Genomic DNA, 71,232 nt, shown 5'->3' on the forward strand with positions numbered 1-71,232 from the left:
GGGGTGTTTAATGCTGGTGGGCAGCAATAAAGGGCGGATCCGCCCAGATGCCTGCATCTCCAGGGTGCTGAGGGCAGCAGGAAAAAGTGGGGACGGACCTCCGGTGCATTTGTCCCCCCTCCCCCTCTTCCCTGGGCTAAAGCACAATGCTCTCCCTGAAGACTGATGCGCCCTGCACCCCCACGCCCCTACTCATGCCCCCCACCTGCTTTGAGCCCTCCCACCACACCCTGGTTTTCTATGCTGTTTTGGTGCAAGTACAACTGTCGTAGTCATGGCTTGGGATGGGTTCTGTTTATTAAAATCCTATTGCTCCTACTGGCCCTGTGTCCCGCCTCCATTCCTGTGGCTGGGGGGAAGGAAGGGCAACATGGACCCCTCGCCACTGACCCCCCCATCAGCCATCAGAGACAAGAGGCAATAGCTGCTCCTCCAGCAGGGCTATGGTGAGCATGAGGCTGCCCCCCAGCAGCAGGCCCAGCCCCTGCAGGAGCACATGGAGAGTAGGCAGGGGCTCAGGAGGACGAAGCAGGGCTGGGAGCTGAAAGAAAAGAAGAAGGGCATGATTCTGGCTTTGCCTCTGACCTCTTACACAAGAGAGAGGGTGTCAGTGGCTCCCCGCCCAAACGCTCTCCGATTCTTGTTTCTCAGGCCTGGGCGCAAACACCCTCCAGGATCTGGTGGTGGACGTGGGGGAACCCATGCTTCCCACTCCCCACACCTGCCTCCCACTTCCCTTGATGGCTCTGCTCTACCCCACACTTCTCACCATGTCCACGAGGGCCACATAGAGGAAGACCCCGGCAGTGACCCCAAACACCCAGGGAGTGAGGGGGACAGGGCCCAAGCTGAGCCCCACCCCCAGCGCAGCGCCCCCCAGCCCTAGGGCTCCAGACACAAGGCTCAGCAGCAGCAGCCTCCTGAAGGACAGCCCCGCCTGGAGCAGCACTGCGAAGTCACCTGTGGGGGAGAGGACAGGACACAAGGAGGTGAGCCAGCCCGCCTCCACGCCCACCTCCACGTCCTACCCCTGGAGGTCTCCTTTCCAAAGCCCACTGCCATATGCCATTCCTACCCAGTTCATGGGGCAACTCGTGGCAGAAGACTGCTAGGGTGGTGCTGAGGCCACTGGAGAAGCCGTGCGAGAAGGCAGCACCTGGAGTTGGCAGCATCAGAAGTTGTTGGTTGGAAGACGGCTCCATCTGGCGCCTGCATTCTCCCTGACCCCTTTCTCCCCACGTGGCAGCTCTCTTCTAGCCCTGCTGGTAACAGGAGCCCTGGCCTCCTGGGGCTTGCCTCCCTCCCTCCACTCCCTGCTCTCACACCTATGGCCAGCCCATCAGTGAGGTTGTGCAGACCATCTCCCAGGAGGACCATCCATGTAATATTGGCACCGCCTCCACCACCTTGGTGCCTGTGACTGTGGCATTGGTGCCCAGAAGGGGCTGGGGCTGGTGGAGACTGACTGCTCTGCTCCCTCTGGCCCCGAGCCCCTGGCTCTGCAGAGAGAGAGACACAGACAAGTGTTGGCAGTGCTGGTGAGGACGATGGGCAGGGCCTGCTCCTCGTTTCCTCTTCCAGTCACCTGCAGCTGCCCGAAGGGGCTGAAGGCTCATCCCGCTGCCATCCTCGGGGTCCGGGTTAGGTGTTCTGAGATCCCTTCTTTTTTGCCAACAGCATCTCTGAAATAGGAGGGTGTTCCTCCTGGTGGAGCAGGCAGCGGAGCTGGGGGCTGAGGGGAGTCAGGCTACCAACTGGGAAAATGAACACCTGGTTCCCTTCTGGCACCTGTGGTGTTCTTTGGCCTCCACCCTCTTCCCAAGTGGGCAGCTCCCTCTGTCTTGTTGACTTGAGCTCAGGAGGGGAGGCCATTTGGCCGGAAGTCCCAGGTCTGTGCTAAGGAGCCCCGAGTGGCTGGGCCCAAGATCCAGCAGCGCCGCCCCTGCCTCCTGGCTTGTTTGGCCAGCTCTTGGCTAGGACTCTGGTCTGGGCAGGAGGAGGAGAAAAGGGTGTCACTCACTGGCCTGAACCCTCTGTGCCTCAAGAAACCGAGCGCGTTCTCCAGCGTGAAGAGCAGGAAGAGGCCTCCGAGCACCGACAGCCCTGGTCCCAGGTCCTCCTCCGGTCTCCCGCTAGATCCTGTGTGCTTTCCTCCTTGTGCCTGATAGCGAGGTCAGGGCAGACCCTGAAACCATCTCCACCCAATGTTCTCTCCCTGCCACCCCATCCCTCAGGAGAGGGCAAGCCTCCATACCGCTTCCCGGAAATCAGCTGTGGGCTGAAGCCAGGGGTAGGGGAGTGGGCGTGGGGAGTAATGGGGGAGGGGAGGGCCAATGACCAAGAAAACCTTGGATGAGGTTTTCTGAGGGTGGCTGCCACCGGCTCAGGCTACAGGGAAAGGGCTTCACTTACATGAGGCAGCAGGTGGAGCAGTGCGTCCCCACAAAGAGTGCCCACGGCCAGGGCCCCCAGGAAGCCCAGCAGGGGCTGCAATAGACGAGGTCCCAGGAGCCGCAGCAGCAGCAGGGAGAGAGGAGCAGGGAGGCTGAGCAGGAGGACTGCCAGGGTGCTATGAAGCAGAGCTGGGGGAAATTGGGAGCTGAAGTTAGGTCAGAGCTGGCTGCAGGAGGGAACAGGGTGAGACCTCAGTGAGCCCTTGGCATGGAATCCACTCCCTGCCAGAACTCAGGGTACTCCACGCCCCATTCTCACCCACTGACCAGACAGTAGATCCCCTGGAGGTTCCGGGGCAGGGACTTGGATGCAGACGCGGCTGTCAATCTGGTAAAGCAGGGCTGGGCATAGAAGAGCAAACTGACGAGGGGTCAGAGGAGCAGCAGGGCTCAGTCCAAAGTTGACCAGCAGTTGGGAGCCGTTCAGACACTGAGCAATTGAGGAGAGAGCCACACATCAGGGAGTCACTAGGAACCATGGCTCAGATTTTTTTTCCCCAGTACTGTAGATGGAACGCAGGGCTTTCTACCTCCGAGCTACACCCCCAGCCCTATTTTTCATTCTTTATTTTGAAACAGGTTGTCTGCAAACCACGATCCTTCTGTCTCAGCCTCCCAAGTGCTGGGATTACAAATGTGCGCCACCACGCCCGGATGACTCAGATCTTTACACCCATCCTGCCATTACATGGACTCCTGGGTCTCCCTGTGTCCTTTTTGCCTACACTGGCAAATCCATCAGGGACTAAGGACAAGGGTACTTGTGATCAGTGTGTTAATTACTAGTGAATATTTAATCTAATGAAAATATCCAGTTTAAGCTGGGCATGGTGGCGGACGCTTGTAATCCCAGCGCTTGGGAGGCTGAGACAGGAGGATCGCACAGGTTCAAAGCCGGCCTTGGCTGCTTAGGCTCTCAGCAACTTAGTGAGGCCCTGTTTCCAAATAAAATATAAAATAGGTCTGGGAGTATAGCCCGGAGGTAGAAAAGCCCCTGGGTTCCACTCCCAGTACCACCAAAAAAAGAAAAAAATAAATAAAATATTCAGTTTAGGCCAGGCGTGGTGGTGCACACTTGTAATCCCAGCATTTGGGAGGCCGAGACAGTAGGATCACAGGTTCATGGCCAGTCTCAGCTACTCAAGTGAGGCCTGCTACAACTCAGCGAGACCCTATTTCAAAATAAAAAAAAAAAAAGAAAATATTCAGTTCAGTACAAACAAGGTGCTAGTGAACATTGCCATCATCTGGCTTCCGAGCCCTAGTAATTTGTTGGTTCAGTGATGGAGCTGGTTAGAGCCTCCATGCCAGGATCCTAGAACGGAAAATAGCCTGAAATGCCACCCAGCCTCCCTCTCACAGCCCGTCACATGCTCGTCCCGCCTTGGCTTGACTGCCTCCTGGGAGGGCCCTCACTGGGCCTGCTTCATTTAGGAAGCGTTGTCTGCCCTCTTGTATGGGAACGCGGGGACAAGTTCACTGCCTTTTAGATAAAGACTCCCCGCAGGTCTCTTCTCCAGACAGCGTCCCAGATCCTAACTTGGGCGGCTTCTCTGGGTTCCCTGCTCTGCAAGTGTGGCCCCTAAATTGGTCTTAGAGCTCTGGGTGTGGGTTTACCTGTTCTGAGCCCAGAGAGAATATCTTTCACTACTATAATAACATATCCTAAGACCACACTGGAACATCTGGAACATTGAATATGTGTGTGTGTGTGTGTGTGTGTGTGTGTGTGTGTGTGTGTGTGTGTGGTGTTGGGGATTAAACCCAGGGCCTTGTGCGTATTAGGTAAGAGCTCTACTACTGGGCTATAGATCCCAGCTCCAAGGAATTTTGTATTGTTTTTATTTATTATTATTATTATTATTATTATTATTATTATTATTACAGTACTGAGGATGGAACCCAGGGGCATTTTACCTCCCGGCTACACCCTCAGCCCTATTTTTACAAGTGTGCACCACCACACCCGGCTTTTATTCTTTCTTTCTTTTTTACTTTTATTTTTTGGTGGTACTGGGAACCAGGGGCTTTTCTACCTCCAGGTTATACTCCCAGACCTATTTTTTTTTTTTTTTTTTTTGGTGGTACTGGGGTTCCTGGAACCCCTTCTACCTCCAGGCTACACTCCCAGACCTATTTTTACTTGGAAATGGTCTCCTAAGCCAGCGTGCGCCACCACACCCGGCCCTCCCAGACTTATTTTTATATTTTATTTGGAAACAGGGTCTCACTAAGTTGCTGAGAGCCTCACTAAGTAGCTGAGGCTGGCTTCGAACCCGTGCGATCCTCCTGTCTCAGCCTCCCAAGCATGGGGATTACAAGCCTGTGCCACCATGCCCAGCTTTTATTCTTTATTTTTGAAACAGGGTCTCACTAAGTTGCAAAGAGCCTCAGTAAGTAGTAGCTGAGGCTGTACTCAAACTGCAATCCTCCTGTCTCAGCTTCCCAAATGCTGGGATTACAAACATGTGCTACCACGCCCAGCTTTTTAATTTTATTTATTTATTTATTTATTTTTATTTATTTATTTTTTTTTTGTGGTACTGAGGATGAAACCCAGGAGTATTCTCCCTCCAAGCTACACCCTCAGCCCTATTTTTTTTTTATTTTTTATTTTGAAACAAGTTCTCACTGAGTTGCAAAGGGCCTAAGTTGCTGAGGCTGTCGGTGAACTGCAATCCTCCTGTCTCAGCCTCCCAAATGCTGGCATAACAAACGTGCAGCACCACACCCAGCAATTTTTTTAAAGTAACTATTAAATATACTAAATATTTCAGGCCACTTGATCCCATGTCTCTTTCCCCCTCTCTAGAAACCATCAGACTCACATCCTCATTCAAATGGTCAGCCAACGAATGGTCCAGCAGCAGAAGCCTGTGAAAGAGGTCCAGGCCTGGGGGGGCTGGCCCGTGGGATTGGTGGGGGGCCTTTGACTCTTCCAGGTCACTCCACCCTGAGGGACCCAGAGGCATCCCTGACCAGACATCCACACTCAGCTCAGGGGCCTGTGGCCTGAAACAGATGGGATAGCAAGTCAGTCTTGCTTATGTTCTCAGACACCTGTCTTGAGTCTCCCAGGGCGGGAGGCTGAGACAGGAGGATCACGGTTTACGGACAGCCTCAGCTGCTTAGTGAGGCCCTCTGCAACTCAGTGAGACCCTGTTTCAAAGTTAAAAAAAAAAAAAATAGGGCAGGGGGTGTAGCTCGGAGGTAGAATGCCCCTGGGTTTTATCTCTAGTACCACAAAAACAAAAAACAGAAGAAAGAATTTTAAAAATAGGGCTGGAGAGCCAGGCGTGGTGGCGCACACTTGTAATCCCAGTATTCAGGAGGCTGAGACTGGAGGATCATGGCTCGTGGATAGCCTCAGCCACTTAGTGAGACCCTGTTTCAAAATAAAGAATAAAATTAGGGCAGCGGGTGTAGCTCGGAGGTAGAATGCCCCTGGGTTTCATCCCCAGTACCACACACACACACAAAAAAAAAAAAAAAAAAAAAAAAACCGAGGATGTGAGAAAAGAGCAAAGATACCAGAAATGGGAGCGAGGTCAGCCTGGAGACGTAGAGCAGCAGGGTTAAGAGCAAGGAATGTAAGCACCCCGGTTTTGTTTTTTGTTTTCCCTTTGGTACCAGGTGCATTCTATTTCAGAACTACACCCCCAGACCAATTTTATTCTATTTATTATTATTATTATTATTATTATTATTATTATTTGCAGTTCTGGGGATGGAACCCGGGGCATTCTGCCTATGAGCTACACTCCCAGCCCTATTTTTTCTTTCTTATTTATTTATTTATTTATTTATTTATTTATTTTGCGGGTCTAGAGATGGAACCCAGAGGCATTTGACCTCTGAGCTATACCCCTTGCCCTATTTTTTATTCTTTATTTTGAAACAGGGTCTCACTAAGTTGTGGAAGGCCTCACTAAGTAGCTGAGGCTGTCCATGAACCTCGATCTTCTGGTCTCAGCCTCCCTTATGCTGGGATTACAAGCGTGCGCCACCACACCCGGCTTATTTATTTATTTATTTGTTTATTTATTTAGTGAGTCTAGGGATGGAACCCAAGGGCATTTGACTCTACCTCCTGCCCTATTCTTTATTCTTTATTTTGAAACAGGGTCTCACTAAATTGTGGTGGGCCTCACTAAGTAGCTGAGGCTGGCTGCAAACCGTGATCCTCCGGTCCCAGCCTCCCAAATGCTGGGATTATAAGTGCGCCACTATGCCTGGTTTAGTCTTCATTTTTTGAAACAGGATCTATCGAGTTGCAAAGGGCCTAAGTAGCTGAGGCTGTCTTCGAATTGTGATCTTCCTGTCTCAGCCTCAGTTTGTAATCTCAGCAAATGCTGGGATTACAAGCATGTGCCACCACACCCGCCTCCAGGGTTTTATTATTTATTATTTATTTATTTATTTATTTATTTATTTATTTATTTAGTGGTACTGGAGATGGAACCCAGGGATATTCTACCTCTGATCTATACCTTCAGCCCTATTTTTTATCCTTTATTTTGAAACAGTGTCTCACTAAGTTGCAGAGGGCCTCATTGAGAAGCTGAAGCTGGCTGAGACAGTAGGATCATAGTTCAAGGACAGCCTCAGCTACTACTTAGTAATACCCTTTGTAACTCAGTGAGACCCTGTTTCAAAATAAAGAATAAAAAAATAGGGGTGGGGGTAGAGCTCAAAGGTAGAATGTCCCTGGGTTCCATCCCCAGTACTGCAAAAAACCCAAAACAAAACAACAACAAATAAAACCGCTGAGGCTGGCCATGAACCTGTATCCTCCTGCCTCAGCCTCCGAAGTACTAGGACTACAAGTGTGTGCCACCATGCCTGGCATCTCAAGTTTTTAAAAGAGGAGAGAATTGGAAGGCAATAGAGTGTCAGGCATAGTGACAATTGTCTGTAATCCCAGTACTGAGGTGCCTGATACAGGAGGATCACAGGTTCGAGGCCAGACTCAGGAAATTACTGCGACCCTTGGCAATTTAGCAAGATACCATTTCAAAATAAAAAATAGAGCCAGGCATGGTGGCACATGCCTGTAATTCCAGTACATGGGAGGAGGCTGTGACAGGATTGTAGGTTTGAGGCCAGACCTCGATAACTTAGTGAGACCCCCTTTGTGTGTGTGTGTGTGTGGGTCTGGGGATGGAACCCAGGGGCATTTGACCTTCGAGCTACACTCTCTGCCATATATATATATATATATATATATATATATATATATATATTTTTTTTTTTTTTTTTTTTTTTTTTTTTTTTTTTTGGGAGATGGAACCCAGGGGCATTTTTTATTCTTTATTTTGAAATAGGGTCTCACTAAGTTGCAGAGGGCCTTGCTAAGTAGCTGAAGCTGTCTGTGAACTGTGATCCTCTGGTCTCAGCCTCCTGAATGCCGGGGTTACAAGTGTGCGCTGCGCCACCACACCCGGCAGTGAGGCCCTATTTCAAAATAAAAAACAGATCTGGGAGCCAGACATGGCGGCCCACACTTGTAATCCCAGTACTTGGGAAGCTGAGGCAGGAGAATCACACGTTCGTGATGAGACTCAGCTACTTGGTGAGGTCCTCCACAACTTAGGGAGACCCTGTTTCAAACTAAAAAATAATAAAATAGGCCGGGAGATGTAGCTCAGAGGTATTAATGCCCCTGAGTTCAATTCATAGTACCAAAAAAAGAATGCCCCTGCCCCTGGGTTCAATTTCTAATACTGCCAATCCCCCACCCCCGACACACAAGGCAATAGAGGCTAAAAAGGATACCAAAGAATTGGATTCAGAAGAATTTGTAATTTCAGGGATTTGTTTTGGGAAGGTAGCACTAGGCAACTGGGGTGCAATCTAAGCATTGAGAAGAGCTGGAGAGATGGCATTTCAGATGGGAAAGGGTTAGTACCTGTGTGTGAAGTTGTCTCCAGCTGGGAGTGCAGCCCGGCCACTTGGAGGCCCGTGGTGTCCCAGGCGGAGCCCCTGAACCCGGCCCAGCCCCAGGCTGTGGAGAAGTCGTGCCAGGCCCCTGGCAGTCAGCGTCCCATTTTCTCCATATAGGCCAAACAGCTGGGCCAGGTAATGGTTCTGTTCCTGCTCAGCAGGGCCCAGGTTGGGGCCTGAGCCCCCTACCCAGCCCAAGACCACCCCCACACACAGGCCAGTGAGCAGGCGACACACGGGGGGCCTCATTATTGGTAGGAATGGGTTGGAGGCTCAGGATCCAGCTTCTATTCCCCCTGGAACATCCTGAGGACTGTGCCCTAGAAGAGCAAGGAGGAAGGGTTAGGGCTTCTCGCTGCCCAGCTCAGGGCCAGGGGAGAATTGCTCATCGCAGCCCGACCTAACCCAGCAGCAGCCCCGCTCAGGCCTCCTATGTGCCTCCTAATAGCTTGCTTTTCATCAGCCTCTTGTTTACCATTTTCCAGAGAACATTTTTTTTCTTTTTTCTTTTGGTACTGGGAATGGAACCCAGGGGCATTCTATCTCCAAGCTACACCTCCAGCCCTGTTTTTTATTCTTTTGTTTGAAACGGTCTCACTGAGTTACAAAGAGCCTAAGTAGCTGAGGCTGTCTGTGAACCGGAATCCTCCTGTCTTAGCCTCCCGAATGCTGGGATTACAAGCGTGTGCCACCAAGTCTGGCCCAGAGAACCTTCCTGACCTGGAGTTCTCCCACGCCTCATCTAGAGCTGACTTTCTATTTCCAGGCCTCCAGACCCCACCTCTCTATCTCTCGTCAACCTCTAGGGCTTCACCTGACTGATAATGTAAGAACTGTCACCTTAAATCCCCCCAGCAGGCCTTGCGTGGACATTAAGAGGTTCCTGCGTCAGGGAGGGGGGACCAGGCCTCAGCCTCCAGGTGCCCAGGTGCAGTGGAGTACACGTCACATAGAAGGCTGCAATGGACAGACACCCCTCCTAGCCCACCAGCTTAGGGGCAGGGCCAGCAGTGGGGCCAGTGTGGGTAGGTTCACAGTATAGAAGTTAATGGTTCACTGGTCTCTGGGGTGGGGGTCAAAGGTCAGTCTCCACCGGGCCCCCGAGTGGGGAGGGGCCACCCTCCACCCAGAGAAAGCCACATGGCTAAGAATTTATGCCAATTTTTCTCCTCTTAAATAATTCACCCCACCTCTAATCCAGTTAGTACCACTTGAGTCTTTTCCTGCATACACTCCCACTTCACCTAACATCTGGTACGAGTTTCCTCTGCCTCCCACCCCACCTCCATGGTCCCTGGGAAGCCTGGTCCCCGGTGTCCCTAAGCTGAGGAGACAGGTAAGCGGCAGCTGCAGATATACGTGTGGGGAAGGAACTGTTCTTGGCAATTCTTCCCCCAGAAAGCGTAGGGATCAGCGCTCTGGGAACGATGACCAGGGAAGGGGAAACCTGGCTGGGAAGGAGCACAGGGCTCTCCTCTGATGTCTCGCCTGGCTCAAGATCAGAGGATCAAATTCTGATTGGGGCGATGGGTCCAGGGGTCCAGGTTGGCATTACCTGACAGCAGGAGACAGGACGGACGCCCAGAGGAAGGGGGACACAGCCTTCTTGTGGCAGGAAGGTGAGCAAGGGTCACCTGCAGGGAGGGGGCAGGGGAGGGACACTATCTTAAAGGGGCAGGCTTGCTTTGCCTAGGTCTCCTTACCTATAGCCTAGCTTTCCTCCACCTCCTGGGGACACCACACCTTCCCATATGCCTGGTTGCTAGTCTCTGCATTTTTCTTCCCAAATCAAAGAAGTCTAGTACAGAGTGGTAACATTTTATTAGGAAGGAGGGATTTCAATTAGACTTCCATATCACACACGTAGGAAATAGACTGTGTAACCGCTGTTTCTAAAGAGGGAGGGCAGGCAGAGAGGGCCCTGAATCCCAAAGGACAGGCAGCTTCATCTGGACAAGGAGGTACAGGTTTGGGGTGGACAAGGCCACTGCTCACCACCCTTCCAGGGAAGTTTAGTGGCTACTATACTGCTATTTCACCCCCGATCACAGGGCTGGCAGCCAAGTGGAAGGCGGTTTCGTTCCTCAGCAGACACCTAGGTTGTGGCTGGTGGTGGGAGAGAGGCATGGGTGGTGGCTGCTATCTCTTGCTGCTCCTGCGGGTTTCTTTGCCGTTACTGACAGGGTTGGTGGAGGGGCCAGGGGGGCCAGCTGGTGCGTGGTTGGGCTGGCTTCGAGTGATTCGGGTGCTGGGGGGGTGGGAGGGAGTGTGGGAAGGATGCGGGCCGCCTCCAGGACCTGGTGGGGTGCTCAGTCCATTTCCATTCTGGTTCTCAGAAGCTAGGTGTAGGATAAGAAGACACAGAATTAGAGTTCAGATAGGACAGGAGTCACCAGGCGTGGCACACACTTGTGATCTCAGTACTTGGGAGGCTGAGACAGGAGGATTGCAGGCCTGTGGCCAGCCTCAGATACTTAGAGAGGCCCTCCACAATTTAGGGCTGGGGGTGATCTTGGAGGTAGAATGTCCTTGGGTTCAGTTCCCAGTACCAAAAAAAAAAAAAAAAAAAGATAGGACTGGAGTCAATGTCCAAGGCTCACCTCATGCCCCATAGTGGCACGGTCTTTACACTGTACTGCACATTAATGTCAACCCAAAGCAAAAGAATGTTGCCTGCAAGTATGAATGGGGCGCCAGAGAGGACACAGTTATGTAAGAAATTGCTACATAAATCCTGGTATCACACACATACTTGGATACTAGGGATTTATTTATTTATTTTTTGGTGGTACTGGGGGTGGAACCCAGGGGCTTTCTACCTCCGGGCTATACTCCCAGACCTATGTCATATATTTTACTTGGAAACAGGGTCTAAGTTGCTGAGAGCCTCACTAGTAGCTGAGGCTGCCTTCAAACCTGTGCGATCCTCCTGTCTCAGCCTCCCAAGCGCTGGGATAACAAGCGTGCAACACCACGCCCAGCTGATACTAGGGATTAAACCTAGGGGCCTTCTATCTCTGAGCTACATCCCTAGTCAAATTTTTATTATTTTTTCCCCCAGTACTGGAGATGGAACCCAGGGGTATTCTACCTCTAAGCTACACCCCCATACCCATTTTTTAGTCTTTTTATATTTTGAAATAGGGTCTCACTGAGTTGCGAAGGACCTCGCTAAGTAGCTAAGGCTGTCCGCAAACTGTGGTCCTCCGGTTTTAGGCTTGCAAATACTGGGATTACAAGAGTGTGCCACTACGACCGGCTTTACTATTTATTTATTTATTTATTTATTTATTTATTTATTTATTATTATTATTTTTGGTGGTACTGGGGGTGGAACACAGAGGCTTTCTACCTCTGGGCTATACTCCCAGACCTATTTTATATTTTATTTGAAAACAGGGTCTCACTAAGTTGCTGAGAGCCTTACTAAGTAGCTGAGGCTGGCTTTGAAGCTATGTAATCCTCCTGTCTCAGCTTCCCAAGTGCGAGGATTACAAGTATGTGCCACCACGCCTGGCCTTTACTTTTTATTTTGAAACGTAAGGTGCTGAGGCTTGCCTTGAACCTCTGATCCTTGTTTCAGCTTGCCATGTACTGGGATTACAAGTATGTGCCACTGTGCCCAGCAAGTATAATTCTCTCTTATTCATCTCTGTAGCACTGGGAGTCAGACCTAGATTTAGCTGTTTAGTTCAAGGCTTGAGACCCTCTAAAAAAAATGCTCCCTTACCAAAGATGATTATAAAACTTGAGAAGCAACATCAGGCATGGTGGCGCACGCTTGTAATCCCAGCATTCCGGAGGCTGAGACCGGAGGATCGCGGTTTAGGAACAGCCTCAGCTACTTAGTACCGCAAAAGAAAAAAAAAAAAAAAAAAAAAAAAGAAAGAGAAAGAAAGAAAGAAAAAAAGGAAGAAAAGAAATCTGGAGAAGCACAGAAAGGGGAAGGGTCTGAAGTTTTTTATTAAAATGCACGAAGGGGCCTGAAGTGGTGGCACATACTTGTAATTCCAGTACCTGGGAGACTGAGAAGCCTCATTCAGTAGCTGAGGCTGGCTTTGAACCTGTGCGATCCTCCTGTCTCAACCTCCCAATTGCTGGGATTACAAGTGTGCGCCACCATGCCCGGCTTGTTAGAGGTGTAGTTCTGAGGCAGAATCCCCTTAAGTTCAATCCCCAGTACCCATTAAAAACAAAAAACAAAAAACAAAACATGGAGGGGCTGGGTGCGATGGTGCACACCTCTAATCCCAGTACTTGGGAGGTAGATAGGAGGATCAGGGGTTTGAGGACAGCCTCAGCAATGTAGCAAGACTCTCAGGAACCCAGTAAGACCCTATTTCAAGAAAAAAAATTTATAAAGGGCTGCGAGTGCAGCCTGGAGGTAGAATCTCCTAGGTACAATCCCCAGTACTCCCCCCTCCACAAACACACACACAAAGTATGGAGGGGACTGGGCATGGTGGCACATGCATTTAATCCAGGTACAGGGGCACACACATGTAATCCCAGCAACTCAAGAGACTGAGACAGGAAGATGGCAAGTATGAGGCCAGCCTGGGTAACTTAGACCATGTTCCAAAATTTCATTTTATTTTGGTACTGGGTGGGTTGAACCCAGAAGCATTCTACCTTCAAGCTATATTCCTAGCCCTTTTTAAATTTTTTTGTTTCAAAACAGAGTCTCACTAGGTGGCTGAGAGCTTTGCTACATTGCCAAGGCTGTCCTCAAACCCACAATCCTCCTTGTCTCAGCCTCCCAAGTATTGGAATTATAGGTATGTGCTACCACACCTGGTTCCAAAATAAGATTTTTTGTGTGTGTGTGTGTGTGGTGCTGGGGATAAAATCCAGGGGTCTTTTACCTCTGGACTACACTCCCAGACTTATTTATATTTTATTTGGAAACAGGGTCTAAGTTGCTAAGAACCTCACTAAGTAGCTGAGGCTGGCTTTGAACCTGATGATCCTCCTGTCTCAGCCTCCCAAGTACTAGGCCTACAAGAGTGTGCCCCCACCCCCGGCCAAAATAAGATTTTAAAAAGTTCATGGTAACAAACACCTATAATCCCAGTATTTGGGAAATTGAGACAGGAGGACTGGAGGTTTGAGAACAGCCTAGCAATGTAGAAAAGATTCTCAGTTGCCGGATGTGGTGGCGCACGCTTGTAATCCCCGCGCTTGGGAGGCGGAGACAGGAGGATCGCGCAGGTTCGAAGCCAGCCGCGCGCTGGCTTAGGAGACCCTGTTTCCAAAATGAAAATGTAAAAATAGGTCTGGGAGTGTAGCCCCGAGGTAGAAGGGCTTCCAGGAATCCCAGTACCACCAAAAAAACAAAAAAACATAAAAAAAAAAAAAAAAAAGATTCTCAGTAATTTAGCCAGACCCTGTTTCACAATAAAATAGAAGACAGGGCTCCTTTCTCTACCTCCCTGTCTCTTTCCTCAATAGAATCCAGGACCTTACCAGAGTGCCTAGCTTACACATTTGATTATTTATTATTATTATTATTATTATTATTTTTTTTTTTTGGTGGTATTGGGAGTAGAACCCAGGGGCTTTCTACCACTGGGATATACTCCTAGACCTATTTTCTATTTTATTTGGAAACAGGGTCTCACTAAGTTGCTGAGAGCCTCACTAAGTAGCTGAGGCTGGCTTCGAACCTGTGCGATCCTCCTGTCTCAGCCTCCCAAGCGCGGGGATTACAAGCATGAGCCACCACGCCCGGCACTCTTTCTGTTTGAAACTTGGATGCTAACATATGTGGTAAAATTAATGTTGTTAGTGTTATTCAGATTACTCCACAGAGCCAGAACCAAATAGGAGATGTATCCAGTTATGCACTACATAATGACATTTCAGTCAGCAATGAACCTCGTACATGATGGTGGTCCTGTAAGATTATAAGTATGGTGGCACAGGCCTGTAATCCCAGTAGTTAGGAGGCTGAGATAGGCAGATCACAGGTTCAAAGCCAGCTTCAGCAATTTAGTGAGGCTCTTAGCAGCTTTTTGAGATCTTGTTTCTAAATAAATTAAAAAAATAGGACTGGGATGTAGCTTGAAGGTAGAATGTCATTGGGTTCCATCCCCAGCAATAAAAGAAAGAAAGAAAAAGAAAAGAAAGAAAGAAAGAAAGAAAGAGAAAGAAAGAAAAGAAAAGAAAACCAGGCGTGGTGGCGCACACTTGTAATCCTAGTACTTGGGAGGCGGAGACAGGAGGATTGCGCAGGTTCTAAGCCAGCTGTGCTGGTTTAAGAAGAACTTGTTTCCAAATAAAAAAGCATTAAAAATAGGTCTGGGAGCCAGGCATGGTGGCGCACACTTGTAATCCCAGCATTCGGGAGGCTGAGACTGGAGAATCGTGGTTCGCGGACAGCCTCAGCTACGTAGTAAGGCCCTCAGCAACTCAGTGAGACCCGGTTTCAAAATAAAGAATAAAAAATTGGGCAGGGGTTGTAGCTCAGAGGTCAAATGCCTCTGGGTTCCAGCCCCAGCCCCGCAAAAAAAAAAAAAAGGTCTGGGAGTGTAGCCGGGAGGTAGAAGAGTTTCTAGGAACCTCAGTACCACCAAAAAAAAAAAAAAAAAAAAAAAAAAAAAAGAAAGAAAGAAAGAAAGAAAGAAGGAAGGAAAGAAAGAAAGAAAGATTTTAAGGAAGCTGAACTGTAGACTGAATCCCGAGGGTTTCTACCTCTGGGTTATACTCCCAGACCTTTTTTAGTTGGAAACAGGGCCTCACTAAGTTTCTGAGAGCCTTGCTAAATTGCTGAGGCTGGCTTCCAATCTGCGATTCTCCTTGTCTCAGCCTCCCACATACTTAGATTATAGGCCAGCAGCCAGCACACCAGGCTAAAATATCTACATTTTAGTGACACTGTAGCCATGGTAATGTTGTAGCAAAATGTATCACTAACCTGTTAGTGTAAGTGAACCTGCTGAGCTGCCAGTTGTATAAAAGTAGAGCAAAGAGGGGCTATGGTGGCCCACGCTTGTGGGTGTAGCTTGAAGGTAGAATGTCATTGGGTTCCATCCCCAGCAATAAAAGAAAGAAAGAGAGAAAGAAAGAAAGAAAGAAAGAAAGTTTTTTTTTTTTTTTTTTTTTGGTGGTACTGAGGATGGAACCCTTCTACCTCTGGGCTACACTATCAGACCTATTTTATATTTTATTTGGAAACAGGGTCTCTTAAGCCAGCAAGGCTGAGTTCCAACCTGAGTGATCCTCCTGTCTCCACCTCCCAAGAGTGGGGATTATAAGCATGTGGCACCACGCCCAGCAGATAGAAAGATTTTAAGGAAGCTGAACCCCTCCCTCTCCCCACTGGAGACTGAATCCAGAGGGTTTCTACCTCTGAGTTATACTCCCAGACCTGGAGGATCAAAGTTTACAGACAGCTTAGCTACTTAGTGAGGCCCTTTGCAACTCAGTGAGACCCTGTTTCAAAATAAAGAATAAAAAATAGGGCTGAGGGTAAGATGTAGCTCAGAGGTAGAATGCCCCTGGGTTCCCAGTGACATGAAAAAAAAAGCCGGGTGTGGTGGTGCACGCTTGTAATCCCCACACCTGGGAGGGTGAGACAGGAGGATTGTGCAGATTCAAAGCCAGCCTCAGCTGGTTTAAGAGACCCTGTTTCCAAATAAAATATAAAATAGGTCTGGGAGTGTAGCCTGGAGGTAGAGGGCCCTCTGGATTCCATCTCCAGTACCAAAAAAAAAAAAAAAAAAAAAAAAAAAAGAGTAGAGCACATTTAACCAGACACAGTGGTGTATGTCTATAATCCCGGTACTTAGGAGGCTGAGACAGGAGGATCACAAGTTTGCATCTAGTCTGCAACTTAGTGAGGCCGTGTTTCAAAATAAGAAATAAGCCGGGCGTGGTGGCAGGTTTGTAATCCCCGCGCTTGGGAGGCTGAGACAGGAGGATTGCGCAGGTTCGAAGCCAGCCCCAGCTGGCTTAAGAGACCCTGTTTCCAAATAAAAACTATAAACTAGGTCTGGGAGTGTAGCCCAGAGATAGAAGACCATGGGTTTCATCCCCAGTACCACCACCAAAAAAAAAAAAAAAAAAAGAAATAAAACAGGGCTGGGGGAGCTGGTTATGATGGCCCATGCTTGTAATCCTAGTATTTGGAAGGCTGAGACAGAAGGATCACAGGTTCCACACCAGCCTCCACAACTTAGTGAGGCCCTCCACAATTTAGTGAGACCCTGTTTCCAAATAAGAAAAAACAAAAAACAAAACAAACAAACAACAACAACAACAAACAAACAGGTTGGGGTATAATTTGGAGGTAGAATGATTCTGGGTTCAATCCCAAGTAAAAAAAAAACCAAAAAAACAAAAACAAACCGTTAACTGTAAAACCTGTAAAACAGCCTCAGACAGATTCTGTTTGGAGAGAAGAAGGGTTATTTATTTATTTATTTATTTATTTATTTATTTATATTTGTGGTACTGGGGATAGAACCCAGGGGCAATCTACTTCTGACCTACACCCCTAGCTCTATTTTTTTTTTTTTTTTTTTTGTGGTACTGGGGTTCCTGGAAGCCCTTCTACCTCCGGGCTATGCTCCCAGACCTATTTTATATTTTTGAAACAGGGTCTCTTACGCCAGCGCGGCTGGCTTCGAACCTGCGCGATCCTCCTGTCTCTGCCTCCCAAGCGCGGGGATTACAAGCGTGCGCCACCACGTCTGGCTAGCTCTATTTTTTTTTAAAACTGGGGATGGAACTCAAGGGCATTCTACCTTAGAAGTACACTCCCAGCCCTATTTTTAATTCTTTTTATTTTTTTATAATTTGTTAATTTTTTTGGTAGTCCTGGGGGTGGAACCCAGAGGCTTACTACCGCCCAGCCATACTCCCAGACCTATTTCATATATTTTACTTGGAAACAGGGTCTCACTAAGTTGCTGAGAGCCTCATTTAGTAGCTGAGACTGTCTTTGAACCTGTGCGATTCTCTTGTCTCAGCCTCCCAAACCCAGGGATTACAAGCATGCGCCACCACACCCGGCTATTCTTTTTATATTTGAAATAAGGTCTCACTGAGTTGTGAAGGGCCTTGCTAAGTAGCTGAGGCTGTCTGCGGAACTGCAATCCTCCTGTCTCAACCTCCCGAATGCTGGGATTACAAGCGTGCGCCACCACGCCCGGCTCCCAGCTCTATTTTTTATTCTTTATTTTGAAACAAGGCCTCACTGAGTTGCAAAGGGCCTCCCTAAATTGTTGAAGCTGGCGTTGAATCTGCCATCCTCCTGTCTCAGCCTCCCGAATGCTGGGATTACAAGTGTGCGCCACCACACCTGGCTATTTATTTATTTGTTTATTTTGAAGTACTGGGGATGGAACCCAAGGGCATTCTACCTCTAAAGTATGCGCCACCACGCCCAGCTTGGTTCTATATTTAGATCCACTTTTTCATTTCTTTTATGGTTCTTATTCTATATTGCTTTGCTTTTTTGTTTTTGGTCAGTGCTGAGGATTGAACTCAGGCTTGGCACATGCTAGGCAAATACTCTATTACTGAGCTATATCCCCAGCACATCAGGCAGATTCTTCAGAAGATGTTCCAGAAGAAGGCATTGTTACATACTCCTTGTATGTTATTGCTCTAAAGACCTTCCAGTGGGGCCAATATTGTAGTAGCAGACTACTAAAATATCGTACTGAAGCCAGGCGTGGTGGCGCACGCTTGTAATCCCCGTGCTTGGGAGGCTGAGACAGGAGGATCACACAGGTTTGAAGCCAGCCTCAGCTACTTAGTGAGGCTCTCAGCAACTTAGTGAGACCCTGTTTCCAAATAAAATATAAAAAATAGGTCTGGGAGTATAGCCCAGAGGTAGAAAGCCTCTGGGTTCCACCCCCAGTACCACACACAAAAATAAATAATAAAATAAAATATCATACTGATATTGATGAGCCCATGCCAGTGCAGGCCTAGACAAATGGGGGTGTTTGTATCTTAGTTTTTTTTTTTTTTTTGGCACTAGAGATTGAAATCAGGGGCATTATTCTGAGATGCAGCCTCACCCCTTTCTATTTTTATTTTTTAATTTTGCAGTATAGGGGCATCTACCTCTGAGCTATTTTTTATTCTTTCTAGCCCTATTTTTTATTCTTTCTTTTTGAAACAGGGTCTCATTGAGTTGCAAAGGGCCTTACTAAGTAGCTAAGGCTGGCCACAAACTATGATCCTCCTGTCTTAGCCTCCCAAATGCTGAGATTACAAGTGTGTGCCACCACGCCCAGCCTCTGTTTTTTAATTAATTAATTAATTAATTTTTGAGGGTCTGGTAATGGAACCCAGGGGCATTTGACCTCCAAGCTACACCCCCTTCCCTATTTTTATTCTTTCTTTTTTTGGTGGTACTGGGGGTGGAACCCAGAGGCTTTCTACCTCTGGGCTATACTCCCAGACCTTTTTTTTTAATATTTTATTTGGAAATAGGGTCTCATAAGTTGCTGAGAGCATCACTAAGTAGCTGAGGCTGGCTTCGAACCCGTGTGATCCTCCTGTCTCAGCCTCCCAAGCGCGGGGATTACAAGCGTGTGCCACCAAGCCCGGCCTATTCTTTCTTTCTTTTTTTTATTTGTTTTTTTTTGTGTGTGTGTGGTAGTAAGAGTGGAACCCATGGGCTTTCTACCTCCAGGCTATACTCCCAAACCTATTTTATACTTTATTTGGAAACAGGGCCTCACTCAGCTGCTGAGAGCCTCATTAAGTCGCTGAGGCTGGCTTGGAACCTGCGTGATCCTCCTGTCTCAGCCTCCCAAGTGTTTGGATCACAAGCGTGCGCCACCACACCCGGCTCACTCTTTGTTTTATTTATTTATTTATTTATTTATTTATTTATTTATTTATTTATTTATTTATTTTGTGGTACTGGGGTTCCTGGAAACCCTTCTACCTCCAGGCTACACTCCCAGACCTATTTTATATTTTTATTTGGAAACAGGGTCTCTTAAGCCAGTGAGGCTGGCTTCCAACCTGCACAATCCTTCTGTCTCCGCCTTCCAAGCACGGGGATTACAAGCATGCACCACCACGCCTGGCTTTCATTCTTTATTTTGAAACAGGGTCTCACTAAGTTGCGGAGGGCTTAAGTAGCCGAGGCTATCCGCGAACTGTGATCCTCCAGTTTTAGCCTCCCGAATGCAGGGATTACAAGTGTGCACCACTATGCCTGGCTTATTTTTTATTTTGAAACATAGTTTCACTAAGTTTCTAAGGCTGATCTTAAACCTGCAAGCCTCCTGTCTCAGCCTCCCAAGTACTGGGATTTATTATAGGCATGCATCACCATGCTTGGTTGTATCTTAGTTTTCAACAACAACAAAGGCTATACTATACAGACTGGATGTATAGTAGGCAATACCATCTAGGTTTGTTTAAGTATACTTTATGTGCAATAATGTGAAATCTCATAAAGCAATATATGACCATGTATATATTTACATATAAATTGGGATTTGTTATGAGGAATTTATATTTATATATACATATACACATATTTGTGTGTGTGTGTGTGTTACTGGGAGCTGAATCTGCAATCCTCCTGTCTCAGCTTTCTAAATACTGGGTTTATAGAGCCAGGCATACTGGTGCACGCTTGTAATCCCAGCGCTTGGGAGGCTGAGACAGGAGGATTGCACAGGTTCAAAGCTAGCCTCAGCTACTTAGGGGTCTCAGACACTAAGTAAAAAAGCCCTTGGGTTCTACCTCCAGTACCACCAAAAACCAAGGGGATTATAAGTGTGTGCTACCAAGCCTAGTTATAATTTTTAATAATTAATTATTTTTTGTGGCACTGGGGATTAAACTCAGGGGTATTCTACCTCCAAGCTACACTCTCAACCCTACTTTTATTTTTAAACACAGTCTTGCTAAGTTGATGAGAGTCTCACTATTTGCTGAGGCTGTCCTTGAACCTGCAATCCTCATGTCTCAGCTTCCCAAGTACTGGGATTAATTTAAGCATGTGCCACCACAATTAGCTACAAAAAAAATACACACACACAGGTATATATATATATAATAAATATATATATAATTTTTTTTTTTGGTGGTATTGGGGTTCCTGGAAGCCCTTCTACCTCCGGGCCACACTCCCAGACCTATTTTTTTATATTTTTATTTGGAAACAGGTCTCTTAAGCCAGCATGGCTGGCTTCGAACCTGCATGATCCTGTCTCTGCCTCCCAAGCGTGGGGATTACAAGCACCACCATACCCAACCACACACGAATATTTTTAAAGAACAGATAAGCCTGTTTGACCCTAATATTCATTTGTCACATGCAAAGAAACTTTTTTGAGTGGTAGTGGTAAAAGGGTACTGGAGCTCTACCAGTGACTGAACAAATTTCTAAATCTTTTTAGCATAGGGACTTGCAAAAGGCATAAAAAATGAGGGTATAGCCAGACATAGTGGTACATATCTTTTTTTTTTTCCCTCAGTACTAGGGACAGAGCCCAGGAATATTCTACCTCTGAGCTACACCCCAAGCCTTATTTTTTATTCTTTGTTTTGAAACAGGGTCTCATTGAGTTGGAAAGAGCCTCACTCAATAGCTAGGGCTGGCCGCAAATCACGATCCTCCTGTCTCAGCCTCCCAAATGCTGTGGTGCATGCCTATTATTCCTAGTACTTGGGAGACTGAGGCAGAAGGATCATGGGTTTGAGTCAGCATATAGTTACTTAGAAAGACCTTGTTTCAAAATAAAAAATATAGCCGGGTGTGGTGGCGCACACTTGTAATCCCAGCATTTGGGAGGCTGAGACCAGAGGATCGTGGTTCGTGGACAGCCTCAGCCACTTAGTGAGGCCCTCTGCAACTTAGTGATACCCTGCTTCAAAATAAAGAATAAAAAAATAGGGCAGGGGGTGTAGCTTGGAGGTCAAATGCCCCTGGGTTTCATCCCCAGAACCGCAAAAAAAAAAAAAAAAAAAAAAAAAAAAAATATATATATATATATATATATGGGCTAGGGGTGTGGATTAGAGGTAGAACACCCCGGGGTTCAATCCCTAGTGTAACACACACACACACACATGGTACAGGAAGAACTGGGTGAAGGGAATATACTGAGATATGAGAAAAAAGAAATTTGAAAAAGGGATGAGAGAAATGCATCTTTGCAAGCTGGGGAGCGCAGAGAAGCTGGCAGGGGCAACTGATGGAAAGGAACAGATTTACCTGGAGAGGCAGCAGGGGGTCCAGTGGAAGCCTGAGGGGCTGTAGGGCTATTGTCATTCTGTACCTAGAAGCATAGATTACATACTCAGACCCTAATGCCCTCTGTGCTTTTGGCCTGATCTCCTCCTTTCCTCACTGGACCTGAAGACTCACCGCTTTGTTGGGTGTCTGTTGGGTACTGTACTCTGGGTTGGGCTCACTGAAGTTAGGAACCTCGGAATAAACCATACAGAATCTGCAAAGAGAGAAAGAAGTCAAGGCCTTAGACCCCTCTTTTGGGCCACTGCTGGAAGCCTCAGAAAGTCCAGATACAGCCATGGACTGCACACCTTTATGCTGCCTCCTTAAGAAATGTCACGTTTCCCCTTGGACTGTGCTCTTCACCCCAGTCCCCAAGACAGCACTTACTCTCCAATCTTCTGCAGATCACCTCCGCGCCCAGTGTACAGGGTCAGGCAACCTTTGAATACTGAAGCGTACCTGTGGGGAGAAAGCAGGATTCACAGCCCATCTCTCTTGACTGGCACTGGTCTGATATATCCAGGAATCACCACCAGCTTCCTTACCCCTTTGTGAGTCGGATGATATCCCCAGGCTGGATCAGGTTGCCCACGTCATCCCAGACTGAGATATTAATGCTGCCTGTTTTGTCTGCCACTTTGCAGGTCCGAACCTCGTGCCCGTCCTTTGTCTTGGTCACTCGGCCTGAAGGGAAAAGATAAGTGGGGGTGGTGATTTGGCCAAACAAATGGGGTGGTGGCAGTCAGAGGGATGGGAACTGGATATTGGTGGGGGAGGTAAAAAGGGTACAAACAGAGCAAATCCCTGGGGCAGGACGGCGTATGCACTGGGATGGGGAGGGGGCTGGTAGGTAGAGAGGCCAGCACCATGGAGAGGGCCCTGTGTGGAAAAAAGTGCCCCCGTGACACTGGAGGCAGGGTTCCGGCTGGAGTTCCCTCGGACTCCACCTGACCACAACTCTGTGCCTGCATCTCCGAGAGACCGGGCCTGAGCGATGCTTTGGGCGCACCAAGGGAGGAAGTGAACACAGGCGCCGGTCTCTCCCTCCCACCCACACCCCACACACCGCGGACCAAACGCCCCGGCATGGCCACCTGTCTCCAGCACAATGAAGATAAGGTTCAGATTCTTCAGCCCGGGCTTGATATCCTTCACGAAGGTCTCTGTCGTCATGCTGCCCGAGCCCCGGGACCCCACTGGAAAAGGGAACAAGGGATGAAAGCTCAGTGCGTGGATCCTGTGACCACACGCTCCACTTCTCTGGGCCTATCACAGCAGGCTGGGACCACGCAGCTTCAAACCCTCTAACCCTCCCAGGTCAGAAACGAACTTTCTCGGGACACTCGAACTTCAAGATCAGAACTTGGGGGCTCTGAATAGAGCCAAGTTCTTGGTTGGCTGGAAGACCCCTGATCGAGATGCTTTTTCAGTGCCGCGCCCCAAGTGGGGAGCCGATAGACAGAGGGATAGGAAGCCGGGGAATGGAATCTTACTCGCCAAACCTTCCCGAACCCTCCTCCGGACCACCGGGGACTCGGTCCATCCCCTCCCCCACCACAGCCCACCGCCTACCCAGCCAGGAACCCGACTGTGCACACCTCAGGGCCGCCCGCAGGGGGAGCCACAGGCCCCGCCGCCGCCGGATGCCGCCCGGTGGAACGCGGGAGTGCGGAGACTCCCGGAAGTTTCCTCGGGCCAATCAGCTCCGCCGCATAGCCCGGGCACACCCCGCGCCCCGCCGCCTGCTCCCGCTCAGCCAATCGGGCTCGGAGCTTCGCTTGCCGCGGAGGGGGCGGACCTCAGATATTAAAGGGGCCCGGGAGCTGCCTGGCTCCACAGGGGACAAGATGGGCCACCAGGGGGCGTTTCAGGCCCCGATTTTCCTTTCCTTGGTTGAGAATGCATTTAAGACTCTAAGATCTTTCTTCGTAAGTAGTGATAGTGGGAAAAAACCAAGGGCTTTGGAATCCAGCGAACAAAAGTAATCACAGCTCAGTACTTCTTTTTTCGACAATTCTTAAATATGTAAATCTATTTCACAGATAAAAGCCGGAAGTTATATAAAATGTTTCCCTAGGCATTTATAAATACCAGTTTCCTCTTCTCCCACTGCTCCAACCCTCTCATCTTTACTTCTTAGGGTCATTAGTGCACTACACAGTTCGGTCAGGGCCTCTGGGACACGTGGCATTCATTCCACGGACAATAGGCAGAAATGGAACGCTGGGCAAGAGCAACATCTGCGTTAGTTCCTGTCATTAGTTAGCAAGGCACCTGTGTCTATTGTCTTTATCACACTGGGTCTCCAGGTCCCCCACAGTGGACCAAAGAGAGGTCCTTGTTGGAACTTGTTACGTTGTCAACAAAAAGTAGGTAGCTCAATAATACTGTTGTGTATAAACCAATTACATAAAGATAAACTAATGTGCATTATCACTTACTTAGCGAACAACCATTTGCTTAGCGAATATCCACAACAAACACTATTTAATACTAGAGTAGCCCAAGAGGGCAAGTAATTACAATGCCTTGGCTAGTTTAATTAATCCCTTACCTTCTCAGAGCGCTTTAGGCTCCACCATGACTTCCCTTGGAGCCTAAGTTTTCTCCCGCCCACATCCCCAACCACGGTGCTGCAACTTAAGAAAATCAAATAGCAACCAAGGAAGAGAGGGACGTATTCTCTCCCCTCAAGTGTTTCAGGGAACTCTACGAGTGCTTGGGAAGTCATCGTGCAGGAGGCAGGAGAGCGGCTGGAATAGAGGCCGACTGAGGAGCACACAAGATCAAAGCTTTGTGGTGAGACACTCCCCCATTCCCCGCCCCGCCGCCGCCTGGTTAACTGCAGTATCCATTTCCATGACTCTGAGTCACGGGGTCGGGAAGCTCCGGGATGCTGACCACGGCTCTGGAAATCGAGGGGCCTGGAGGATGGCAGGTCACACTCCAGGCCAGCAGCCTCGCGACGACCGCGCTCCGCTCCGCATCAGCTCTGGGACACGAGACACGTGCGCCCCGTCGAGCGAAGGGTCGCCTTCCGAGCTCGCTCCGGGCTTTCACGCCGCGAAGAGCATAGAGCCCTCCCTCCCAAACGGCTATAGAGTCCAGGCTGGACCGCAAGGACTTCCGGCCCAGAGCGGAGGCCTGGCTAGCCGCCGCCGCGCCTCGTTGGCCCCTCGTGGCTTCTGGTCCAGTCGGAGTTCGCCGGGGGCGGGGCTTGATGACGCGCTTCCGCCGGGTTGCGTAGTAGCAGTGGGCGGGGCAAAGGATCCGTCTGAGACCGCGACGAGTAGCCGAACCTTCTTCCCCCTCCTTCCCCTTCCCCTTCCCCTCCCGGGAGAGGCTGGGACCCGGCACCCGGGCTGTCTCGTGGCCGTTGCGGCCTCAGCTGCAGCCAGGCCGGGGTACGGAGAGTCCAGACCGCGGCCAGGGCGGTGCGTACTGCGCCTGCGCGAGTTTTCACCTAAACGAGGGGGTGGGAGGGGATGGGAGAGGAGGGGGCAAGGTCCCAGGGGGAGTGGGGCGAGGGTTCGAGGTGCTGGGGTTTCGGAGAAGGGGTGGAGTAAGGATGAAAAATGGAGGCGGGGGCAGCGCCTGGGTGGAGTCGGAAGGTGAGCAGGGGCTCAGGAGCTTGGGTTCCTTGGGAAGGTCCCCTGGAATAGCGAAGCCTTGAGAAGTGAGGGAGGGGGCCTGGGCCTGCCGAGGACCAGGAGGAGAGGGCTGGGGAAGACAGCCTGGTGTTTAAATGGGCAATGATTGACTGGCCCGCGGGGGAGGAGGGGAGCATTCCGGGGGCCAGCCTCGGCCGCGGCGGAACCTGAACCTCCGCCCTCAAAGCGCCATGGCTTGGCTCCTCTCCCATGCCTTGTCTTTGGCAGCCTTGTCTCTTTCATTCCTTCCCCACTCCTCTTCCCCTCCCATCTCTCCGTGAGGGAATCTCGCATTCCTTACATCCTTCCCCGGGGTTTGCAGCCCGGCCCTCTCGCAAGCTTCACGCACTTGAAAGCCTGCCTCAACCTAGGACTGGAGAGCAGGGAGCAGGCAGCGGGAGGCGAGAGGAGCCCAAAGCCAGACGTGAGAGCATTTTGCTTGAGGGATTGATAGACATCTTCCCTGCTAAGAAACTGATTTCCTTTCATCTAGCAGCAAATATATCTGTTACTTAGGCCACTGTTTTTGAAGACTGATCTGTGATAGTCCTCTCCCTTTTTATACAGTGGTTTTGGAGTCATGACTGTAGGGCAAGACGCTGATACTGTTGCTGGCTGTTAGTCTTTCCCCAAAGTAGGAATGGGATGGCTAGTGATAGGAAATGTGATTGATACAAGATTGCTACCTTAAGTCTCCAGCTGACCTTGTGTCTAGGCATGGTTCCTCTAGCCCTCACTATAATTGATTTTGCTATAAATAATGCCTTTCCTGAGAGTAGCACTAGTAAGCATGCTTTCACGTTTATTATCTCATTTGATTTGTAGGACAATATCGAAGGTAGATAAAGCATATATTTTCTTTACTTGACATTTGAGGAAAATAAAAACTACAGAAGGGTCAGATAGCTTATTTAAAGTTGTCCAATTTTTGGTGGCAAAGCTAGGACCAGAACCTAAGTCTTCTGACTTTTGACCTTTGCTCAGTTGAAAAATCTTATTTTGTTGTAGCCGAGGGAGCACTGAAATAGAATTGGTTTTCTCGGCGTGGGCAGCTGTTTGTTTTGTGAATGTAAAACCTGTCACTAGAAGGAGACTGAGCATAGCTAACAGCACTGGTTCCTGGAAGCATTTCTTAAGGTACAGGTGTATGTGCCAGGGTATTGGGAAATGGGGTGTTGTCTAAATGAAAGAAGCATTGTAGCTGGGTGAGATGGGTATGTCTCAGTACTTGGGAGTTTGAGACAGTAGGATCACAGGTTCAAAGCTGTGCTTGATGACTCTTATTGAAACTGTTTCAAAATAAAAAGTAAGTAATTTTGTGATGATGCACACTTGAAATCCCAGTACTTGAGAGGTTGAGACAGGAGGATCACAGGGTTGTGGCCAGCCTCAGCAACTTAGTGAGGCCATCTATAACTTAGAGAAGTAATACCCTGTTTCAAACTAAAAAATAACATAGAGCTGGGGGTGTGGCTCAGAGGTAGAATGCCCCTGGGTACAGTCACACACACACACACACACACACACACACACACACACACACGAGAAACATTGTATTATTGTCAGGAATAGAAGGAGTAGTGGGGAGGAATATCAACACCCCCCATCTGAGCCACAAGGAAAGTAAGTGCCTGGCATTGTAACTTAATTTCTCTGATTATATTAGAGGTCTGTATTAAACACATTGCGGCTGACAGGCATGGCAAACTAATGTACCAAACTCCAGAGATGAAATGGTCTTTGCATTAAGTACAAAGATTATGTATATCCCAGCATACCCCTTAGACTGTTGATAGACACATATTATGAAAAAAGGAATTTAAATATTGCTGTTAACCCTTATATAGTTGAGTAGATCTCTTAGCTACTTCTTTTTTTTTCTTTTTTTTTTCTCGGTACTGGGGATGGAACCCAGGGGCATTCTACCTTCAAGCTACACCCAAAGCCCTAATTTTTATTCTTTATTTTGAAACAGAGTATCAGTGAGTTACAAAGGGCCTCACTAAGTAGCTGAGATTGTCCTATCCTCCTGTCTCAGCCTCCCAAATGCTGAGATTATAAACACCCGTCAATACGCCTGGCCGTTTCTTTTACTTTATTCTTTTTTTTTTTTTTTGTAATAGATATTGAGCCCAGGGGCATTCTACCTTCCAGCCACACTTGTAGACAATATATATATATATATATGTATATATATATATGTATATATATATATGTATATATATATAGTGTGTGTGTGTGTGTGTGTTACTGGGGTAGAACCCAGGGTCTTTCTACCTCCAGGCTATACTCCCAGACCTATTTTTTACTTTATTTGGAAACAGGGTCTCACTTAAGTTGCTGAGAGCTTCACTAAGTAGCTGAGGCTGGCTTTGAACCTTTGTGATCCTCCTATCTCAGCCTCCTAAGCACTGGGACTACAAGTGTGTACCACCACGCCCGACTTATATTTATTATTTTAATATGCTTTTTTCTTTTTGGTACTGGGGATAGGACAAGTTTCATACTACCTCCAATCTAAACACCCAGCCCGATTTTTAAATTTTATTTTTATTTAATTTTTGTGGCACTGGGGATTGAACCCAGGGGCATTCTACCTTCGAATTATACGCACAGCCTGATTTTTTTTTGGGGGGGTACTGGGGTTCCTGGAAACCCTTCTACCTTCGGGCTACACTCCCAGACCTATTTTTTGTGTGTGTGGGTCTGGGGATGAAACCCAGGGGCATCTGACCTCTGAGCTACACCCCCTGCCCTATTTTTTATTCTTTATTTTGTAACTGGGTCTCACTGAGTTGTGGAGGGCCACACTAAGTAGCTGAGGCTGTCCATGAACCTCAGTCCTCCAGGTCTCAGCCTCCAGTATGCTGGGATTACAAGCATATGCCACCACGCCCAGCTTCCCAGACCTATTTTTATACTTTTTTTAAATTTGGAAACAGGGTCTCTTAAAACCAGCGCAGCTGGCTTCGAACCTGCACGATCCTCCTGTCTCTGCCTCCCAAGTATGGTGATTATAAGAGTGAGCCACCACGCCTGGCTCCCACCCTGATTTTTATTCTTTATTTTGAAACAGGGTCTCACAAGTAGCTGAGGCTGGCTGTGAACCCGGATCCTTCTTTCTCAGCCTCCCAAATACTGGGATTACAAGCATGCGCCACCACAGGCCTGGCTTTTTTGTTTGCTTGTTTTTGTTTTGTTTTGGTTTTTTTTGGTGGTACTAGGGTTCCTGGAAGCCCTTCTACCTCTGGGCTACACTTCCAGACCTATTTTTATACTTTTATTTGGAAACAGGGTCTCTTATGAAAGCGTGGCTGGCTTCAAACCTGCGCGATCCTCCTGTCTCTGCCTCCCAAGCCGCGGGGATTACAAGCATGCGCCACCACGCCCGGCTTGTATTTTATTTTTTATTTGGAAACAGTATCTCCATAAATTGCTGAGACCCTTATTAAGTTGCTGAGGCTGGCTTTGAACCTGTGATCATTCTGTCTCAGACTCCTGAGTATTAAGATTACAAGGATGTACCACCATCCCTGGCTCACCCCTAACTAACCTTTTTTTTTTTCTGTGGATTGAACCCAGGGACATTTTACTTACAAGCTACACCCCCAGTCCTAGTTTATTTATTTTTCTAGTTAATTAGTTTTTTTAATTTTTTATTTTTTTGCGGGTCTGGGGATGGAACCCAGGGCATTCAACCTCTGAGCTACACCCCCTGCCCTATTTTTTTTCCCTTTATTTCGAAACAGGGTCTCACTAAATTACGGAGGGCCTCACTAAATAGCTGAGGCTGTCTGCAAACCATGATCCTCCTGTCTCAGCCTCCCAAATACTGGGATTACAAGCGTGCACCACCATGCCTGGCCTAGTTTATTCTTTATTTTGAAACAATTCTAAGTTATGGAGAGCCAAGTACTGGGATCCCAAGGGTGTGCCACCACACCCAGAATTCCTAACTTTATATTATTTTTTTTGTGTGTTACTGGGGATTGAACCCAGTACTAGTCTACATTTGATCTACACCCCCAGTCCTATATTTTTATTCTTTATTTTGAAACAGAGGCTCACTAAGTGTTTAGGCTGGTCACAAAACTACGATCCTGCTGTCTCAGCTTCCCAACTTCTGAGATTATAAGCGTGTGCCACCATGCCTGGTTTATATTAGGTTTTTTGTGTGTGTGTGTGGTACTGGCAATGGAACCCAGGGGCATTCTACCTCCGAGCTACACCCCAAGCCCTTTATTTATTCTTTATTTTGAAACAGGGTCTCACTGAGTTACAAAGGGCCTCACTAAGTAGCTGAGGCTGTCCACAAACTGTGATCCTCCTGTCTCAGCCTCCCAAATGCTGGGATTACAAGTGTGCGCCACCATACCTGGTATTTATTTTTATTTATTTATTTTATTTATTTTTTGTGGTACTGGGGGTGGAACCCAGGGGTTTTTCTACCTCTGGGCTATACTCCCAGACCTATTTTATACTTTATTTGGAATCTGGGTTTCACTAAGTTACTGAAAGCCTCACTAAGTAGCTGAGGCTGGCTTTGAACCTGTGCGATCCTCCTGTCTCAGCCTCCCAAGCGCTGGGATCACAAGTGTGTGCCACCATACCCGGCTCTTGCAATTATTTTATTTTTCATTTTATTTATTTATTTATTTATTGATTAATTGATTGCGGTACTGGGGATGGAACCCAGAGGCACTGTACCTCTGAGCTACACCCCCAGCTCTATTTTTTAGTCTTTTTTTTTTTTTTTTTTAACAGAGTCTCACAGAGTTTCAAAGGGCCTCGCTGAATAGCTGAGGCTGTCTGCAAACCAAAATCCTCCTGATTGCGTCCTGAATGGTGGGATTACAAATGTGCACCACCATGCCTGTCCAGAAATTTTTAAATTTTGAAACAGGGTTTTTCTACATTTTTGAGTCTCACTAAGTTACTGAGGTTGTCTTAAACCTACAGTCTTTCTGTCTTAGCCTCGCACATACTGGGATTACAGGTATGAGCCACCACACCTGGCATGAAAGCCCTTTAAAAACATTAAAGCAAGCTGGGCGTGGTGGCGCACACTTGTAATCCCAGCATTTGGGAGGCTGAGACTGGAGGACTACGGTTCTAGGACAGTCTCGGCTATTTAGTGAGGCCCTCCGCAACTTAGTAAGACCCTGTCTCAAAATAAAAAATAGGGCAGGAAGCCGGGCGTGGTGGAGCCTGGAGGTAGAAAAGCCCCTGGGTACCATCCCCAGTACCACAAAAAAAAAAAAAAAAAAAATAGGGCAGGGGGTATAGCTTGGAGGTCGAATGCCCCGGGTTCCATCCCCAGAGCAAAAAAAAAAAAAAAAAAAAGCATCTTACTGTATGTAAGTTATAGATTTTTGTGTTGTATAGCCACAAACTTGGAATCATTAACATTACTTCTAGTAAAATAATCTTTTTTTTTTTTTTTTTTGTTGAACTCAGGGGTTTTCTACCTCTGGGCTATACTTTCAGACCTATTTTATATTTTAATTTGGAAACAGGGTCTCACTAAGTTGCTGAGAGCCTCACTAAGTAGCTCAGGCTGGCTTCGAACCTGTGCGATCCTCCTGTCTCAGCCTCCCAAGCGCGGGGATTACAGGTGTGCCACCATGCCTGGCTTAAAATAATCTTTTTATCTCCTCTTCTCTACCTTTCTTTTTCTTTCTCCCTTTCAGCTATATTTAAATTTTTCAGCTAGGTGTGATGATGCATGCTTGTAATCCCAGTACTTAGGAGGCTGAGACAGGAGGATCACTGGTTTGTAGCCAGCCTCAGCTAATTAGTAAGGCCTTCCACAATATAGTGTGACCCTGCTTCAAAATAAAGAAAATAGGCCGGGCGTGGTGGCGCACGCTTGTAATCCCCGCGCTTGGGAGGCGGATACAGGAGGATCGCGCAGGTTCGAAGCCAGCCGCGCTGGTTTAAGAGACCCTGTTTCAAAAATATAAAATAGGTCTGGGAGTGTAGCCCGGAGGTAGAAGGGCTTCCGGGAACCCCAGTACCACCCAAAAAAAAAAAAAAAAAGAAAATAGGACTGGAGGTATAGCCCAGAGGTAGAATGCCCCTGGGTTAAATCCATAGTTATTAGATAGATAGATAGATAGATCTGCTGGATAGCCAGACATGGTGGTGTATGCTTGTAATCCCAGTACTTGGAAGACTGAGGCAGGAGGATTGTGGGTTTGTGGCCAGCCTCAGCTACTTAGTGAGGCCTTCTGTAACTTAGCTCGAGACCCTGTTTCAAAAATAAATAAATAAATAAATAAGCTGGTTGTAGTGGTGCACGCTTGTAATCCCAGTACTTGGGAGTCTTAAGACAGGAAGATCACAAGTTCATGGCCAGCCTCAACTACTTAGTAAGGTCCTTCTCAACTTAGTGAGACCCTGTTTTAAAATAAAGAATAAGAAGTAGGGCTGGGAGTATAGCTTGGAGGTAGAATGCCCCTAGATTCAAAATCCCTAGTAACTGCAAAAAAATGAAAATAACAAAATAAAAAATAAAATAAGGCTGGAGGTGTGACCCAGAGGTAGAATTCCTCTGTGTTCAATCTCTAGTCCCACAAAAAAAATGTTTTTCCATTAAATCTATTGGACATCTGTGTGATTCTGTAGCCAGTGATCTCCAATTTTCTAGGACAGTCCTACATGCCTCACTTTGAAATCTGTAGTCCTTAAGCAAGTGTCTAATCCTCCGCAACTGATCCTGTGCCATGTCCAGATCTATCCAGGCTCATCGCCAAGTGTTGGTAGTTCCCCTACTCACCTTTGTCATCCTTGTTCCTATTAATAGAGTGCTCCTGATTGTGACATCATATCCATCCCTTGGCGATGGAGCTTGTCACCAGGAAGGAAGACTGAGTCGGAGAACAGCCAACAAGATGGGTTACTTGGAGCATCTCCTGAGTGGCACTGAGTGGAAGCATCAGGGGCTTGGAGCCTTGTGAACAGGGAACCTGCCCCCAACACTTGGAAGGTAAAGAGCCTTGATTTGGAATCCCATTCCAGGCTTCTCTTCTCTGTCATACGGGGGTACCTTTTGCTTCCATACTTTCTCTTTCTCTCTCTTTTTATAGTAGTGGATTGAATCCAGGGGCTTTCTACTTCTGGGCTACACTTCCAGACCTACTTTTATATTTTATTTGGAAACAAGATTTTACTAAGTTGCTGAGAGCCTCGCTGAGGAGCTGAGGCTGGCTTCGAACCTGTGCAATCCTCTGTCTCAGCCTCCCAAGTACTGGGTTTACAGGCGTGCGCCACTACGCCCAGCTTCTCTCTTTTTATTATTATTATTATTTTTTTGGTACTGGGGATTGATCCCAGGAGGTTTATCTAAAGATTGCCAAGTCAGTTGGTGGTAAAGCCAGGGCACGTTTTGTAATGTAAATACTCCCTAATTTATCATTTTATTTATTTTTTGGTACTGAAGATTGAACTTAGGGGCTCTGCCTCCAAGGTACCCTCTCAGCCCTATGTTTTATTTTTATTTTGAAACAGAATCTAACTAGGTTGATGAGAGTCTCACTACTTGCTGAGGCTGTCCTTGAACCTGTGATCCTTCTGTCTCAGCCTCCCAAGTACTGGGATTACAAGTGTATACCACCATTATCCGGCTTACGTTTTTTTTTTTTTTTTTTTTTTTTTTCTGGTACTGGGTATTGAACCCAGAGGCAAGCATTCTACCTTCAAGCATGAGAAAAAGTAAGATATAAGGGATATAGTTTCCCTTTTATGGGTTTTCTCCTCTATTCCCTGGATATAATAAAGGTGTAGAGAGCTGAGAGTTCTTTGGTCTCAATTGTTCCAAACAACCAGACACAGAGGCAAAGGGCTCCACAACCTGCTCCAGTCAAAAACACTAGCTGGGTATGGTGGCGCATCCTCATAATCCCTGTTCTTGGGCAGCTAAGAACAGAAGATCCCAGGTTTCAGGCCAGCCATTTAGCAAGACCCTTAGCAACTTAGCAAGATCCAGTGTAAAAAATAAAAAATAAGCTAGGTATGGTGGATCACGTCTATAATCCCAGTACTTGGAAGATTGAAACAGGAGGATTGCAGGTTCGAGGACAGCCTTAGCAAACAGTGAGACTCTCAATATAGCGAGACCCTGTTTCAAAATAAAATAGGTGTGGGGAAGCTGGGTGTGGTAGCACATGCTGAGACAGGAGGATCGCACAGGTTCGAAGCCAGCCTCAGCTACTTAGTGAGACTTTCAGCAACTTGGTGAGATCCTGTTTCCAAATAAAGTATAAAATAGGTCTAGGAGTATAGCCCGGATGTAGAAAAGCCCCTGGGTTTGACCCCCAGTACTACAAAAAAAAAAAAAAAATAGGGGTCGAGGGTATAGTTTGGAGGTAGAATGCCCCTGGGTTCAATCCCTAGTGACACACATGCACACACACACACACACACACACACACACACACACAAACACACACGTGCGCGCGCGCAAAATTAAGTAAATAAAAAGGGCTAGGAAAGCCAGCCGTGTAGCCAGGCATGGTGGTGCATGCTTGTAATCCCCACGCTTGGGAGGCGGAGACAGGAGAATTGCCAGGTTCGAAGCCAGCCTTGCTGGTCTCTCTTAGAGACCCTGTTTCAAAATAAAATATAAAATTGGTCTGGTAGGTCTGGGAGTGTAGCCCGGAGGTAGAGAAGGGTTCCATCTCGAGTACCAAAAAAGAAAAAGAAAAAAGAAAGCCAGGCGTGGTGGCGCATACTTGTAATCCCAGCATTTGGGAGGCTGAGATGAAGGATCAGGATTCGAGGACAGCCTCAGCTACTACATAGTGAGACCCTTTGCAACTCAGTGAGACCCCGTTTCAAAATAAAGAATAAAAAATAGGGCTGGGGGTGTAGCTCAGAGGTAGGATGCCCCTGGGTTCCACCCCCAGTATCATAAAAAAGGAGGGGTGCTAGGATATTGGCAGAATTTTGATGAGCCTGAAAGGGACACTTTAGTCCTATATTTGCCTCCCCAATTTGAACCTTTCCAAGGCCTTTTCTTTTTTTTTTTTTTTTTTTGGTGGTACTGGGGGTGGAACCCAGAGGCTTTCTACCTCCAGGCTATACTCCCAGACCTTTTTTATATTTTATTTGGAAACAGGGTCTCACTAAGTTGCTGAGAGCCTCACTAAGTAGCTGAGGCTGGCTTCGAACCCGTGCAATCCTCCTGTCTTAGCCTCCCAAGCACGGGGATTACAAGCGTGCGCCACCACGCTCGGCGTTTTCCAAGGCCTTTTCATGTTCCCTACCTAGAGTAGCCAGGAGACTGCTTCATGTGGTCACTGGGTGTGACTCTTGAAGTCCCTGTGATTTAATTTTTATTAAGGCTTCTGTCTCAGGGTGGTAAGCAGCTGAATTCTTATGAGGCATACCTATTGGAATAATTGCCAGCCCATAGCAGTGTTTGGAGTCTCAGAGATTAGAAGGGATAGTCAAGCAAGCCTGACCTATCAGATTTAAACTCTGCCCAGAGTAGGACAAGGCAGCCAAGTCAGAGAGCTGACTTCCAAGGTTGTATATAACCATGCCAACATTGTTTCCCCTGAGGGAGGAGTAGAGAGTAACCAAATTAAAAATCTCAGTATCAGGTGGGCATGGTGGTGCACGCCTGTAAATCCAGTACTTGGGAGGCTAAAAAGGGAGGATTGTGGGTTCCTCCTCAGCCTTATTAGCAACTTAGTGAGACTCAGTAACCTAGTGAGACTTCAACTTAGTGAGATCCTGTTTGAAAAAAAACAAAAATGCATTAAAAAAAAGCTGGGCATGGTGGCCCACACTTGTAATCTCAGCGCTTGGGAGGCTGAGACAGGAGAATAGGAGTTCGCAGGCAGCCTCAGCTACTTAGGCCCTTTGCTATTCAGTGAGGCCCTGTTTCAAAATAAAGAATAAAAGACGGGTGTGGTGGCGCACGCTTGTAATCCCAGCTTTCAGGAGACTGAGACCGGAGGATTGCGGTTCGTGGACAGCCTCAGCTACTTAGTGAGGCCTCTGCAACTCAGACCAGGTTTCAAAATAAAGAATCAAAAATAGGGCAGGGGGTGTACCTCCAAGGTCAAATGCCCCTAGGCTCCATCCCCACACCCACAAAAAGATAAATAAATAAAATAAATAATAACTTTAAAAAATCGGGCTGGAGTGTAGCTCTGAGACAGAATACCCCGGGTTCCATTCCCAGTACTGCAAAACAAAACAAAACAAAAACAAAAAAGGGCTGGGAGCTGGGCGTCATGGCGCACACTTGTAATGCCAGCATTTGGGAGGCTGAGACAGGAAGATCACAGTTCATAGGCAGCCTCAGCTACTTAGTGCAGCCCTTTGCAACTCACTGAGACCCTGTTTTCAAATAAAGAATAAAAAATAGGACTGAGGGTGTAGCTTGGAGGTAGAATGCCCCTGTGTTTTAACCCCAGTACTGCAAAAAAAAGGGGGGGGGTCTGGGAATAAAGTTTGGTGATAGAATGCCCCTGGACATAATTCCTAGTACCCCACCTCCCCAAAATTAGATCCCAATTTTCCCTCAAGTAATTCATTCCTTCCTTCCTTCCTTTTCATTTTTGGAATGCTAGGGATTGAACTCAGGGACATTTTACCCCCAAGTTATACTTCTAGCTCTATTATTATTATTATTTTTTGTACTGGGGATTGAACCCAGGGGCATTCTACCTCTGAGCTACACCCTGATCCCAGTTTTTTAATTCTTTATTTGGAAACAGGGTCTTACTAAGTTGCAGAGAGCCTGCTAAGTAGCAGAGCCTGGCCGAGAACCTGTCATCCTCCTGTCTCAGCCTCCCAAGTACCTGGATTACAAGTGTGCGCCACCATGCCTGGCTTTCTTTTTTTTCTTCTTCTTCTTTTTTTTTCTTTTTTTTTTTTTTTTTGTGTGGTACTGGGGATGGAACCCAGGGGCATTCTGCCTCCAAGAATCCTGAAATTCTTATCTTATGGTGAATAAGAATTTGCTAATATTTGCCCAAGGCAGAAATATAAGTCATCTTTTTATTAACAAACCAATACAGAATTTGTCTCTTAAATGTGTTGTTTTGCCGGGTGTGGTGGCGCATACTTGTAATCCCAGCATTCGGGAGGCTGAGACAGGAGGATCCAGGTTTGCAGACAGCCTCAGCTACTACTTAGTGAGGTCCTCTGCAACTCAGTGAGAACCTGTTTCAAAATAAAGAATAAAAAATAGGATTAGGGCTGTATCTTGGAAGTAGAATGCCCCTAGGTTCTATCCCCAGTACCACAAAAAAAAAAATTATATATATATATATATATTAATTAATTAAGAAATACATTGGGAGCCAGGCATGATGGCACACGCTTGTAATCCCAGCATTTGGGAGGCTGAGACTGGAGGATCGCGGTTCACAGACAACCTCAGCTGCTTAGTGAAGCCCTCTGCAACTCAGTGAAACCCTCTTTCAAAATAAAGTTAAAAAATTGGGGAGGGGGTGTAGTAGCTCAGAGGTCAAATGCCTCTAGGTTCCATCCCCAGACCCACAAAAAAAATACGTAGGTTTGAGTCTTTATACTTTTTTATCTGAATTTTAACAATACTATAAAATGATCTCACTTTCTCTAATTTTCCCCCTTCCCTACTTTTTCAACACAGTTTCCAGAATCATCTGCCTAAAACTCAAAACTGGGCATGGTGGCACATGCTTGTAATCTCTGTACTTGGGAGGCTAAGATAGAAGGATCACTTCTTGGCTAGCCTCAGCTACTTAATGAGACCCTCTGTGACTTAGTGAGACCCTGTTTCAAAATAAAAAAAGCCGGGTGTGGTGGCACAAGCTTGTAATCCAGTGCTTGGTAGGCTAAGACGGGAGGATCATAAAGGTTCAAAGCCAGCCTCAGCTACTTAGTGAGGCTCTCAGCAACTTAGTGAGACCCTGTTTCCATATAAAGTATAAAATAGGTCTGGGAGTGTAGCTCGGAGGTAGAAAGCCCCTGGGTTCCACCCCTAGTACCACAAAAAATAAAAATAAATAAAAATAAAAAATAAAACTGGGTGTGCTGGTGCATGCTTGTAATCCCAGTACTTGGGAGGCTAAGACCGGAGAAACACAGGTTCACAGCCAGCCTTAGCTATTGAATGAGGCCCTCCATAACTTAGTGAGACTCTGTTTCAAAATAAAGAATAAAAACAGGGCACCAATTAAAAAAAATATATATATATATATATATCATTAAAAAAAAAAAAAACACCCCACAACTGATCATGTCAGTTTCTTCTTTTTTTTTCCTTTCTTTTTTTTTTCCCGGTGCTGGAGATAGAACCCAGGGTCATTCTACCTCCGAGCTACACCTCCAGCCCTATTTTTTATTCTTTATTTTTGAAACAGAGTCTCACTAAGTTGTGGAGGACCTCACTCAGTAACTGAGGCTGTCTGTTAACCATGATCCTCTGGTCTCAGCCTCCTGAATGCTGGCATTACAAACGTGCACCACCATGCCCGGCGTTCGTGTCAGTTTCTTGTTTAGAAATGTTAAGGCACAAGCTGGGCGTGGTGGCTCACGCTTGTAATCTCCACGCTTGGGAAGCTGAGACAGGAGGATCGCACAGGTTTGAAGCCAGCCTTAGCTACTTAGTGAGGCTCTCAGCAACTTAATGAGATCCTGGGTTTTTTTTGTTGTTGTTGTTTTTGTTTTTTGTTTTTTTGTGGTACTAGGGATGGAAGGAACCCAGGGACCTTCTACCTCCAGGCTACACTCCTAGACCTATTTTATATTTCATTTGGGAAACAGGGTCTCGCTAAGTTGCTGAAAGCTTCATTAAGTAGCTGAGGCTGGCCTCGAACCTGTGCGATCCTCCTGTCTCAGCCTCCCAAGTACTAGGATTACAAGCGTGAGTCACTATGCCCAACTGAGATCCTGTTTTCAAATAAAAAATAAAATAGGGCCAGGATACAGCTCAGAGGTAAAATGCTCCCTACTTTCAGTCCTCAGCATCACAGAAAAAATAAAAATAAAGAGGCTGTGCATGGTGGCTCATGACTATAATTTTGGTCTTGGGCGGCTGACACAGAAGGGTCACAGGTTGGAGGACAGCTTCAGCAACTTAGTGAGACTCTCAGCAACCTAGTAAGACCTTATCTTAAAACAGAAAAGGGCTGGTAGTAGACAGACATGGTGGTACACATTTGTAATCCCAGTATTTGGGAGGCTGAGACAGGAGGATTGCAGATTCAAAGTCAGCCTGAGCTACTGAATAAGGCTCTTAGCAACTCAGTAAGACACTCTTTCCAAATTAAAAAAAGAAAAAAAAAAGTCTAGGATGTTGCCTGGATGTAGAAGACCATAGGTTTCTAAGTCTAAGACAGGAGGATCATGGTTCGCGAACAGCCTTAGCTACTTAGGCCCTTTGCAATTTCAATGTGACCCTGTTTCAAAATTAGAGACAAAAATAGGACTGAAGGTGTAGCTGGGAGGCAGAATGCCCCTGGGTTTAATCTCTAGTACTATACACCCTCCCATACACATATACCATACACACATACATCTACCCACCTATGCTTGGTGGCACACACCTATAATTATACTACTTGGGAGGCTGAGACAGGAGGATTGCAAGTTCAGGGCCAATCTCAGCAATTTAGTGAGGTCCTCAGCATCTTAACAGTGGGATACCTGTTTCAAAATTAAGCTGGGTATGGAGGCGCATTGGTGTAATAACAGTGCTTAAAAGGCTGAGAACGGAGGGTTGCAGATCCATGGCCAGCCTCAGTTACTTAATGAGTCACTCCACAACTTAGTTAGACCCTGTTTCAAAATAAAGAATAAAAAATAGGACTGGGACTGGGTGTGGTGGCGCATGCTTGTAGTCCCCTCGCTTGGGAGGCTGAGACAAGAGGATCGCACAAGTTCGAAGCCAGCCTGAGCTACTGAGTGAGGCTCTCAGCAACTTAGTGAGACCCTGTTTCCAAATAAAATATAAAATAGGTCTGGGAGAGCTGGACGTGGTGTCGCACGCTTGTAATCCCAGCATTTGGGAGGCTGAGACCAGAGGATCGCGGTTCGTGGACAACCTCAGCTCCTTAGTGAGGCCCTCCGCAATTCAGTGAGACCCTGTTTATGAAGAATAAAAAAATTGGGCAGGGGGTGTAGCTTGGAGGTCAAATGCCTCTGGGTTCCACCCCAAACCCGCCAAAAACAGAAAAAAAATAGGTTTGGGAGTATAGCCCAGAGGTAGAAAGCCTCTGGGTTCCACCCTCAGTAGCACAAAAAAAAAAAAAAAAAAAGAACTGGGCTGGGATTTTAGCTCGGTGGTAGAATGACATTCAGTTCAACCTCCAGTATGGAGAAAAATAAAATAGGCTGATGGTATAGATTGGAGGTAGAACGCTCCTGGTTCAGCTAAGCGTGGTGGCACACACTTGTAATCCCAGCCTTCGGGAGACTGAGACCCGGAGGATCGCGGTTTGAAGACAGCCTGAGCTACTTAGTGAGGCCCTCTAAATTCCGTGAGACCTGGTTTCAAAATAAAGAATAAAAAATAGGGCAGGGGGTGTAACTCGGAGGTCAAATGCCCCTGGGTTCCATGCCCAGACCCGCCATAAAAAAAAAAAAAAAAAAGAATGATCCTGGTTCAATCCTCAGTACCACTAAAACAAAAGAAAAACCCAGAATGAAGATACTAAGCAGCTCTTAATCTTTCTTATTTTTGGTTCAGGGGATTGATCCCAGGGGCACTGTATGTGCTAGCTGCACCCCTAGCCCTTTTTAATTTTGAAACAGGGTTCTGTTTCCAACAGCTAAGTTGCTGTGAGGGTCTTGCTAAGTGGCTGAGAGTGGCTTTGAACCTGTGATATCCTCCCCTCTCAGTCTCTCAAGTACTGGGATTATAGGCATGCACCATACCTGCCTCATACTAGAATGGTAATAAGTATTTGTTGGATAAATGAGTGCATCTGGACAGTGAGTTTATGTTTACCATGTATCTGTACACTTTTTCTTTTCTTTTCTTTTTTTTTTTTTCCCTTTGGTGGTACTGGGGGTGGAACCCAGAGGTTTTCTACCTCCGGGCTATACTCCCAGACCTTTTTTTTTTTTTTTTTTTTTTTTGAAACAGGGTCTCACTAAGTTGCTGAGAGCCTCACTAAGTAGCTGAGGCTGGCTTCGAACCTGTGCGATCCTCCTGTCTCAGCCTCCCAAGCGGGGGGATTACAAGCGTGCGCCACCACGCCCGGCCTTCTGTACACTTTTTCTAAACTGGTGTTTTGTTCTCTCTAGGACCGGGTTTCAGTGATGAGACATGGGGTATGATGTAACCCGTTTCCAGGGGGATGTTGATGAAGATCTTATCTGCCCTATTTGCAGTGGAGTCTTGGAGGAGCCTGTACAGGTAAGTGGGTCTAAGGCAGGCTTGGTGGGGGATAAATAGCAGTGGAAGTAGTAAAAAATATTCAAGCTGGGCATGGTAGTGCATGCCTGTAATTCCTGTCATTGAGAGGCTGAGACAGAAGGATCACAGGTTCAAGGACAGACATAGCAACTCAGTGAGGGCCTGTTTAGAAATAAAGACTAAAAGCTGAGCGTGGTAGCGCACGCTTGTAATCCCAGCATTCCAGCATTCGGGAGGCTGAGACCTGGAGGATCGCGGTTCGCGGACAGCCTCAGCTACTTAGTGAGGCCCTCTGCAACTCAGTGAGACCCAGTTTCAAAATAAAGAATAAAAAATAGGGCAGGGGGTGTAGCCCGGAGGTCAAATGCCCCTGGGTTCCATCCCCAGACCCGCCAAAAAAAAAAAAAAAAAAAAAAGAAATAAAGACTAAAAATAGGGCCGTGAGTATAGCTCAGAGGTGGAATGCCCCTGGGTTCAATTCTCAGTAAAATGTGTGCACATACATGCATACACACACACACACACACACACACACACACACACACACGTCATGAGGAGTGGGACCCAAGGGGAAGTCACTGTGTTCTGTTGCTCCTCACTGCCTCTGATAGAGGTTTGGTAGGGGGGAAATACGGTGTATACAAGGAGAATAGGGCCTTCCAGAGTCTGTCTAGAGGTGGATGCCATAGATCCCTGGTTCAGATTTTTTACCAAGGTTGCTCTAAGGTTTTTCTGCTGCTAAATGGTCAGCTGCTTCTTTCTTTCTTTCTTTCTTTCTTTCTTTCTTTCTTTCTTTCCTTCCTTCCTTCCTTCCTTCCTTCCTTCTTTTCTTTTCTTTTCTTTTCTTTTCTTTTCTTTTCTTTTCTTTTCTTTTTTCTTTATTGGGAATGGAACCCAATGGCATTCTACCTCTGAGAAACACCCTTATTTCTATTTTTTTTTTTTTTTTTTTTTTTTGGTGGTACTGGGGGTGTAACCCAGAGGCTTTCTACCTCTGGGTTATGCTCCCAGACCTTTTTTATATTTTATTTGGAAACAGGGATTACAAGCGTGCGTCACCACGCCCGGCCCTATTTTTTATTTTGAAACAGGGTCTCACTGAGTTGCGAAGGGCCTCACTAAGTAGTAATGAGGCCGTCCTTGAACCACGACCCTCCTATTTCAGCCTTCCTAAATCTGGGATTACAAGCATGTTGTGCCACGAGGACGCCCGGTTTAGCTGTTTGTTTTTTCTTTCTTTCTTTTTTTTTTTTTGTGGTACTGGGAATTGAACCCAAGGCAGTCTACCTCTGAGCTACAGCCACAGCCCTATTACCCTATTTTTACTCTTTATTATGAAACAGTTTTATTAAATTGCAGAGGGCCTCACTAAGTAGCTGAGGTTGATCCCGAACCTGTAATCTGCTTGTCTCAGCCTCCCAAGTACTGGGATACTTGCCATGCCTGGCTATTTATTTTTTATTTTTATTTTTTGCGGGTCTGGGGATGGAACCCAGGTGCATTCCACCTCCAAGCTACACCCCATGCCCTGTTCTTTTTGTGTGTGTGTGTGTGGTACTGGGGTTCCTGGAAGCCCTTCTACCTCCGGGCTACACTCCCAGACCTATTTTATTTTTGGAAACAGGGTCTCTTAAGTCAGCGCGGCTGGCTTCAAACCTACGTGATCCTCCTGTCTCAGCCTCCCAAGTGCGGGGATTACAAGCGTGTGCCACCACACCCGGCTCTGGCTATTTTTTATTTTATCTATCTATCTATCATATCTATCTATATATCTATCTATCTATCTAAACTGTAGTACTGGGGATTAAACCCAGGGCATTCTACCACCAAGCTACATCCCCAGCCCCTCCCTCCCTTCCTTCCTTCTTTCCTTCCTCCTTCCTTCCTTTCTTTCTATGGTACTGGGGTTCCTGGAAACCCTTCTACCTCTGGGCTACACTCCCAGACCTATTTTTTTTTTTTGGTGGTACTGGGGGTGGAACTTAGAGGCTTTCTACCTCCAGGCTATATTCCCAGATCTTTTTCTATTTTATTTGGAAACAGGGTCTCACTAAGTTGCTGAGAGCCTCACTAAGTACCTGAGGCTGGCTTTGAACCTGTGTAATCCTCCTGTCTCCTGTCTCAGCCTCCCAAGCACAGGGATTATAAGCGTGCGCCACCACGCCTGGCCCAGACCTATTTTTATATTTTTATTTGGAAACAGGGTCTCAAGCTGGCTTCGAACCTGTGCGATCCTGTCTCTGCCTCCCAAACGCAGGGATTACAAGCGTGCACCACCACGCCCGGCTTTATTCTTTATTTTGAAACAGGGTCTCACTAAGTTGTGAGGGCCTAAGTAAGTAGCTGAGGTTGGTCATGAACCTGTGATCCTGTCTCATCCTCCCAAGTACTGGGATTACAAGCATGTGCCACCATGCCTGGCAATTATTTATTTATTTATTTATTTATTTATTTATTGGTACTGAGGATGGAACTCAGGGGCATTCTGTCTTTGAGATACACCCTCAGCTCTATTTTTTTCAATGTTTTTATTTTTTTAAATGGTCTCACTGAGTTGCAAAAGGCTTCGATAAGTAGCTGAGGCTGTCCGCGAGATCGATACTCCAGATTCTCTAGTCTCAGTCTCCTGAATGCTGGAATTACAAATATGCACCACCATGCCTAATTAAACTGATTTTTTTTTTCAATACTGGAAATAGAATCCAGGGGCATTCTACCTCCAAGCTACACCCCAGCCCTATATTTTATTCTTTATTTTGAAACAGAGTCTCACTGAGTTCCAAAGGGCCTCACTAAGTAGCTGTGGCTGTCCTTGAACCGCAATCCTCCTTCTCAGACTCCCAAATGCTGGGATTACAAACATGTGCCACCACACCTGGCTAAACTGATATTTTAATGTTGGAAATATTTATGAACTATTAATCTTTACCAAACATTTTGAAGCCAGGCATGGTGCTTGCACGCCTGTAATCCCAGTATTCGGGAGGCTGAGACCGGAGGATTGCAGTTCGCGGACTGCCTCAGCTACTTAGTGAGGTCCTTAGCAACTCAGTGAGACCCTGTTTCAAAATACAGAATAAAAAATAGGGCAAGGGGTGTAGCTCGGAGGTTGAATGCCCCTGGGTTCTATCCCCAGACCCCCAAAATAAAAAACATATGTATATATATACATATATGTGTATATGTATATATGAGCCAGGTGTGGTTGTGCATACTTGTAATCCCAGCATTCAGGAGGCTAAATCAGGAGAATCATGATTTACAGACAGCCTCAGCTACTTAGGTTCTCCACTACTTAGTGAGAACCTGTTTCAGAATAAAGAATAAAGCCGGGCGTGGTGGCGCACACTTGTAATCCCCATGCTTGGGAGGCTGAGACATGAGGATTGCATGGGTTCCAAGCCAGCCTCAGCTACTTAGTGAGGCTTTCAGCAATTTAGTAACTTAGTGAGACCCTGTTTCCAAATAAAATATAAAAAAGGTCTGGGAGTATAGCCTGGAGGTAGAAAGCCTCTGGGTTCCACCCCCAGTACCACCAAAAAAAAAATAAATAAAGCCAGGCATGGTGGTGCACGCTTGTAATCCCCATGCTTGGGAGGCGGAGACAGGAGGATTGCACAGGTTTGAAGCCAGCTGCGATAGCTTAAGAGACCCTGTTTCCAAATAAAAATATTAAAAAATAGGTCTGGGAGTGTAGCCCGGAGATAGAAGGGCTTCCAGGAACCCCAGTACCACCAAGAAAAAAAGATCTTTTAGCCGAGTGTGGTGGTGCATGCCTGTAGTCCCAGTACTTGGGAGGCTGAGACAGGAGGATGGCAGGTTGGCAGCCAGCCCCAGCTACTCAATCCACAGTGCTGCAAAAAAAAAAAAGATCTTTTTATTTTTATTACTTATTTGTTTATTTATAGTACTGAGGTTTGATCCAAAAGGTGCTCTATCACTGAGCTACACCCTGAGCCCTTTTTATTTATTTAATACTTTTTGTGTGTGTGTGCGCTGAAAAATGAAGCCAGGGTCATCTACCTCCGAGCTACACCCCCACCACATTTTTCTATCCTTTATTTTGAAATAGGGTCTCACCAAGTTGTGGAGGGCCTCACTAAGTAGCTGAGGCTGTTCTTGAACCCGAATCTTTCTGTCTCAGCCTCCCAAGTACTGGGATTACAAGCGTGTGCCACCACGCCTGGCTATTTAATACTTTTATTTGTGCATTATAGTTTCACATCATAATGTAAATCACATGATAGTGATATACGTGCACACAGCACTTGGTGGGCTTTCCTCAGCTCTCTCCCTGCTCCGCTCCATACAGGGTATTGAGAGAGATTGACACTGGTATTCTCATATATGTACTTAATGGAAATGATCTGTCATTGACCTTCCCAACCACCTGTTCCCCTAGACCACCTCCCTGGCTCCACTGAAGTTTCTCTTCTCTTATCTGAAGTCCTTCTACTGTCCTGATTACTCCCTGGCATCTGCATATTAGAGAAAACAGTCACTTTCTGTGACTCACTAATCTCACTCAACATAATGTTCTCTAGGTTCATCCATTTTCCTACAGATGACCTTATTTTATTCTTCTGGATTGCTCAATAGAATTCCATTGTATTTATATCCCATAATTTTGTAATCCATTCATCTGTTGATGGACAACTAGGGTGGTTCTATAATTTATCTGTTGTGAATTGTGTTGCTTTGAACATGGGTTATGCATATATTATTGTAATTCCCTGATTTCAGTCCCTTTGGATGGATACTCAGGAGTGGTAGAACTGGATGGTACTGTCTTTTGGGCAAGTTACTTGAGGAGAGGTAAGTGGTAGTGACAGTCTAAGTCAGAAGCTACCTATCCATCTCCGAGGATTTTATTTTCCTTTTTTTTTTTTTTTTTGTACTGGGGATGACCATAGGGATATTCTACCTCTGAATTATGAACTATACCCTCAATTCTTTTTATTTATTTACTTATTTAGGTACTAGGGATTGAACCCAGAGGCATCTACCTCCAAGATATACCTCTAGCTTGATTTTATTTCTTATTTGGAAATAGAGTCGCAGTAGGTTGCAGAAAGCCTCACTAAGTTGCAGAGGCTTTTTTTGAACCTCCAATCCTCCTGTCTAAGCCTCCTAAGTTTGGGGATTACAAACATGTGCCACCACACCTAGCTTAAATTTTGTCTTTTTTTTTCTTCTTTTTTTTTTTGCAGGTCTGGGGATGGAACACAGGGGCATTCGACCTCCGAACTACACCCCCTACCCTATTTTTTATTCTTTATTTTGAAACCGGGTCTCACTGAGTTGCAGAGGGCCTCACTAAGTAGCTGAGGCTGTCTGCAAACCGCGATCCTCTGGTCTCAGCCTCCCGAATGCTGGGATTACAAGCGTGCGCCACCACGCCCGGCTTTTAAATTTTGTCTTAAAGCGGGGGCTTGCTAGGTTGCTGAGAGTCTCACTAAGCTGCTGAGACTGGTCTCCCACTTTGGGTCCTACTCTGTCAGCTTCCTGAGTACTGGGATTACAGGCGTGCACTGCCACAGCCTGCTGGCTTACATTTTTAAGTGAGTGCTCTGACTGTTCATGCAGAATGGATTATAAAGGGGCAGCTAGTCATGCATGAGAGTGTACACCTCTAAGTCCCAGTACTAAGAAGGTTAAGATGTGAGAATTTTGAGTTTGAGACCAATCTGGGCAACATCCTGAAATCCTCATCTCAAATAAGAGCCTGGTGGCATATGCTTGTAAACCAAGTACTTGGAAGATTGAGGTAGGAAGATAGCAGGTTCATGGCTAGCCTCAGTAATTGAGCAGGGCCTTCTACAACTTAGTGATACCCTGTGTCTTGTTTTTTATTTATATATTTTTTTGTGGTTTTGGGGGTTGAACTCATGGGTATTCTACATCTGAGCTATACCTGTGGCTCTATTTTATTCTTTTATATATGACTTTATTATTCTGTGTGTGTGTGTGTATGTGTGTGTGTGTTAGTAGGGATTGAGTCCAGAGGCATTCTACCTTTGAGCTATACTCCAAGATCTATTTATTATTCTTCATTTTGAAACAAGGTCTCACTAAATTGTGGAGGACCTCACTTAGTTGCTGAGGTTTACAGTGAAGCAATCTTCCTGTCTCAGCATCCCAAATACTGAGTTTACAAGTGTGTGCCACCATACTCAGATTTTTTTTTTTTTTGTGGTACTGCAGGTGGAACCCAGGGGCCTTCTCTGGGCTGCACTCCCAGACCTATTTTATATTTTTATTTGGACACAGGGTATTAAGCCAGCATGGCTGGCTTCGAACTTGCGCAATCCTCCTATCTCCGCCTCCCAAGTGCGGAGATTACAAGCATGCACCACCACACCCGGCAATTCTTTATTTTTTATTTTATTTTATTTTATTTTTGTGGATTTGGGGATGGAACCCAGGGGCATTTGACCTCTGAGCTACACCCCCAGCCCTATTTTTTTATTCTTTATTTTGAAACAGGGTCTTACTAAGTTGCAGAGAGCCTCACTAAGTAGCTGAGGCTGTCTGCAAACCGCAATCCTCCAGTCTGAGCCTCCCAAATGCTGGGATTACAAGCATATGCCACGATGCCCGGGTATTTCTTAATTTTTAATTAATTTTTTGTAGTACTGGGGATGGAACCCAGGGGTCATTCTACCACCAAGCTACACTTCCAGTCCAATTTTTATTCTTTATTTTGAAACAAGATCTCACTGAGTTGCACAGGGCCTCACTAAGTGGCTGGAGGTTCACCATTGCTGGGATTGGCTTAGAACCTATGATCCTCCTGTCTCAGCCTCCCAAATGCTGGGATTACAAGTGTGAGCCACCACCCTGCTCTTGATTTGCTTTCTTGCACTGATCTTTTACCAGTAAATTTCTTTCCCCCTTCTCTCTACATCTGTGGTCTAAATCATCCTTCCATATCCATATCAGATTTTTTTTTTTTTTTCAGTACTGAGGTGGAACCCCAGGGGCATTCTACCTTGGAGCTACACCCCGTGCCCTATTTTTTTATTTTTGTTTATTTATTTTTATTTATTTGCGGGTCTGGGAATGGAATCCAGGGGTATTTGACCTCCAAGCTATACCCCCTGCCCTAATTTTTATTCTTATATTTTGAAACAGGGTCTCACTAAGTTGTGGAGGACCTCATTAAATAGCTGAGGCTGTCCGGGAACCTCAATCCTCCGGTCTTAGCCTCCCGAATGCTGGGATTACAAGTGTGCGCCGCCACGCCCGGCTCAGATCCATATTAGATTTTGTCCTCTCCATAAATGTCTATGATTGAACTGGCCTGGAAAGATCTCATCTTCCTCTAGACTTTTTTTTTTGGCAATTACTATGTATGTAATCCAGTTGGTAATTAATAATTGGCTGCCGCCGGGCGTGGTGGCGCACACTTGTAATCCCCGCGCTTGGGAGGCAGAGACAGGAGGATCGCGCAGGTTCGAAGCCAGCTGCGCGCACTGGCTTAAGAGACCCTGTTTCCAAATAAAAATGTAAAAATAGGTCTGGGAGTGTAGCCCAGAGGTAGCAGGGCTTCCAGGAACCCCAGTACCACCAAAAAATAAATAAATAAATAAATAATTGGCTGCCTTATGTCATCACTCCTATTGTCCTGGGATGTTATTTTTCTCTCTTATTGTTATATAACTCTTTGTTTGTCTTATTTCACATCTACGTGTACTTTTAAAATAATTTAATATTTATTTATTTATTTATTTATTTATTTATTTATATTTTGCAGTAATGGGGATTGAACCCAGGGGCATTCTACCTCCAAGCTGCATTCCTGGTACCCCCCTTTTTTTTTTTTTTTTTGCGGGTCTAGGGATGGAACCCAGGGGCATTTGACCTCCGGGCTACACCCCTGCCCTATTTTTTATTCTTTATTTTGAAACCGAGTCTCACTGAGTTGCAGAGGGTAACACTAAGTAGCTGAGGCTGTGAACCGCGATCCTCCGGTCTCAGCCTCTTGAATGCTGGGATTACAAGTGTGCGCCACCATGCCCGGCTTCCTGACCCTATTTTTTTATTCTTTGTTTTGAAACAGGATCTCACTAAGTTCTAGAGGGACTTAGTAAGTAGCTGAGGCTTGGCTTGGAACTGTGATTCTCCTATGTCAGCTTCCCAAGTATTGCTATTACAAGCGTGCTACACCTGGATTTTATTTTTATTTTTTTATTAGTGGAGACTGAACCCAGGGCTCTTCTACCCCTGAAGTAGATTTTTCAACCTTTTTTTTTTTCTTTCTTTCTTCCTTTTTTTTTTTTTTTTTTTTTTTGTGTGGTGTTGAGGATTGAACCCAGGGGCATTCTACCTCTGAGCTATACCCTCAGCCCAGTATTTTATTCTTTCTTTTGAAACAAGGCCTCACTGAGTACCTGAAGCTGGTTGTGAAAGCAGATCCTCCTGTCTTTGCCTCCCAAATGCTGAGATTACAAGTATGTGCCACTACTCCTGGCTCCCAACCTCATTATTTTTCTGTTTTTGTGTGGTACTGGGGGTGGAGCCCAGGGGCTTTTCATTTGGAAACAAGGTCTCACTAAGTTGCTGAGAGCCTAAGTAGCTGAGTCTGGCTTTGAACCTGTGCAATCCTCCTGTCTCAGCCTCCCAAGCACTGGGATTCCAAGTGTGTGCCACCGCACCCAGCTTCCCAACCTTATTTTACTGAATTAATGAGTGTCTTGCTAGGTTGCTGAGGTTAGTCTTGAACCTGTGATCTTCCTGTCTCAGCCACATAAATACTAGGATTATAGGTGGTAAGCTCTATTTATACTAGGATGATAGGTGTTAAGCTCCATTTATACTCTTTTTTTTTTTTTTTTTGGTAGTACCAAGGATTGAACCCAGGATATTCTATCTATGAGCTACACTCCCAGCCCTATTTTTTTAACTCTTTAATTTATTTGTGCTTAAATTCGTGTGTGTGTGTGTGTGTGTGTGTGTGTGTGTGTGTGTGTGTGTGTGTTAGTTACTAGGGATGGAGTTCAGGGGCTTCTACCTCTGGGCTAAATCCCTGACATATTTTTTATTTTATTTGGAAACAGAGTTTCCGTAAGTTGCTGAGAGCCTCAGTAAGAAGCTGAGGCTGGCTTTGAACCGGCGCAATCCTCCTGTCTCAGCCTCCCAAGTACTAGAATTACAAGCATGTGTCACCACGCCTGGGCTATTTATTTATGTATTTATTTATTTATTATTTTTGTGTGTGTGTATGTGGTAATGGGGGTGGAACCCAGGGGCTTTCTACCTCTGCGCTATACTCCCAGACCTATTCTATACTTTATTTGGAAACAGGGTCTCACTAAGTTCCTGAGAGCCTCACTAAGTAGCTGAGGCTGGCCTGGAACCTGTGATCCTCCTATCTTAGCCTTCCATTTTTGTTCTTGAGCACAAGAATATATATATATATATATATATATATATATATATATATATATATATACACATATTTATTTATTTATTTTTATTTATTTATTTTGTGTGTGTGTGTGTGTGTGTGTGGTACTGGAGTTCTTGGAAACCCTTCTACCTCTGTGCTACACTCCCAGACCCATTTTATATTTTTAAAATGGAAACAGGGTCTCTTAAGCCAGCAAGGCTGGCTTCGAACCTGCGTGATCCTCCTGTGTAACTCTCCCAAGCACGGGGATTATAAGCGTGCGCCACCATGCCCAGCTGCACAAGAAATACATCTTAAGCCTGGCCTCAAATGCCTTGCCCATAGTGCATCCTTAATTTGTTGTGACCCTCTGGACCTTGGATCCTAAAGCTGCTCAAGGCCTGACTCTTGTAGTTATCATATCCAGATTCTTTGCTCCTGCTGATTTCTTTGTTTCCCTTTTGTCCTGTCTTCCCCTCCAGGCGCCTCACTGCGAGCATGCTTTCTGCAACGCCTGTATCACCCAGTGGTTCTCTCAGCAGCAGACTTGTCCGGTGGACCGTAGCGTTGTGACGGTCGCCCACCTGCGTCCAGTACCTCGGATCATGCGTAACATGTTGTCAAAGCTGCAGATTGCCTGTGACAACGCTGTGTTTGGCTGTAGTGCTGTTGTCCGTCTTGACAACCTCATGTCTCACCTCAGCGACTGTGAGCATAACCCGAAGCGGCCGGTGACCTGTGAACAAGGCTGTGGGTGAGGTTCCTTCCATTCTGCGCCAAAGGATAAGAGCTTTCCCATTTGTATTCTTGCCGCTGCATGCCTTGCTCATTAGCTGAGAAGGTCTGTGCTTGGAGGCAAGGGCATTCGTCGCCTTGTGGGCTCCCTGCCCCCAAATCTCACTTTTTTATGCTTTTTATTTTGGGTACTAGGGATTGAACCCATGGGTATTTTACCTCTGAGCTACACCCCAGCCCTTTTTAATATTTATCTTGAAACAGGGTCTCACTAAGTTGCTGAGAGCCTTGCTAAGTTGCCAAGACTCCTGGGACCTGCAGTCGATCCTCCTGTCTCAGTCTCTCCAAGTCCTGGGATTATAGGCATGCGCCATTGTGCCTGCTTGTTCTTGCTTTAAGACAAGATGGAGAACAGCAATTCAGTGTGTGTGATAGCACCAAAGACTGATTTACCTTTTTTTCCCTTTCAGCTTAGTACTACTTACTCGTTGTCAGGCTGATTGCTCTCATTTCCAGCCTTCTCATATTTCCTCTTGCCCTATTTTTTCTTTTTCTTTTAGGTGTAAAGTATTGCTGGGGCAGTGAATCTAGAGTTCTTTAGATTGAATAAGTACACAGGTAGAATCTGCTGCGGGAAAGAGAGCCCTGAGGTGGATTAAGCACTGTATCTTTTTTTGTCCTGGCCTACACCTTTCCTTCTCTATGCTCATTTCTAATACAGTTAGTCTGGCAGAACACATAGCAATCTCCCTTTCTGTTTAGGAGGGTCATACTGAGTAGGACTGGCTCTCAAAGGCATGAGTGGATAATCCCCCCTCCCCCAGGTCTGAGGATGGAACCCAGAGGCATTTGACCTCCAAGCTACACCCGTGCCCAATTTTTTTTTATTTTTTATTATTCTTTATTTTGAAACAGAGTCTCACTGAGTTGCAGAGGGCCTCACTAAGTAGCTGAGGCTGTCCGTGAACCGTGATCCTCCGGTCTCAGCCTCCCAAATGCTGGGATTACAAGCACATGCCACCATGCACGGCTATGAGTGGATAATTTAAGAAAAAAAGTGAGAGAAGACAGGCGTGGTGGCACACACTTGTAATCCCAGTACTTGGGAGGCTGAGACAGGAGGATTTCAGGTTCAAAGCCAGCCTTGGCAATGTTAGCAAGGCTCTCATAAACCTAGTGAGACCCTGTTTCCCAATAAAGAAATAAATCAGGCTGGGGGCATAGCTTGGAGGTAGAATGCCTCTGGGTTCAATCCCCAGTACCATAAAAAAAAGCGAGAGAAAGAAAGAAAAAAAAAAGAAGAAAAATCCCTCACAATACTATATGTTGAAAGGTAAGAGTTGTACAGAGAAAGTAGACAGAAGGTTGGATGAAGAAATGGGAGTAAACAAGAGGAAGGCCTTAAATGAATGTTAGAAATTTGGGTTAGAGCCAGGCGTGGTGGCGTGTGCTTGTAATCCCCACGCTTGGGAGGCTGAGACGGGAGGATCATACAGGTTCAAAGTCAGCCTCAGCTACTTAGTATGGCTCTCAGCAACTTAGTGAGACCCTGTTTCCAAAATAAAGTATAAAATAGGTCTGGGAGTATATATCCTGGAGGTAGAAAAGCCCCTGGGTTCTACCCCCATTTTCACCCTAAAAAAAAAGAAATTTGGGTTGGGAAGCTGGGCATAGTGGCGCATGCTTGTAATCCTAGTACTTAGGAGGCTGAGACAGGAGGATTGCAGGTTTGCAGCCAGTTTCAACTACTTAGGACATTCTGCAATTTAATGAGACCCTGTTTCAAAATATAAAATAGGGCTAGGGGTGTACCTTGGGAGTAGAATGCCCCTGGGTTCAATCCTCAGTACTGAAAAAAAATAAATTGGGTATGAGCAAGTCCACTTAGCAATTTTGTGCCACAGACTAGGCTGTTTGCCCACAGGTCCCATTGAATGGCCCTGTTTTGCTCTTTTCTTTCTCTGAACTGCAGCCTGGAGATGCCCAAAGATGAGCTGCCAACCCACAACTGCATTAAACACCTGCGCTCCGTGGTCCAGCAGCAGCAGACACGCATCGCAGAGCTGGAGAAGACGTCAGCTGAACACAAACACCAGCTGGCAGAGCAGGTAGAGTCCAGAGAACACGTCCCTAAAGCAAGTAACTGCATGCTCATGGCGACAAGACACTCCGTGAGCACAAACCTAAGGTGGTGCTTGCAGGCCTGGGTGAGAAGGTACTCTGCCTATGGCTTAGAATGAAATCAAATCGGAGTTCTCCTCACTTTGCTTTATCTGATTAATTCTCTTTGAAGGTACTTTGTTAAGTACTGGGGAGACAGCTGGCAATGAGGTAGTCCTAGCCCTCTCTTCCTGAAGAAGCTTGTGTTGTGTTCCTCAGATCTCTCAGTTGCCCTGGTTATCAGATAAAGTCTTCTTTTATCTGCTGTCTGCCTTAACTGTCATCTCTGGTTCTCCTTCCCTCTTACAGAAGCGAGATATCCAGCTGCTAAAGGCATATATGCGTGCGATCCGCAGTGTCAACCCTAACCTTCAGAACCTGGAAGAGACGATTGAGTACAATGAAATCCTAGAGTGAGTGTCACTTGGGACATGGATTTGCTTCATGTCCTGGCACCAAGTCCCGAAAGGAGGATGATCAGGGGAATGGCAGAGGAAGGGACTAAGACAGCTGGGCCAAGGCTGCTGGTTCTCAAATACTGGGGTGAAGCTGGGAGTGGTGGTGCATGCTTGTAATCCCAGCATTTGGGAGGCTGAGACAGGAGGATTGCAGGTTCGCAGACAGCCTCAGCTGTTTAGTGAGGCCCTGTGCAACTCAGTGAGACCCTGTTTCAAAATAAAGAATAAAAAACAAAAGCCGAGCGTGGTGGCGCACGCTTGTAATCCCAGCATCTGGGAGGCTGAGACAGGAGGATTGTGGTTCTCAGGCAGCCTCAGCTACTTAGTGAGGCCCTTTGCAACTCAGTGAGACCCTGTTTCAAAATAAAGAATAAAGAAAAGAAATAGGGCCGGGAGTGTAGCTCAGATGTAGAATGCCCCTGGGTTCAATCCCCAGCACTACCAAAAAAACAAATGTGTGTGTGTGTGTGTGTGTGTGTGTGTGTGTGTGTGTGTGTGTGTGTGTGTGAAGGACATGGGCAGTGGAAAAGAGGATAACCCTCAGCTCCAGTATGGGATCTCTTATTCATTTGGGTGGAAGGGAAGCCTGTACAGGACACAGTTTATCCAGAATTAGGTCAGCACTACCATGTACAAAGGCTTGTGTTAAACACTGTGGAGTAGCTGGGCATGGTGGCATACACCTTGTAATCCCAGTACTTGGGAGGCTGAGACAGAAGGATCACAGGTATGTGGCCAGCCTCAGTAACTTAATGAGGCTGTCAGCAATTTAGTGCAAGACCTTGTTTCAAAATAAATAATAAAAAGGGCTGGGGGTAATCTCAGAGGTGGAATACCCCTGGGTTCAATCCCCAGTACAATAAATAAAGGCTGTGGGGTGCTAGGAGAGCCAAAAAGAAATAGAAGATATCATCCCTGTATTCAGGTAGCTTACAACCTACAGAAGAGGAGGCAGAGTACAAGTCCAGGAAAGTGATCTAAAATGCAGCAAAATCAACCGAAGTCTAAGATCCCTTTCAGTTCTGGAGTCCTGTATAGTTCATAGACTAAATGTAAGTGTGAATCAATATATTTAGGGCAAAGAGTGCTGAGTGGGACACAAGTAGAGAGTGTGTTTGCTTCTTAGAATAAACATTTGTTAGCCGGGCGTGGTGGCGCACGCTTGTAATCCCCGCGCTTGGGAGGTGAACATTTGTTGAGCACTTCCATTGTGCCAGGCAACGTGCAAGCCTGGAAATTTCAAAGAAAACTAACAGGGGCAGAGTGTGGACTTGTGGAACTGGTGAGTAACTGGTGGTGACTTGGATGGGATAACCTAGAGAAAGATGTGGGATTTCTGAGCCAATGCTGGAAGGAAAGAAGGAAGAATAGCGTCAAACTGGTTGTAGAGTGGGTGGTCATTCCTCTTGGGAGAAAAGGCCAAAACAGAGAAAGAGAATGAGCTAGAATGACCGCCTCCAACCCCTTCCACACAGGTGGGTGAACTCCCTGCAACCGGCAAGAGTGACCCGCTGGGGAGGGATGATCTCGACCCCAGATGCTGTGCTCCAGGCTGTAATCAAGCGCTCCCTGGTGGAGAGTGGCTGTCCTGCCTCTATTGTCAACGAGCTGATTGAGAATGCCCACGAACGTAGCTGGCCTCAGGGCCTGGCCACACTAGAGACAAGACAGATGAATCGCCGCTACTATGAGAACTACGTGGCCAAGCGCATCCCTGGCAAGCAGGCTGTTGTCGTCATGGCCTGTGAGAACCAGCACATGGGTGATGACATGGTGCAGGAGCCGGGGCTTGTCATGATCTTTGCGCATGGTGTGGAGGAGATATAGGAGAGTTCGACTGGCTATCAGGAAGAGATGGAAATCAGAAAACCCCATCACTCCAGCAGTGGGCCCCGAGTCCTCCCCACTGTCCTTAATGCCGCGGCTTACACTCGAGCCACGCATCTCCCTGCTCTTCTGGCACTGAAGGGCCCTGGGCTCTTTGTTCAGCCTTTCAGGAGAGAAACCCAGATTTCTGCCTTTTACCTACTTCTTCCCCCCAAATGTCTGTAAATTCTGTCTAGGTGGGAAAGTCCTCACCTCTATTATCCTGCCTAGGGTCCATGGTTCCAGATATTTTCAGAAAGCACAAAGAGATTTTTTTTTTCCCCCTAGAGGATTAGGGTGGAATGAGGCATCCCTGATCATCCCTCTCCCTCAAACCAGGGAATTCGAGCAGGCAGGCCTGTTAACTCTGAGCAGCATTTACAGGGCAGCTGAGGAGCAGACGTCCAGAGAAATGGTGAGGGGGACCAAAACCCTACGAGTAAACAGTGATGCCAGTAATCAGCCATCAGCGACAGCCCTTAGGGGAGACCGGCCCTCTGTGCCAAGCACATCCCTGTTCAGCCCACCTTAAAGGTGCGGACTCCTGCTGGCTCTGCTGGTGCACAGGTTGGGATGCTGAAAATTTCCAGATGAGCTCTTTTTTCCACTTTCTCATAATTAGGGAATGGCAGGGTTAGGGGTAGGGGCTAGACTGTTGGGGGCTCATATGCTCAGCAAAAAGCTGCTCTCTAGCTTTTGCTGGAAGAGGGCAGGCTGCCTCTGGTGCATGGCATGCCAGCAATGGTCCATAGACCTCTCTCCAGCCCTGTGATTGTAGTCAGTTCTTTTGATAATTTCTCTTCACTGTTGTTTGTTTATATTTCACAAACCCCATCTGTTCCTTTTTTTTTTTTTTTTTTAGAATGGTCTGGTTATGGCTAGCCTACTTTCTAGCCCAGCCACATTGTTGGCAATTTAATTTATTTACTTTTTTTTTAAAGAAAGGAAAAAAGAAAAAAAAATCAACAAAACTTAAGACTTTTCTTTTGTTGTTCCTATTGTGGGGATTCTGGACAGGGTGGGACAGGGATGGGGTCTTGTTTTATATTTTTCCTTTTCAGCACAACCTTTGACTTTAATATAGGAAGAGCCAAGGGAGTCCTTGGCTGAATGTAGACCTGCTCCAACCCTCAGCCCCATCTGAAATGAGGAGCTTCCTCTGTTCTCACGATGGATGTGATAGCTGATATTGATGCCTGTGTTCTTTGAAGAAATTTGCTTCTAGCCCTTCAAGGTCTCATTATAAAGCCCTAGATTTAGAGTATGAGTTTTAACGGTATCCCCCCACCCCAAGTTTTCTTGGAGCTATATAGCTGAGTTCTGAACTTCACCAGACATATGGGATAAGAATTATATCTTTAGCCGGGCGTGGTGGCGCATGCTTGTAATCCCCGCGCTTGGGAGGCTGAGACAGGAGGATTGCGCAGGTTCAAAGCCAGCCGCAGCTGGCTTAAGAGACCCTGTTTCCAAATAAAATATAAAATAGGTCTGGGAGTGTAGCTCGGAGGTAGAAGGCCCCTGGGTTCCATCCCCAGTACCACCACCAAAAAAAAAAATTATATCTTTGTCTTTTAAGAAGAGGCTGTAAGCACGCACACTTGTAATCCCTGCGCTTGGGAGGCTGAAATAGGAGGATTGCACAAATTCGAAGCCAGCCTTAGCTACTTAGTGAGGTTCTCAGCAACTTAGTGAGACCCTGTTTCCAAATAAAATATAAAAATAGGTCTGGGAGTACAGTCCAGAGGTAGAAAGCCTCTGGCTTCCACCCCCAGTACCACCAAAAAAAAAAAAAAGGCTGTGCTTTGCCTCACCCAAGTACTTCAGCTCCATTTCAGGGTACCTGGGGCATTTGATCCCTATTATAACTGGCAGAATAAGCAAAGGGGAGGATGGTAGGTATGATTATTTTAATATGAACCTGGTAATGCGATCAGAGGAAGATTGAAGGACTCCTTCACTGTATAATGGCCTCTCTTTTTGGAGTTTCTGCAGGCCAGCTTGTTACTGGTCATGGCTCCATCGGGACTGGGGTGGAGGGATACAGCTCGAGGGGGTAGTGAATAGTCATGTGTTCCAGCTCCAGGACATTGTGCTCAGGAATTTGAAAACGCTGCTATACTGGTTATGTTTCTTCCCCCCATTTGCTCCTTTCTGCCTTACCAAGGCCCATATCTCTTGTCCTTGCCCTCCGATGGAGCCCGGAAGCTCGGCTGAGGCTTCCTTACCCTTCGCACTGGTGTCTGCAGGTTGCGGGTTGTGTTACGTGTGCTGTTCCATGGTGTTGACTGCACTAATAAACCTTTCACTCAGCTCTCGGTTCTTACCTCACCACCCCCCTCTAGTGAAGGTTTCTCCTGCTTTGGCCTTTCTTCTGTTTTAACTCCCCTCGTCCTTGCTTTGTTACCTGCCCTTTCTTGATTTGACCTGTTTTAAGAGAGTTGGGAGCACTGTGCGTTCCACACTGCTTTGCCTTGTGTGCCCGCCCGCATCCTTCCCTCACGCCTTAACCCTGGATCCTTGTCTTCTCTATATGCTTTTGGGTTTGGGGAATGTTTTCTGTAGAAGATACGCACGTACCATTTTCCCTTGTCCCATAAGCACCTCTGCTCTGGAATCTGGAATTCCATCACAATCAGGGAAGCCTCCATTCCCTAGTGTCTCCTAACCAAGAAAGGAAACCCGAGGAAGGGAACCTGAAACCACTGTACTGCTGTGCTGGTCAAAACGGAGGAAGCTTTTCCCTCGCCATTTGCTGTCCCCACCTTCTCCCTCATAAGGAACTCCCCGCCTCAAAACTGTATATTAAGTTTATTATTTATCCTGCCTAATGTAAATCTAGCAGTACCCAAGACATTCTGGTGAGTTGGGGGAAAGGTATTCCTGTGCCCACTGGTCTGTGTATTCATATACACAAGGTTTGACTGGAACATGATGGGAGCCGGCGCTGTCACACACTCCTGTAATCCTAGTACTTGGGAGTCTAATACAGGAGGATTACAGGCTTGAGGACAGCCTCAGCAAGGAGTCAGACTTTCATCCTAGACAGACACTGTTTCAAAATTAAAAAGTCAGCCAGGCATAGTGGCACAGACTTGTAATTTCAGTACTTGGGAGGCTGAGACAGGATCAGAGGTTTGAGGTGATTCTCAGCAACTTGTGAGACTCTCCGCAATTTAGTGAGACCTTATTTCAAAATAAGGAATAAAATAGGGCTGGGGTTGTAGCTTGGAAGTAGAATGCCCCTGGGTTCAGTCTCCAGTACCACACAAACACAATCAAAAATAAGTGCAGGGGTGTAGCTCAGAGGTAAAATGCCCTTTGGGTTCACTCCCCAGCGCTACACACACCAGTGCTGGAGCCCAGCCCTGCCCTTTTGTTACAGAATGTGTAGCTGCTTTTGCGTTGTAACAGCTGAGCTGAGTAGTTGCCACAAAGCCTAAAATAGTTGATCCTTTATAGAAAAAGTTGGTTATAACTTTCAAGGTTAGGGCACTTAAGGGGAGGGGAAATAGAGAGGATTGATTATTTTGGTATTGGGGATTGAACCCAGGGGTATTCTGTCTCTGAACTACTTACCAGGCCTTTTTTTTTTTTTTTCCAGTACTGGGGATTGAACTCCAGGGACATTCTACCTCTGAGCTACACACCCAGCCCTATTTTTTATTCTTTATTTTGAAACAGAGCCTCACTAAGTAAGTTGCAGAGGACATCACTAAATAGCTGAGGCTAGCCGTGAACCTGCAATCCTGTCTCAGCCTCCAAAATACTGGGATTACAAGTGTGCACTACCACACCCAGCTTTCCCAGACCTATTTTATTTTTTTATTTTTGTTTATTGTGGTACTGGGGATTGAATTCAGGGCATTCACCACCAACCGACACCCCCAGCCCTATTTTATTCTTATTTAGAAACAGGGTCTTGCTAAATTCTGGCAGCCTCACTAAATTGCTGAGGCTGGCCTCATACCTGCAGTCCTCCTGTCTCAGCCTCCCAAATACTAGGATTACAAGCATGTGCCACCACATCCAACATTTATTTGTATTTATTTTTGTGGTTCTGGGAATAGAACCCAGGGGCATTCTACCTCTGAGTTACATCCCCAGACCTATTTTATTATATTTATTTTGAAACAGGGTCTCCCTAGGTTGATGAGTGTCTTACTACCTGCTGAAGCTGTCCTCAAACTTGTGATCTTCTCATCTCAGCCTCCCAATTACTGGAAATACAAGGATGGGCCACCACACTTGGCTTCCCAAATTTTATTTTTAATTAATTAATTTATTATTATTATTTTTTTTTTGGTGGTACTGAGGGTGAAACCCAGAGGCTTTCTACCTTCAAGCTATACTCCCAGACATATATATATATATATATATATATATATATATATATATATATATATATATATATATTATTTGGAAACAGGGTCTCACTAAGTTGCTGAGAGCCTTACTAAGTAGCTGAGGCTGGCTTCAAACCCGTGCGATCCTCCTGTCTGCCTCCCAAGTGCGGGGATTACAAGCGTGCACCACCACGCCCGGCTTTATTTTTAATTTTGAAACAGGGTCTTATTAAGTTGCTGGGGCTGAACTCTAACCTGCAAACCTCCTGTTTCAGCCTCCCAAGTACTGGGATTATAGGCATGAGCATTCATTCTCAACTGAAGATTGGTTATTTTTACTTCAATATATCTGTATGGAAAAATTATAACATTTACTTTTTTATTTCCTTTGGTACTGGGGATTGAATGTAGGGGTCTTCTAACTCTGATACTTCCAATGCTTTTTAGTTTGAAACAAGATCTCTCCAAGTTACCAAGAACTTAAGCCTGCGACCCTTATGACTCGGCCGCCCAAGCACTGGGATTACAAGCATTCGTGCATCACCACATTGGACCAGGACATTTTCTACATTGCCAAAATAACCAGTGCTTAAAATTGATATGAATCTATATTCCCATTTCCCTGTCATGAGAAAAGCCCTTTTATAGCTGAATTGGTCTAAACCTGCATCTAATCCAGGACCATGTTGCCGTGGGTTGTTGCTCTTCTGCCTTTGGAGGGAGAGGGCTGGTGCTTGTGTTCCAGACATACGTGCCCGATCCTCCTCTACCATTTTATTTGGATTCCAAGAACAACTTTATTTATTTGGTAGTAGGAATTGAATCCAGGTGCATTCAAACTCTGAGCTACACCTGTTTTTATTATGAAACAGGGTCTTACTAAATTGCGGAGGGTCCAAGAACAATTTTTTTTTTTAACTATAGCAATTTGTCGAAGCCAGGTGTGGCAGCACACGCTGTAATCCCAGTACTAGGGAAGCTGAAACAGGAGGATTGCAGGCTTAAAGACAGCCTCAGGAACATAGACTCGCAGCAACCTAGCAAGATCCTGTTTCAAAATAAAAACAGGAGTGTAGCTTGGAGTTTGAATGCACCTGGGGTTTAATCCCCAGTACCACCACATCAAAATAAATAAATAAATAAATAGAATAATAATAATAAAATATTTCTTAAAAAATCAGCCATCCTGGAATGATCTTTTCAACTTTTCAAATGACTGCTTAACAGAGTCCTTAAAATTGTTCCTCTAACCTAACCCCTATTCTATTTAATTGAGTCTTTTGGGGGCTTGATTCCAGAGGCTTTACCTTGATATGCCCTCCCTTCCCTGTTTTTTTTTTAATTAATTTATTTATTTTTTGTCCCTTTGATACTGAGGGTGGAACCCAGGGGCATTCTACCTCTGAGCTAGACCCCCAACTGTATAGCCATATTTTTTTTTCTCTCCTCTTTTCTTTCTTCCTTCCCTCCTCTCTCCGTCTTTTTCTTCCCTCCCTCCCTCTCTCTCTCTTTCTTTTGCAGTACTAGGGATTGAACCAAGGGGCATTCTGCCTCTTAGCTATACCCTCAGCCCTAGTTTTTATTCTGTATTTTGAAACAAGGTCTCACTGAGTTGCAGAGGGCCTCATTAAGTAGCTGAGGCTGTCCATGAACCACGATCCTCCAGTCTCAGCCTCCCAAATGCTGGGATTACAAGCATGAGCCACCAATGCCTGAATCCTTTATTTATTTATTTGCAGGAATGGAGATGGAACCCAGGGGCATTCTACTTCCAAGCTGCACCCCCTAGCCCTATTATTATTTTATTTTTTTTGGTACAGGGGATGGAACCCAGAGGCATTCTACCTCCAAGCCACACCCCCCAATTCCTATTTTTTATTCTTTATTTTGAAACGGTCTCACTGAGTTGCAGAGGGCCTTACTAAGTAGTAGCTGAGGCTGTCCTCAAACCACAATCCTCCTGTCTTAGCCTCTCAAATACTGGGATTACAAGCATGCACCTCTATTTATTTATTCACCTTTTTCTGTGTGGTACTGGGGGTGGAACCCAGGGTTTTTCTACCTCCGGGCTATACTCCCAAACCTATTTTTTATACTTTTTTGTAAACAGGGTCTCACTAAGTTGCTGAGAGCCTAAATCAGTAGCTGAGGCTGGCTTTGAACCTGTGCGATCCTCCCGTCTCAGCCTCCCAATCGCTGGGATTACAAGCGGGCGTCACCACGCCCGGCTATTTACTTTTTTCTTCTTTTTTTCGGTACTGGGGATGAAACCCAAGGGCATTCTACCTCCAAGCTACACCCCTAGCCCAATATTTTATTCTTTATTTTGAAACAGGGTCTCACTGCAAAGGGCCTCACTAACTAACTGAGGCTGTCTGTGAACCACGATCCTCCTGTCTCAGCCTCCCAAATGCTGAAATTACAAGCGTGCGCCACCACGCCCGGCTCAGGTTCATGAGATTCTTACTGTTTGCTGAGGCTGTCCTATCTCATCCTCTCAAGTACTGGGATTTCAACCCGTCACCACTACATCCCGCTAAAATTAGAGAATTAGCACATGACTAGCATGTACAAAGCCCCCTTTTTTTTTCTTTTCTTTCTTTTTTTTTTTTTTTTTGTGGCACTAGGGATTTAACCTTCAAACTACACCCCCAGCCCTATTTTTTTATTCTTAATTTTGGAACAAAGTCTCACTAATTTGCAGAGGGCCTCACTTAATAACTGAGGCTGGCCCCAACCTAAAATCCTCCTGTCTCAGCCTCACAAGTACTGGGATTACAAACATGCACCACTACACCTGGCTTAGTCTTGAGAGATTCAGATTAAACAGTTCGAGCCAGGCATGACACATTCTTGTAATCCCAGTTCTTGGGAGGCTGAGATGAGAGATCACAGGTCCTCCAGTCTCAGCCTCCCAAATGCTGGGATTACAAGCTAGAGGATCACAGTTTGTAGACAGCCTCAGCTACTTAATGAGTTCTTCTGCAACTCAGTGAGTCCCTGTTTCAAAATAAAGAATTAAAATAGGGCTAGGGATATAGCTCGAAGGTAGAATGCCCCTGGGTTCCAACCGCAGTACCACACACACAAAAAAAAAAATAAATACATACATACATACATACATACATACATACATACAGCTGGGCATGGTGACACATGCTTGTAATCCCAGCATTTGGGATTACAAAGCTCAAAGGTAGAATGTCCCTGGGTTCCATCCCCTGAAAAAGAACGAAAGAAAGAAAGAAGAAAGAGAAAAGAAATAAAAGAAAGACTGTCAGCAAACTAATGAGACCATATTTCAAAATAAATAGGTACCAGGTTAGCCAGGCGTGGTGGTACACGCTTGTAATCGCAGCATTCGGGAGGCTGAGACTGGAGGATCACGGTTCCGGGACAGCCTCAGCTACTTAGGCCCTCTGCAATTTAGAGAGACCCTGTTTCAAAATAAAGAATAAAAAATAGGGCAGGGGGTATAGCTTGAAGGTCAAATGCCCCTGGGTTTCATCCCCAGACCCCACAAAAATAAATAAATAGGGGCCAGGTGTGGTGGTACACACTTGTACTCTCAAACCCAGTACTTGGGAGGCTGAGACAAGGAGGATCTGGATTTGAGGACAGCCTCAACTACTTAGGCCCTTTGCAAATCAGTGAGGCCCTGTTTCAAAATAAAGAATTAAAAATAGGGCTGAGAGTGTCTCTGGGAGGTAGAATGCCCCTGGGTTCCATCCCCAGTACTGCAAAAATAAATAAATAAAAATAAAAAATCAGATGCCAGGCGTGGTGGCTTGTAATCCTAGCATTTGGGAGGCCAAGACCAGAGGATCACGGTTCGCAGACAGCCTCAGCTACTTAGTGAGGTCCTCTGCCACTTAGTGAGACCCTGTTTCAAAATAAAGAATAAAAAAATAGGGCAGGGTTTGTAGTTCAGAGGTTGAATGCCCTTAGGTCCATCACCACGCCTGCCAAAATAAATAAAGAATAAAAAATAGGGCTGGGGGTGTTGCTCAAAGGTAGAATGGCCCTGGGTTCAATTCCCAGTACCACAAAATTTAATAAATCAATAGCTGTGGTGCAGCTCAGTGATAGAGGGCCCCTGGGTACCACTCCTAGTATGGCAATTAAAAAAATTAAAAAAAAAAAAAAAAAGCTGGGCATGGTGATGTAATCTGGTAATCTCATACCTAGAAGGCTGAGAAAGTAGGCTCGCAGGTTCAAAGCCATCCTCAGCAATATAGTGAGGCTCTCAGAAACTCAGTGAGACCCTATTTCCAACTAAATAAAATCAGGCTGAGGGAGTAGTTTGGAGGTAGAATGCCTCTGGGTTCAAACCCCAGTACAATTAAAAAAAAAAAAAAAAAGTGAGTGCCTAAATTCAAGTCCACTAGTTTACAGCTTATTTTAAGCTGAGCTCACAACAGAAGGTTGTCGGGTGCAGTGGGGCACACCTGTAATCCCAGTACTTTAGAGGATGAGACACGAGGATCGGAGGTTCAAAGCCAGCCTGAAAAACTTAGCATGACCATGTTTCAAATTAAAAAAAAAAAAAAAAAGCTGGGCGTGGTGGCACACGCTTGTAATCCCGTTCTTGGGAGGCTGAGACAGAAGGATCATGGTTCGCAGACAGCCTCAGCTACTTAGTGAGGCTCTCAGCAACTTAGTGAGACCCTGTTTCCAAATAAAATATAAAATAGGTCTGGGAGGATAGCCCAGAGGTAGAAAGCCTTTGGGTTCCACCCCCATTACCACCAAAATAAAATAAAAATAGAGAAAAAATAAAAAAGCTGGGCGTGGTGGCGCATGCTTATAATTCCAGCTCTTGGGAGGCTGAGAAAGGATGATCACACAGGTTCAAAGCCAGCTTCAGCTACTGAGTGAGGCTCTCAGCAATTTAGTGAGACCCTGTTTCCAAATAAAATATAAAATAGGTCTGGGAGGATAGCCCGGAGGTAGAAAGCCTCTGGGTTCCACCCCCATTACCACCAAAAAAAAAAAAAAAAAGGAATAAAAAATAGGGCAGGGGCTGTAGCTCAGAGGTAGAATGCCCCTGGGTTCCATCCCCAAACTTGCAAAAACAAAAACAACAACAACAAAAAAGCCAGGTGTTGTGGTGCAGTTTGTAATCCCAATACTTGAGAGGCTGAAACAGGACCATCGCAGGTTCTCAACCAAACTCAGGCGCTTAGTAAGGCCTTTTGTAAGTTAGCAAGACCTTGTTTCAAAATAAAGAATAAAGATAGGGCTGGGAGTGAAGCCAGGCATGGTGGCGCACACTTGTAATCCCCGTGCTTGGGAGGCTGAGACAGGAGGATCGCACAGGTTCGAAGCCAGCCTCAGCTACTTAGGCTCTCAGCAACTTAGTGAGACCCTGTTTCCAAATAAAATATAAAATGGGTCTGGGAGTATAGCCCAGAGGTAGAAAGCCCCTGGGTTCCACCCCCAGTACCAAAAAAAAAAAAAAAAAAAATAGGGCTGGGAGTATAGCTCGGAGTTAGAAGGCCCCTGGGTTCAATCTCCAGTACTACAATAAATAAATAAATAAATAAATAAATAAATAAATAAATAGGGTCGGGCTTGGTGGTGCACACTTGTAATCCCAGTACTTGGGAGGCTGAGACAGGAGTATTGCAGGTTCGTAGCCAGTCTCAGCTACTTAGGCCCTCCACTATTCAGTGAGACCCTGTTTCAAAATAAATAAAAAAATAGGGCTGGGGCGTAGCTTTGAGGTAGAATTACCTTGGGTTCAATCCCCAGTACCACAAATAAAATTAAAGAATAGCCAGGCATGGTGGCGCACACTTGTAATCCCAGCATTTGGGAGGCTGAGACGAGGATCACGGTTCGTGGGCAGCCTCAGCTACTTAGTGAGGCTCTCGGCAACTCAGTGTTTCAAAATAAAGAATAAAAAATAGGCCAGGGGGTATAGCTCGAAAGTCGAATGCCCCTGGGCTCCATCCCCAGTTCTGTGGGGAAAAAAAAGTTTATTAAAGGCCTGGGGTGTAGCTCAGCAGTAGCATGTCTCTGAGTTCACGCAACAATACTGCCAAAAAATAGTGAAAGTGAAGGATATATATGCTGAGGAAAGAAGCTAGTATAATGTAGAACAGAATGTATTTGGAACTAATGAAAGATAAGACTAGTAGAAAAAAATTGAGGACAATTATTGGAATTGCATGATAGGGAATTTGGATTTTTATTTTACAGGTAAGTTTTTGAGAAGAGGAATGACTTCCAACTTATTCCAGTGGAAATGGAAAGAAAGCAAGAAATTGATGTCAACCCTATTAGTAAGCGTCATAGTAATTTGTGCAGAGAGAATAACTTGAAATACAGCAGGAAAGAGGACAGAAACATTTGGGAAAAAATTTGATAGGTCTTAACTGATTAGATTTACTCAGCCAGCATCGATAGCCATGTACCTGTCATGTGCTAGATAGCACACCAGGCATTTGAATTAAATGAATATTTGATAATAAGGCTTTAATGGAATTTGCAGCTTTGTGGGTGACATGTTCATGTTCCTACTTGGTAGAATGGAGGGGGAGGCTTCCTAGGAATCACCAGCTGAGTTTTGAATAGGACCAGATATTGGCAGTAGGGAAAAGGAGCAGTCGAGCCGGGCGTGCATGCTTGTAATTCCAGGATTCGGGAGGCTGAGACAGGAGGGTTGCGGTTCACAGACAGCCTCAGCTACTTAGGCCCTTCGCAACTCAGTGAAAGCCTGTTTCAAAATAAAGGATAAAAATAGGGCTGGGGGTGTAGCTCTGAGGTAGAATGCCTCTGGGTTCCATCCTCAGTACCGCAAAAAAAAAAAAAAAAAAAAAAAAAAAAAGGGCGAGGGGGGGACATTTACAGTGAGTCAGTCACTATTCTTTTTTTGCGGGTCTGGGGATGGAACCCAGGGGCATTTGACCTCCGAGCTACACCCCCTGCCCTATTTTTTTATTCTTTATTTTGAAACCAGGTCTTATTGAGTTGCAAAGGGCCTCACTAAGTAGCTGAGGTTGTCTGCAAACCGCGATCCTCCAGGTCTCAGCCTCCCAAATGCTAGGATTACAAGTGTGCGCCACCACACCCAGCAAGGCAGTCACTGTTCTAAGCATTAAACATTAATTTAGTCATCCCAATAGCTTGGGGAGGTATTGTGGACTGAACTTGGAGGCATTATGCCACTGAGCTACATCTCTAGTCCTCTTTGTGTGTGTGTGATGCTGGGGATTGACCCAGGGTGTTCTGCCTCCAAGCTACACCCCAGCCCTATTTGAAAACAAGTTCTTGCTAAATTGCTTAGGCCAGCTTTGAACGTGTCATGACCCTCCTGTCTAGCTTCCCAAGTACTGGGACTATAGGTGTGCACTATCATGCCCAGGTTTCTTTTTGTTTTTTCCCTTTTTGAATAAAGGTCTCACTAAAATGTTAAGGCTGCCTGAGAACCTACATTCCTCCTGTTTTGGCCTCACAAATATTGGGATTACAGGCATGTGCCACCATACCTATTTTCCCAGCCCTTCCAGTTTCTCTGGGTAAACTGAGGCAAAGGACAAAAGTCACACCATTTATAATGAAAACTGACTGGGATTCCGCCGGTGTGGTGGTACATGCTTGTAATTCCAGCATTTGAGAGGCTGAGACAGGAGGATCACAGTTCAAGGCCAGCCTGAGCTACTACTAAGTGAAGCTCTTTGCAACTCAGTGAGACCTTGTTTCAAAATAAAGAATAAAAAAATAGGCTTGAAGTGTATCTTGAAGGTAGAAACCCCCTGGGTTACATTCCCAGTACTGCAAAAAACAAAAAAACAAAAAATGGAATTGAACCCAGAAAATCATTCCATAGCCTGAACTCCTAACCAATGCTCATAAACAATGGGCACAGGCTGGGCGTAGTGGCGCATGCTTGTAATCCCCATGCTTGGGAGGCTGAGACAGGAGGATCAGCACAGGTTCGAAGCCAGCCTCAGCTACTTAGTGAGGCTCTCAGCAACTTAGTGAGGCCCTGTTTCCAAATAAAATATAAAATAGGTCTGGGAGTATAGCCTGGAGGTAGAAAGCCTCTGGATTCCACCCCTAGTATCACCAAAAAAAATAAAAAAAAATAAACAATGGGCACATAACCAAAGATAAGTCAAAGATACAGCTTCTAGTGTATGTGTGAGAACACAGTGTCATTAACCTGAATAGAGAGAAGAGAACAAGCAGGTTTGGGGATTAAGTAACGAGTTCATTTGGGAAACACTGGGTTGGAAGATGTGTTTGCCTAACAGATGTGATTAGCCAGGAGATGGAAACATGTGCCTGGAGCTTAAGAGCAAGAAGTTAGGAATAATGATATGGACTTGGGAGTTATTTGCCCAGCAATCAGGACATTCTGGGAATGAATGTGAATACCAAGGAAATTCCAGAAATGATCTGGAAGAAAATGGAGAGGTGATATATGATACAACTGACCAGTGTTTTTTTTTGTTGTTGTTTTTTTTTTGGTACTGGGGATTGAACCCAGAGACATTCTACCTCTGAAGGATACTTCCAGCCTCACTAGTTGCGGAGGGCCTCACTAAGTAGCTGACGTTGGCCATGAACCTGTGATCCTTCTTTTTCAGCCTCCAAAGTGCTGGGATTACAGGTGTGCGTCACCATGTCTGTGTGCGTGCATGCGTGCATGCGTGCGTGTACTGGGGATTGAATCCAGGGGCATTCTACCTCCAAGTTACATTCCCAGCTACATTCCAAAATTTTTATTTTGAAATGAGGTCTTGCTAGATTGATGAGTTTAACTATTTGTCGTGGCTGTCCTCGAACCTGTGATCCTCCTGTCTCAGCCTCCTAAGTATTGGGATTACAAGTGTGTGCCACCCTACCTGGCTGACAGGTACCAATTCTAATGTGCATGTGGAAAGAGGCCAGCCCAAAATTTGAAGGACCCAGGGGTCGGGGGTGCAGGGCATGTTTCTTTTTTTTTTTTTTTTTGGTGGTACTGGGGTTCCTGGAAGCCCTTCTACCTCCGGGCTACACTCCCAGATCTATTTTTTTATATTTTTGAAACAGGGTCTCTTACGCCAGCGCGGCTGGCTTCGAACCTGCGCGATCCTCCTGTCTCCGCCTCCCAAGCGCGGGGATTACAAGCGTGCGCCACCACGCCCGGCGTGGCATGTTTCTTTACTAGGCACTAATGGGGCACTGACTGCCCCACCCATGAATCAAGACCAACAAATCCTGAGAACTCCAGCACACCAGGACAAGTGCTGCGTCAGGATGCGACTCTTGTCTTGACAAGGTCTGAGACTTTATAGTTGAAAGGCCATCATATAGCCAAGTATGGTGGTACATTTTTGCTTGTAATCCCAGTTTTGGGGAGACTGAGACAGGAGGATCTTGGGTTCAAAGCCAGCCTCAGCAATTTAGCAAGGCTCTTAGCAACCTAGTGAGACTCTGTTAATTTTTATAATAAATAAAATCAGGCTAAGGTTGTAGCTTGGAGGTACAATGCCTCTGAGTTCCATCTCTAGTGCAAAAAAAAAAAAGGAATTGTAAACTTGGGCATTGTTAGCTGGGTGTGTGACACACCCACCATTTGGGAGGCTGAGACTGGATGATCACAGTTTGCAGACAGCCTCAGCTACTTAGTGAGGCTGTTTGCAACTCAGTGAAACCCTGTTTCAAATAAAGAATAAAAAATAGGGCTGGGGAGCCGGGCATGGTGGCGCACACTTGTAATCCCAGCATTTGGAGCTTCACCGTTCATGGCCAGCCTCTGCTACTTAGTGAGGCACTTTGCAACTCAGTGAGACCTGTTTCAAAATAAAGAATTAAAAAAAAAAAAAAAAAAACCCGGGCGTGGTGGCGCACGCTTGTAATCCCAGCATTCGGGAGGCTGAGACCTGGAGGATCACGGTTCGTGGACAGCCTCAGCTACTTAGTGAGGCCCTCTGCAACTCAGTGAGACCCGGTTTCAAAATAAAGAATAAAAAATAGGGCAGGGGGTATAGCTCGAAGGTCAAATGCCCCTGGGTTCCATCCCCAGACCCGCAAAAAAAAAAAATAGGGCTGGGGGTGTTGCTTGGAGGTAGAATGCCCCTGGGTTCCATCCCCAGTACCAAAAAAAAAAAAAAAAAAAAATAGGACTGGGGGTGTCAGAGTAGAATGACACTGGGTTTCCATCCCAGTACCACAAAAATAAAAATAAAATAAAAAAAGCTGGGCATTGCTGACACAGGATTTCAGATTGCAGGTTTGAGGACAAACTCAGCAAGTAATGATACTCTCATTAACCTAGAGAAACCCTGTTTTAAAATAAAAATAAAAATAAAATGCCGGGCATGGTGGCGCACCACCATGTGGTGCCTCCCTTGGGAGGCAGAGACAGGAGGATCCTGCAGGTTCGAAGCCAGCCGCGCTGGTTTAAGAGACCCTGTTTCCAAATAAAAAAGTATAAAATAGGTCTGGGAGTGTAGCCCCGAGGTAGAGGGTTTCCAGGAACCCCAGTACCACCATAAATAAATAAATAGGACTGGGGGAAGCTGGGCGTGGTGGCACACACTTATAATCCCAGCACTGAAGAGGATGAGACAGGAGGATCACAGTGAGGCCTTCTGCAATTTAGTGAGAACCTGTTTCAAAATAAAGAATAAAAAACAGGGCAAAGGGTGTAGCTCGGAGGGCGAATGCCCCTCCCTGGGTTTCATCCCTAGACCCGCAAAAAAAAAGTGTGTGTGTGTGTGTGTGTGTGTGTGTGTGTGTGTGTGTGTATGACTGAGGGTATGGCTCAGAGGTAGAATTTCCCTCAGTTCAATTCCCAGTACCACACAAAAAACAAAAAAATAAATTAAAATTAAAAATAAATAGGATTGGGGGTATAGTTCAGAGGTAGAATACCCCTGGGATGAATCCCCAGTAAGACACACACACACACACACACACACACACACACACACACACACAGAAGAAAGAAAGGGTGCATTAGCTTGAGGTTGGTTGAAAGAAAAAGAAACTGGCTGGGTGTGCCAATGCAAGTTTGTAATACCAGTACATGGGAGGCTGTTACAGAATTGCAGGTTCATGGCCAGCCTTGGCTACTTAGTAAGGCCCTCTGCAACTTCCTGAGACCTTGTTTCAAAATAAGAAATTAAAAATAGGGCTAAGAGTTTGTAATCCCAACATTTGGGAGGCTGAAACCGGAGGAGTGAGGCCTTCCGCAATTTAGTGTGAGACCCTGTTTCAAAATAAAGAATAAAAAACAGGGCAGGAGGTGTAGCTCAGAGGTCAAATGCCCTTGGGTTCCATCCCTAGACCCACACACACAAAAAATAATAAAAATATTTTAAAAATAAAAATAGGGCTAAGGTGCCGGGCGTGGTGGCGCACGCTTGTAATCCCAGCATTCGGGAGGCTGAGACCTGGAGGATTGCGGTTCGCGGACAGCCTCAGCTACTTAGTGAGGCCCTCTGCAACTCAGTGAGACCCGGTTTCAAAATAATGAATAAAAAATAGGGCAGGGGGTGTAGCTCGGAGGTCAAATGCCCCTGAGTTCCATTCCCAGACCCGCAAAAAAAAAAAAAAAAAAAAAAAAAAAAAAATAGGGCTAAGGGCTGGGGTGGTGGCACACGCTTGTAATCCCCATGCTTGGGAGGCAGAGACAGGAGGATCACACAGGTTTGAA

General features: G+C 46.1%; 3 protein-coding genes across 3 annotated transcripts; 1 reads left to right on the forward strand and 2 right to left on the reverse strand.

The window, feature by feature from the left end:
- Positions 1–397: 397 nt before the first annotated feature.
- On the reverse strand, positions 398–8,645 carry SLC39A5 (solute carrier family 39 member 5; the record flags this gene model as incomplete). The annotated part of the gene is made up of 10 exons (XM_080705419.1): positions 398–541; positions 770–960; positions 1,076–1,156; positions 1,326–1,499; positions 1,586–1,682; positions 2,021–2,161; positions 2,413–2,582; positions 2,721–2,883; positions 5,282–5,465; positions 8,362–8,645. 10 exons carry the CDS (start codon positions 8,643–8,645, stop codon positions 398–400), a joined length of 1,629 nt encoding a protein of 542 aa, XP_080561545.1.
- Positions 8,646–10,535: 1,890 nt separating this feature from the next.
- NABP2 (nucleic acid binding protein 2) lies at positions 10,536–22,802 on the reverse strand (the record flags this gene model as incomplete). Its single annotated transcript, XM_080706469.1, has 6 exons — positions 22,710–22,802; positions 22,161–22,299; positions 22,003–22,074; positions 21,748–21,829; positions 21,595–21,658; positions 10,536–10,735 (listed from the first exon to the last, which is right to left on the reverse strand). The coding sequence occupies exons 1-6, from the start codon at positions 22,786–22,788 to the stop codon at positions 10,536–10,538; spliced, it is 636 nt and encodes a 211-aa protein (XP_080562595.1). The 5' UTR covers positions 22,789–22,802.
- Positions 22,803–40,536: 17,734 nt separating this feature from the next.
- Positions 40,537–55,197, forward strand: RNF41 (ring finger protein 41; the record flags this gene model as incomplete). Its single annotated transcript, XM_080706470.1, has 5 exons — positions 40,537–40,626; positions 50,500–50,771; positions 52,725–52,860; positions 53,222–53,325; positions 54,846–55,197. The coding sequence occupies 5 exons, from the start codon at positions 40,537–40,539 to the stop codon at positions 55,195–55,197; spliced, it is 954 nt and encodes a 317-aa protein (XP_080562596.1).
- Positions 55,198–71,232: the final 16,035 nt, after the last annotated feature.

The sequence above is a fragment of the Muscardinus avellanarius genome, assembly GCF_963383645.1.
Source record: "Muscardinus avellanarius genome assembly, chromosome: 11".
Lineage (NCBI taxonomy): Eukaryota > Metazoa > Chordata > Mammalia > Rodentia > Gliridae > Muscardinus > Muscardinus avellanarius.